This window comes from Dermacentor variabilis, chromosome 5, assembly GCF_050947875.1.
Source record: "Dermacentor variabilis isolate Ectoservices chromosome 5, ASM5094787v1, whole genome shotgun sequence".
Lineage (NCBI taxonomy): Eukaryota > Metazoa > Arthropoda > Arachnida > Ixodida > Ixodidae > Dermacentor > Dermacentor variabilis.
Window position 1 is genome coordinate 129,750,182 of NC_134572.1, and position 61,423 is coordinate 129,811,604.

Consider the following 61,423-nt stretch of genomic DNA (forward strand, 5'->3'; position numbering starts at 1 on the left):
GATCGAGATCCGGTCCTAAAAAGAGGGACGTCAAAACTACGCTGGTAACACAGAAGTCTCTCGGTATTGGCGAAAGTGACAGTCCAGGCCTGAGAGAATACGCGTTTGGAGGCCGGTAAGAATGTGCTCGGGTAGCCAAGAGCGCAAGTAGAAAATTGCATTGCGTAATTATGCTGATTGCTTCCTACCGTCCGATATGTTTTATTCAGTACGCAATGCTCGCTCGTGTCACGCGAAGCCGATCTGAAAGTAGCGTGATGAAGACGTCCACGCCAGCTGCCATATGGCGCGACCAAAGAGAGCGAGAGCGTCGGAAGCCCGAGGGTTGCCAACCTAAATGGGAGTGCACGATCACTTTGCATGCGTGAGAGAAGCGTGAAAACTGTGTCCGTGTTCATTGTTAAAGCGCTGACTAGTGCTCGCGTTTAGTGCTGCGTTTATTGCCCGTTGTTTACTGCTAGCTGGAAGCTTTGGTTACCCGGCTGCCAGACAAAGCACTGTATAACACGTGTGGGACCACATCCACGTGGACATTGTGACCATTATAAGGGTCAATAACAATTGCACGCGGAATCAGGAACGCATGCTGCGTCCTTAAATTTTTGTTCCCGCAAAGTTGAAGGCACGTGCAAACAATTACCATAAAGGATAACTTTGTTGTTCTCTATTTAAACACGACTAAAGTCCATGGAGTGCATAGGTAACCAACTCAGGCAGGTATGTCAATGCCTCTTAGTTTTACTAATTTTAATTAAACTCTCACCTACTTTTGTCCTCAGGTCCGAGTACGCACTCTAGAGGAGAATTAATGGTTGAAACTAGCGTTTTTAGCATAAATAAATTGATTCCTATTTGTAGAATATTAGCTTAATTCTTGCGAGAAAAATGACTAATGGAACTAGAGTAGAGACGACTTCGTTGGAAAGACCGTTAATTATGCAAGTACAGTGAATGAGCGACTAAGAGAAAAAGGTTTTACACGACTAGATGGAAAGCCCGTTACAGTAACTGATGGATGTGATGCGACACGCAGTGATACCTTTGTAGGAACTGATCGCGTAGTGGCGCATGAAGATGAAACTTACCGAATGTGGTTACGGCAGTCCATATGTTTGACATCTTTTGACAGGATGCAAATAATGGAAAGGCCAGTGTAGATTTCACAGCTGTTTTACTCGATCCTCTGAAATCGGTAATAAAACGAGAACTGACTTATTCTGAACGAGCTTCAGCAGAAGTATTGGTTTATCTTGGCTGGGATTCCGTACAGCTGTGCCGTACTTCAATTTCGGACCAATTTGATTTTAACGAGGAAATAAACTTAAGGAGAAAGGTGCATGGAAAAACTTGCGGTATTTTCATTTATAATATATTGACACCACCCGGAACTCCTAAAAGCATGTAGGATAACGAGATCTTTTTTTCTTTTTTCCGAGCGTGTTTTATGTGACAACAAGGGCCTCTGAAGGCACTAATAATACGAGATCTATGCTTAATCCTAACATTGTGACCTGCTTCGTATATATATATATATATATATATATATATATATATATATATATATATATATATATATATATATATATATATATATATATATATATATATATATATACTGTTCGGCAACACAGTCCTATTCCACCGGTGAACACTCAACTCAATTACCGTGCGCACATTAGCTCTGAATAATAGGGCGCTGAAGGGACACGTTCCACGACAATCAGCTGTAATGCCAAATGTGCCGGTAGGTTTGCATTTTGGCTACTGAAGGCTGTAGTAGTCGTTAATTGTAGTTTTTATTGTTCTTGTTTTTAGTTTTGCTTTGTCTGTGGCAAGCACATTTGTTATTCTCCCTTGCCTGCGAGCCGCCTAACCCATTCGACAAAGCGAAGCCCTGGTTACACCCGCGAGTCAGGACTATGAGTCACGGCAATCCAATTTCAAAACGGACACGGCGTGTCGCGAAGACATGCTCGGCTGTACCGAGTAGCTCAAGGATATCGGCTTAATTTTTATCGTAAATTTATGGGCGGCAATCGACTGACGCCGCATTTCTCAAAAGCTAGGCGGGATCTTCTTTTTCTTTTCTAAGCTTTCCTTGGCAGAGGCATCCGGCGTTTCATGACACCGGCAAAACTATTTTTCAGAGAAAGATTGCCATGGTGTGATAGAAGAGGAAAAAGAAAGGTGAAAACGCCAGGACCTTAGGAAAAAAGTCAAGCGATTTCTTCGTTAGGCGCTACGTGCGTGACTGTAGACATATCCCCATTTGAAATCAGTTCATGCACCCGGAGGCGAGTGCTTTCTGCCGGGCATTTGTTACCGTACTTTTTTTGTTGTTGCCTCTAATCGTTATTCAAGGACAGCGAATGGCGCGTTGATTATTAAGGAAATGGCAGAATCTCATTCCCAACGTGCCATACGGCTTAGGGTTCTTAGGCTGTCAGCTCTCTCCGGTCTTCGTATATACATGCTCAGCAATTGTAAAGACAAGGGCTGATCTAAACAAACCTCTTTCGCTGCAGTTTCCTGCGAGAACTTGCGCGGTTGTGCGCGCGCGTAGGCACAGCGCGCTCATTGTAATTCTGTCCGGGTTTCGTGGTAGCCGTTCATCTTTGAAAGCGTACGCTCTTTGCATTGAGGATGACGAATTGAAGGTGACGTGAAATCTCGGGCGAGGGAGAATCTAATTGCGACGTCGGGCCGCGCTTCTGATAATACGCGGACTGCCAGGATGCAGTAATCGTTTTACAGCGATGATAAGTGAGTCTGGGTGCCATACGAAACAAGCGACACAGGCGGCCTTGGGTAATACGAGGTTTGGCATCACTTTCTTATCTCTGCGCAGCAGGTGGTGCGCCACAGTGCACTGAGCCATATATCTGACAGCCATCTTTGCGTGTCTTAAGGGCGTAGGCGACTGAAAAATTTGGGCGTTATAACCGACTCGCTAAAAATACGAATAAAAAATTAAGAAAGCTAGCGAAACTGACAAAGGTGCCTCAGAGTCCATTTCTCTTTGTTATGTGAACCCGCAAATGTTCTTTTCTGTCCGTTGATTACTCAGTGGAATAGACTTAGATGTTCAAAAATGTACACATCATTTTTGATGAGAAAACACTAATATAAAGGAATAGTATAGAACATAGCTCAAGCACTGCGGCACTATGGTTACTCATTAGCGTTTCTGCTTGTGCTTGTTACTCGAGTGTACTGCTTGCGTGTGTATTGTGTCTGTACGAGTTTATGCGACACCCTTGTCGTAAGAGGGTATTCAGTAGGCGCATGTCCAGACAATCACCTCCAGCAAGCATAAAACAATGTCTCCATCTCTCTCTCGACTGTTTGGTAAAGGCAAGAGAAGTACCATATCTGCCAACTTGGAATTCTAATATCGCTCTTTTAACTTTTCAGGAAATGCTGCCATTGTTTCTCATTGCTGTCCTCGTCTCGGGTGAGTCCAATTTCGGCAATAGACGCCTTTAGACTACGTCGTTGCAAACTAGGAAAGCAAGACGAGAGTGTTAGCAAGAATAACTTCCGGTTTTGCTATACCTTACGCAAGGGCAACTTGAGACGGAACGTAGAAAGACCACTGAGATAAAGTGAAGCTTCTGGACAGATTTATTTATAATGGACAAGGTTTATTTGTATTCGAGACTGTGGTTGTTCGCTCTCAAAAATTGCGTAAGCCATCAATCATATATGACAAATATAGGACGCCTGGGAAAGTCAGGGCCCGAAATGAATTTCGTGTGACTTCAAGCATTATGTACTTGCTTGAGTGAGCCAAACGCTTTCATTGGCAAGAAGGGCTGATAGCTTTTCTGCCATGCTGAAGATAGTAGAGAACAATATAGGCCCTTTTACGCAGATGGCAATGTGCTGATACGGTGCCAACTCTCATATTTTTTTAGCGCGCTCGCTTGGACTACTGCTGCCTGTGTCGCATCGTTTTTGTTTTATATCTTTTGTGTCGTGTTGCATTTTGTGTGTTTGTGGGGTGCGGCGTAGGGGGAGGAGGAGGGAAGAAATACAGCGTAGGAACAATTTTATTGTACCTATTAGTAGCACATGAAGAAGAAATGAAACCCGCAGACCACGGAGAAGCAAGAATTCAAGTTCTCGCGAATGTGGAGCTCTAGTTATTGAGAAAATTCGTCAGTGCTATACCTAAATGATTAGTGCGAACTTAAGGGGAGCGTTCGAATATATGCGCGAATTCAATACCGTGTAAAGGTAATGTAGTGATTTCACACCTTGCGCTGCTTTTTCCAAAGCCTTCTTATAACAATATATTTTATAAAAACTGGAATAGGCACAGTGCGATACGAGCAACAGAAGTGTAATTGATCCGAAACACCTTAAGAATGGCCGCTTTGCGATGAAAATTACTCATACAGTTTCTTTAATTTGATTACGGGGATCCGAAATGGGACTGTTCTCGGAAGGACAATGCGGCCCAAATTGCCGCAGCTCTATTTAACATAAATTGCCTCTGTATAAGTGGCGGTAGAACCTTGACAGAGAGCTTCGATCTAGTGAATTACCTTTTTGGACATTATAAGCAGAATTAGTTTGTTTTCAAGAGTTCGCCAATGAGATAAATGGGGAATATTGCGATGCAGGGCAATTACCGCTACCCACATTATCGAGGCAGGATGGTGGTCTCTTCAGTTGATAATTGCAGGAAAACATTATCTGCATTCTTTAACAAGTTGCGCGCAGTGAGACAGAAAGAAAAAGTTTATGCAAATGCAGCTACACGATCTCCTATTCGCATTTGTGAATACGTATATCCTCTGTCAAATGTACACAGGCTACGCCGCACATTTGCCATATAAAGCATTTCGGCCATGCGGTGTGGTTTCCGTAGTACTCCCAACACTCCAGACCCGTGGCTAGGGAGTACAAGGCTTATTTTCATTGCCCAGGCGTAGGAAAGTACGCAATACTACAGCAACTCCCTTAAACACCCCGTAGTCAGCCCGCCGGTCGCAGTGAACATAAGCCGTATATGCATTTGACAACGAACGTGCTTTTACTTCCATATTAAACTAAAGACGAGGGCACTTTCAGGGAACTTGTACCATGCGGAAAGTTTAAAAGGACAAGAGCTAGTTTTTCACTAATTTAAATGAACCTAAGACTGACATTTTGTGTAATCGAAGTGCATACATTTTGAAGAGTGTTTTAGTCCATTGCACCTAAGTGATCGATAGCTGACCGCTCAAAATAATCGCACGCTTGCCGCATATTTTGCGAGGCCCCCTTTGTAACGTCTACTCACGCTGTTTGTGTATGGTGCACGGATAGCTATGACAGTTAGATACGCAAACAGCATTGATACCATAGAGAGCTTAAGCATATCATTGTATGCAAGAGTTGGCTGTACAGGTAATTGCGATTAATATACAATGGACCACGTGAATGTCTGTACAGGTAATTGCGATTAATATACAAGGGACCACGTGAATGTCTTTAGCCACTAGGGGAACGCTGGCGAATACTTGAACCTTAAATGAGTTTGTTTAAAATGTACTTATGGCTTGTTATATTCAATATGGCTTCAGTTTTGCTCAGTGCCTACACAAAAGCCTTGAACCATTTGAGCGCGTTGCGTCGTAACCATACAGTTTTATTTAATAAGAATATTTTGCAGCATTACCTGGACATGACTATAATTTATTTCTGCAGGTCCCTTAACCTGCAGCCGCCCACAAGCCTATCCGCTAAATCCTGATATAGCCTCACGACGAAACAATGATTAAGCAATAACACATGAATACCGTCGCACTTAAAACCATCAATGCGTCTTAGTCGGTAAGGGTGACATCTGCATCTGGGAGAAATTACATACGTCCCTCTGTTGTGCAAGATAAACATGCAGCAGCATTGTTGAGACGCAAATTAACAATCGGTTGTTCTCCGTGAAGTGATGATTTGTCGGGCCGCTTCCTAAAAGCATGTTGTGTAGTGCGAGTGATTGCATATAAAGGCATGTTATCGTCAATTATCTTTCCAGATATTATAGGTAGAATTAGTTTGTTTTCAAGAGTTCTCCAATGAGATAAATGGGGAATATTGGGATGCAGGGCAATTACCGCTACCCACATTAGCGAGGTAGGAAGGTGGCCTCACGAAATGGAGACCCCGCAATGGAAAATGACATCGCCGAGAACGTTTGAGGCCGGGACACGACTACAAAATGGAACCAAGCACACGTGGTTGTTGTTTCTTGCTTTACTCCTTGTTATGCGGAGTAGCATCTACAGCACCAATCAAATTATCTTTTTTTGCATAGTTAAAGAAACAAAAAACAAAGGAAGTCATATGAGGTCATAAACTTTTTCTCTAAGGTTTGCTTTACGCATTCGTTGAAGGTCATATGATTAAACTAAATAATATGCTACAATGTGGTGATGTGCATAAATGTTTTGCGCTGCAAAGGTTCGAAGGTACAGACCTTCAAACCGGCAGAAATAGTTTAGAAGAGGGCTTAAAGCAGTCTTTATAGATACAGAGCCTCCTTAAAGATGGAACATATCCTCTGGACCTGCGCGTTCTAGCAAAGAAAAAGAAAAGAAAGAAAATGTGACCCCACTTTCTTACATTCGACTAGCGACTGCACACCCTGCCATGATTGCATTTGCACGCAGCATCTTCGGCCACCACGGTGGACGAGGTGAACGACTACGTGGACGTGGTCCTCAGCGAACTGGGGCAACAGATCCAGACGCCGTACAGGCCCAAGGACAGCTACAACAAGACGGTGGCTGGCAGGCCCGAGATCTGGGCCTACTTCGGCGACATCTTCATCACCGGCTACAACAAGCTGGAGCGCGACGGGAACTGCGCGCACGAGGAGCACGCGCTGGCCACCGGCATCACGATCCGCTGCAACCTGACCACCAAGGAGCTGCGCGTCGACGTCGCGGGCACCCTCAAGCACTCGACGTACCCGCCCAGGAACGTGCGCGCCACCGGGGTGTTCCTCAACCCGCACCTGCTCATGAAGATCGCCGTGGAACCCTGGAAGGAGATGAACGTCACGCTACGGCTCCGGCTCACGGTGCCCCAGGTCAAGGTCGTCAACCTGGGCGAGGAGTTCAAGTTCAACAGCATACGGCTCGGGTACAGGGACGAGATCATCTCCATCATCAGGAGCACGACGCCAGATCTCGAGCAGGACATGAAGAAGGCGGCCGACAGCGAAATCATCCCGTACAAGAGGAAATGAACGCGCGCCGCAACCTCATTCTACTGTTGCCAAGAGCGCTGTGTCCATTCGCACGTGCCTTTATTTACACTGCTGTCACACAATCATCGCACGTTCTCGAGCGCCTCGAGACTCGAACCGGAGGGAGCTCGCCAAGTCGTGGCGCCTGTTGGCTGCAGCACCGAAACCCTGTGCTTTGGAGTGTGCGTGTCTTGCATTGAGAATGACTGCGGTGAGCTCGGAATGGGCACAGGCCCCTGCGAAAAACAGGCCAGGACGGTGATTGCGCAGTGGCTCACGCGTTGCTGGCTCCACCTCGAGAACTCACGAGTGTGTGCATCTCGACAAATGTTTCACGCGTGGGTGTCAGCGGCGAGTGTTGTGACAAGTACGTGCCTAATGTGCAACCAGCACAGCGTTCGCCCTCAACTGCGATCGCGAGTTTCTGTGCAGCATGATGCGCGAACTTTGTTTGCACGTCTAATAAAGAAATGCCCGTTCGCGAGTTAAGGCTTCTGCGCAGTGATATTCACTGCATGAACTGGAGTCGTCACACTATGATGTAGTAATATTGTAAGCAGTCCCATGCCTCTTAACTGGTGCTGTGAATAATCGTGAAGCCATCTTGTAAAATTCTTCTGGAAGGGACTTTTCTAAACGTTTCTTTGAATCCGCTACAAAGGATTTTCGTCTAAATGGTACCAATAAAAAATACAACAGATCAACCATTTCAAGCACGATCACACATTTTTCAGCGTAATATGCATTACTGCATGGCAGCAGACTAACTCTTTTAGTTTGTGCCATAATGAATACTGATCTGATCACATACTGACACGAGTAAATAATGTAATAAGTAATAATGAGTGAATAAATAATGTGTACTTGGCTCGCTGTATAGTTAAGATCAATTCTGGACAATTTTAGAATTTTAAGCATTGTGATGTACCTTGTGTTCGAAAAAGTTCACGGCCTATATATAAATACGCGACGCCGCTCCTATGAGGTTAGCTTTTACGCGTCTTCGCGCCTCCAATCTATTGCTGTCGAGTACAATTTCGAGGAACAAAGACTGTCCAAAAGAGGCTCCAGGCTCCGGCATCCAGCAAAAGCCAGACAGTCATGTCAGCAACTTCATTGTGAAGGTAAAAAGCGATCATGGTAGCAACTACAACACGATAAAGCGTATTTCAAAAACAATTTCAGAATCCGGTATGCAGACCTATCTATTAAAAACACACTTGAGAGGCCCGCATACCAGCGAAAAAACGACTATTGTTGGCAGTTTTGCATACGCCACGATTTTTCTTCAGGTCCTAAAAAAAAAATGTGCCAACAAAAGAATTCTTGATGGAAACATCCGCGTTGGTTGTTTCGGAACACCTCCTCCTTTTATATGTAGCTTATGCGCGATGACAAGCATTTAAGGATGTTCAGTTCATAACTAATTACCTAACTAAGCACGGCGCTAATAAATCTTATCAGCCGTTCTAGACAACTTCGACGAATATGCCGTTAATGACATCCATATACGATGTTATGTATCACACGGCGTATATATTGCACGTACGTGGTAGACTGCGAATGACGTATATCAAGCGATGCAAATAACAACAACAAGAGACCACGACAACGAAGACGACGAAAAATGCCGCAGTCAAAATGAAGTTAAACACTCAAAACAAGCCAAAATGTGGTACACTACTTATTCGGTCGCCACTGCCTTCGGCTTCAAGGATGATTGCGGGAACAAAGAGCCTACGCGCTGCATTTAACACATACCCCGAACGGCCTGAAAATCCCGTCTTAGGTCACACTGCATACCTCTCGCTGATCGTTACTGCCAAATGGCGTACAGAATTCACCCCACGGACACCTACCTCTGACCCTGAGCGAGTTTTCTCCGCAGCTGGCCTTCACAGCCTCCGCGAGCTCGTTAGACGTACGGGCGTTAGGCGGTGATCGCAAATAGGCTTTTTTAGGACCGGCCTTCGCACGCGCGCCAGCGCAAGATTCACATTGCGGAACGGGCAACAGCGTGAATGTGCTTACGAAGCCAGGAAAATGCCAGGACATCGCGGTGTTTTCTCCTTTTAACCGGCAAGAGGGGCAGGTCGGCAGGCCTATAAATATTCTAGCCAGAAGAATATTTGCACATAATCACAAACTTACGTATGAGGAGAACAAGTGACACAAGACTCGCATGAGCAAGAGAGAATGACAATCTAGCAATAAATGCCGAATTGAAGAGTCACCGGCAGATCCGGTATGTCATAGCCAATCCACGATAGGTTCGTGGCAGCCCCTCGGCGAGGAGGCAGTAATTGTGCACTGCGGGCGAAATATTAATGGCTTCGAATACTTATGGACTGTCAATATGTTTTCATCAGGCTTCATTATGCAAAATAGAAGTGAGGCGTGCAGACAGGACACAAGAGTAGAGAAGTGGACAACACGAACGCCGTGCGACTGTGCTCTGGGAGGACACAACGCTTGAAATAAGCGAAAAAGAAATAGAGCCCGTGTGGAACTAATGGAGCTTATTTGCCTTCAAGAAACGTGAAAAAATATGTGTTCATCATTAGCCGTGCCTCACTTTGCCATTCTAATCAGATAGATGACTCCAATAAAACACCGTCACGGTCACGTAAATACGCGACCTCACGTGGTGTTTCACAATACGATCTGAGAGGTAGATGAACAAGCAAACATTTTCATTTACGTAATAGCAAAGATTGCTATCAGAGATGACGGATTTAGAATGAAACGCGGAGCGCCTGAGACGGCTTTCACGCATTCTTGCCCCATTCGTAAAAACGGTTTCGCAGGTGCATTGAGCTATATGGTGACGTCATAATTGTTTAAGGCTACGCTATATAAAAATTTGTAATGCGTCATATGCGTCAAGCTCGCCTTTTGTTTGAATTAGGGGCACATTTACCCAGTAGCGGCTACACATGGTCATTTAACTTACACGCACGCACGCACGCACGCAAGCACACACACACACGAGCGCGCGCGCGCGCGCGAGAGAGAGAGAGAGAGAGAGAGAGAGAGAGAGAGGACGCACGCACGCAAGAACACCGGGACAAAACTAAGCCAAAAGGCATTGCCTACAAGGCTTTCAGAAAGGCAGCATTGCCTCTCTGCGAGCGAGAGGTGGAAGTGAAGAGGTAAATCGTGCTGCTGTGCAAACAAGAAAATGTCTAGGCATCCTCAACGGACCGCTAGGCAAACGAAAGAAAGCTAAATCAGGCGTGCCACACACAACAGCAAGGGAACGAGAAATAGCTATGCGTCCACTTGGCCGCATGTCTGCCGCTTCCAGGGACTTTTCCCAACGACGGGAGCAGTGCCGCACCGAGTCGTCGAGGAGAGAGCAACACGCGGGAGAGGAAACCGCGGCCAGCCGGGAAGGAAAGGAGGCTCCCTAATTGCTTCGACGGTTTCCATTTCCGCCTTGGTGGAGCGACCACTTCGGTTAGCCTGTCTCACGGGATTTTCCGCTTGTTTTGTCGTTGTCAAGCGAGAGACCCTTGAACCTGAGCATCCTGAAGTTTTGCCTTCGCTTGCCTGCTACGAGCCCTGGGAGAGGAGCCGAACCAGAGGGCCTCGCGGAGATTACCCAGACCCTCGGCTGTTGTTCCGAGTGACGCGAAGGGGCCCCCGAGGCTTTGAGAGAGCACTGCACAGGGAGCCACTAGGGGAGCACGGCCTGACCGCTGTAGCGGGGGAAACAAGAGCGGTCGAGATGAAAGCAAACACGACGGGGGTACACTACATACGGACGGTACCGGGAAGTGAGCTATAACCCCACTGAGTGAGCAGACGTGCTCTGCTGTCACGGGAACCTTGACGGAGATGTACATTTGCCTATTTAAGGTATCGGCTCTGATTTACCCCGAATAATGTCATCAGACGTGACGGTTTTGATGTTTTGGTTGTTTCACGTCGAATCGAAACACACGTTCGTCCTGAACTAGATTTATAGGAGTAATTTAGGGACGCAAATGAATCGATCTCCATTTAGGGACGCATGAATCCGCATGTCGCACAGCTTCATGCAGAGTCAGTCGCGATTGACTGATTATGAATGTCTGCCTCTTCCAGGGACTATTCCCAATGACGGGAGCAGTGCTGCGCCGAGTCGTCGAGGAGAGAGCAAACCGTGGGAGAGGGAAGTGCGGGCAGCCGGGAAGGAAATAAGGAAAGATTTATGGACAGTTTGCTTAGTACTTATGAGACACGTTTCTTGCTAATTCCTGCGTCTTTCCCCTGATTTCTGCTGTATACTGTGTTTTGGGCCAATCAAGTAGCCTGTAAGCACATTTCTCCATAATCCTTACATAAACGTTCTTGTATAGTTAGTTCGCGGGGAAGAAAGTGACTTCCCCTGAATTTACACTTTCAGAAATCCCCGTAGGTAAATTATCCTTGAAAATTTCGCAGCGAGAAATGTCATCGTAACACCCATTCAAATGAATGTTTATTGACACCGTACGCTAACAAAATTCCCGCAGAAGCTCTTCTGGGAGTTGTCTAAATATGCGTAAGCATTATGCACGTTGGTCATCTCCACGCAGCCCGGTCTCATTATCAATGTTATGAAACTTAATCCAACCGGCACAGCGACAGTGCTGCAGCTACACGAACTGCTTCGGACGGCGGCGCAAGGTGAATTGATGACGCAAGTAAACTACTGCAGGTGTCGTCGCCAGATGCGCTGCTGACGTTCCGATCAGCCGTTATTGCTTTTTAGCGCCTTATTCATGCACGTCGAACAATTGCCAACACGTGGTCAACCGTATTCCGGCGGCGGCTGCGTATCGCGATCTGCGATAGGGACAGAGCGCGCCGAGAGCTGATAGCTTCGTGTGCGCTGTATTCTCACCTCTTAGTTCCCGTTGAAGCGAGAGGTATCACGAAGGTCGATTCAGGCACTGCTGGGCTAATCGTTTTACCTCACGTCCCCAAACAATAGTTATCTGTCTTATTGCATTCCCTTTCTTAAAAACTCACCGCTTCTTTATTTTTCGGTCAAGAGCGCTATGGTCACGCTGATAACGAGTGCGCTCTTAGTGACCTGGAAGAGCCGGGCGTGCAACATATAGTAATGGAAAGGCACGCGAGATAGCTGACGATTATGGTTTGGAGACAAGCCCCAAAGTGTGCAAACTTTTTTTTACAATTTAAGAGTACGCAAACATGACAGCGAGGAACGAAGACAAAGCCGAATCAGGCAGGCGTATTTGTATAAGGCCACAGTTTCGAGAGAGTGATCATCGTCGTATGTCTTGGGGATATGTATCGTTGTGACGCTAGTTCTAGCAACATGTTGACATTTTAATGCGCTCTGAGCAATGTCCCCTTCAATCCGCTGTTACAGCTGTTGCATATTGCTATGGAGTTTTTCCGGCAAGTTCACTCTCAGCGCGCGAAATCCAAGAAAGCGCCATTTCATTACGCATCCGCGCACTGCAACACCAGTGGCCTCAAAGTGACTCGAAGGAACAAACTGCTTAGTTCTTAGTTTTGAAGGAACAAAGTTCTTAGAGCTTAGGCCATCTCCCACAGTGTATATGAGCTGCATGATTAAAGCGCATGGTCAGAGGAGCCTACGGCGTTCCTAGAATAAAGAGCGGATAAGAAATCGAATAATCGTAGCCGTTGTCGCGCTATCGCCGTCACACTCGTCACTCCTTTGTCGTCATGACACCGTCGTCGCGGCAGTGTCATGATTCCATTGCATTCGTGCTGCCTTGACCCCTGCTGCCATCTTCGTTACGCCGTCAGTGTATCCAGCATCGTCCCACCATCGTCCCACCATTGTCGTCGCAATGTCATGCCATCTACGGATGTAAGTTGAAGATAATTTGTGCAGCCATCATCGAACACCGTTATTAATGTCAACAGTATTATATATACTTCAGAACTATGGCTGCTGTGTCTGGTTTAACTTATGATATGTGAATAAGTTATTCGCTTTCTTTGACAATAATTTTACGTGGTTTCTGCTACAATATATTTCTGTGGTAGTAGCCATACAGATAAAATCGTGCGGGTTTGCTCAAAATTGTTTGTGTTCGTGGCGTATAGTTTTCTACGAACGTTTTACTGGAGGGAACGCTGGCACTGATGTCTACCAGAACTCTAAGTATGGCGGTTTGGCCATCATGGGAATGTTGACAAGTACTCGGATTTGCCTAAATTTAGTTCCTGTGCCTTCAAACGCCTTTGTGACTTCACAATTGAACATTTTCTACGAAATCATACGCTTAGGCGCCACAATTCGGAACGATTATACAGGTATCCAAAGACAAATTGTCTTGCTGTGTTCGGAAGACCACGAGTGCTCCGAAATTTAGAAAGCTAAAGCGCAATAAATAACATCACAAGAACCTTTGAAGCCAGAATCACGGAGAACAGACAACTCCAAGAACTAGCCATCGCTTTCATGGTATCTGAAAGATCGCAGCACGATGCCAAAGTTCCCTTAAGTAATTTCTGTACAAAATTTCGTACTTGACAGTATCGTATCACAGCGGCCTTGTGCCGTCGCGTGACAGACAGCAGCCACAAGTTCTGAGCTTCTAAAGTGTTTCATTAGAAATATATTTGGCAGTCCCCAAGCCTTGATTTGAAAATTGTAACAGCGCTAACACATGCATCCACAAGATAGGGATTGAAGACTGGGTGCCTATATTTGCATTGAGGCCTCCTGGTTAGCTCAAATGGTAAAGCGACAACCCCGGAAAGACGTTGGTCCTGGGTGTGAATCCCAGACCAGGAGGATTTTTTCCTCAGCTGTGTAGCTTTCTTTCTGAGAAACCCGCAGGGGTTTATTAGCAGCTGAGTGCTATATGCGGGTTGATGACAACTTCTCCTTTCATGAATTCGGAGACGTTAGCTCGAAAGAAATAAAGAAAGCTTAAAAATACTTTTTTATTAGACCTTTAGGTTGTGGTGGCTCACAATTCTAATAACATATGCAGGCAAAATCTGCAGGCTATATTGAGCAAACGAAGAGAATTTTCCACATAGTGTACGTTAGCAGCGATTGCACGTATTCGGCTCCATGGGCAGGGACAGGATGTAGACGTTCGTGTTTTGTTTGTTGTTCTTGAAACTTAGGATCGGCGTTTTGTTAAATGTAAGCAGTGATAAGGCGTTATTCAACGTGTTTTACATTTCATGCGACTGTGTGGTCGACATGTAATGTAAATCGAAATCAGCGTGTTGGAGCCCCGAATTTGGTTTGAAATAATAATGACAAATTATTATCAAATAAAACTAACCAGGCGCATATATCGTTAGAATTGAGGATCGCCAGTCCGCGTCTAGAGTCTGTGTAGGAGCACCTTTATCTAGGTAAATTAGACTCAGGGATCTTAACCATAAGAAGAAAATTTGCAGAATATACATGGGTTGGAGTGCATACGGCAGGCATGTAAACAAATCATGACTGGAAGCTTATCAATGTCGTTGAAATAAAAGTGTACAATCATTGCGTTCTACCAGTGCTAACATATGGGAAAGAAACCTGGAGGCTAACACAGGAAAGCTCGACGACAAGTTAAAGAGCACGCAAAGAGCCATGGAACGAAAAAATGTTGGAAGTGACGTTAAGAGACAGGAAGAGAGCTCTGAGTCAGACAGCAAACGGGGATAGCCGATATTCTAGTTGACGACTAAGAGAAAAAAATGGTGCTGGGTAGGTCATGTAATGCGTAGGTTATATAAACAGTCAACCATTAGAGTTATAGAATGGGTGCCAAGGGAAGCGCAGTCGAGGACGGCAGAAAATTATGGTTATCAGTTATTCCTCGGAATTTCGAGAATGGCAGCCTACAGACAAACTGAATGTACCCTAACACTCACTGCGCATGCCTTGTTTCTTAAATCTTCTCAGACTATGAAATATTAAAAGTGCAAAACAGTATCGGCACTCAACTGAAGCTGATGTAATTTTACTGGCGCGGATCTCTATGGGAAGCGTATGGTGCGGCCTGCGCTGTCGTTACAGGCCCTACACGGCGTGGTAAAGCTTTTAAGGATGCGAGATAATTTGGCCCACCCGCCTACATCGCGTGCACTTTAGTCGTACCCGCGTTTGGTTAGAACAACGTCAGAGAAGTTCGGGCGCAAGGCTAAACCTTATCGCAATCAGCCCTTCTCCCTTCGGGTGAAACCGCCATTTTTGTGTTTTGTTTCTCCCGTCGCCTTGCACCTGCTGCGCTTGGAGCGCAGTCTTTCTTTCAGACACGGCAGATTCCCTCTTTGAAGCAGTCATTGCTACCGCTAAACAAATCTATTTTGAGCACTTGAAATTAAGAAGTTGTGAAGAAATACTGCAAAAGTCGAAAACCATGCATAAACCACGAATGTATAAAAATGATCTGTTCAGAAGAATTCTTTTAAAAACTAGACACATTTTTGACTTAAGTACGTTTAGAGAATACCGCAGCAAGGTCAACGCCTTTATTAGGAACGAAAAAAAAAAGATACTACTCGAGCAAACGATTTCACGCAGGCTGCTGCGATGGGAGTGCGGAACCCAGGGGGAAACTTAAAGCTTTGCTTCACAGGACGCCTACTTCTCCAGGAAACTACTGAAATGAGCATAGATGGTCACATGGTTAAAAAATTCCCATCTTGCAGAAAGATTCAATTACTTCCTCGTAAATGTTGTACAACCAACCATAACTCATGCAGAGACTAAATACGCGAAGAACTTTCTTTCTTGAACCAACCAACCACCAAGAAATAGCTTTAACTTTCTCCGTGCTAAAGAACAGCAGCGCGCGGGGCATAAATGACATTCAGATTTCCCCGATAAAACATGCAATCCATATTAAAGCTCCTGTTCCCTCACATTTATAACTTCCCGTTATCGACAGGCTGTTTCCCGAAAGAAATACAAACATCCATTGTCACAGTGTTGTATAAAAGAAAGCAGACAATAATAAACTTACAAACTGTCGACCTGCTTATATATCACCGATATATTCATACAGCTTGAAGAAAATTATTTTTAAGATAATCACTAATTTTATTACTATATTTGGCATAATATCTAGATTACAATATGGTCTTATGAAGGATGGGCAGACTGAGACTGCTTTACTAGCTCAGAAAAAAATAATCCTAAAATCTATTGGAGACATGGAATTCTGCATCGATTCATAGATTTTTCCAAGGCCTTTGGTCGTCTCTGTCATTACAGTTCAATTGAAAAACAAGAAACGTATGGTACTCGTGGCATCCAACTTTCACTCTTGAAGCTGTACCTTAAGTACCACTCGCAATGGGCGAAAATGAACGATTCCTTCTGTTCTCTCCAGGCAATGACCACTGGGGTTCCGCGAGGTAGCATTTTAGGACCATTGTTTTTTACCTTACATATAAATGACATTATCCAATTACTGGTAAACCTAAATATATAATGTACGCAGACGACACTAGCATTTTCTTTAAAGGTAACGACATGGATGCCTTAACTACACTCTTAAACACTACATTGGAGAGTTTAAACGCATGGAGTGAGCGAAATTCATTAGTAAATAATGCAACAAAAACAAAAGCTGTTATTCCTCGCTCGCAGAAACATATTATAGCAATATTATTTCTCCAGAGAATAGATTACCTATAGGTTGTGGGGCAATTGAAATTGTAGGCACCATTAGAATTCAGGAGGATATTCTAATTGTGCTCTGTCATGGGAACCTCAAATTATTAATTTAGTTACTTTCAGAACGTGTCTGTATACTTGAAAGAATGCGTTCCTTTTAGCTACGAGAAACTCACATGCGTGAATTTCTCGTAGCTAAATTCCACTATATGCTTCAGTCACGTGTGTGAGAATCCAACATGCCTTCATCAGAAGCGATGTCTTCATCGACCGGCACAGTCAGAAGTAGTTCTATAACTATCTCGTCCACTCCAAGCCATTTGCGTTCCTGAGCCTTGTTCAATAAAGAAGCCGTTACCATACACTTCCTGGCCTCAAGAAATTATTTCTTGCCTCGAAATGTACTCTTTTTTGAAAGGTAACACATTTCAATGGCATATACTTGCAAACCTATTTGTGACCACTTTCTATGTTCCTATGGTACTTAGCAACCGCCGCTTCTGTGGTGACCTACTTTGATTCCAAAATCAAGACAGTGACAGTGACAAGAACTTTATTAGAGTGTCCTGAGGAACTTGATTGGGGGGAACCGAAGGCTCCCCGATCAAGTTGGTGGCTCCGCCCACGACGGGACAGGGAGATGGTGACTCTCCGCGACGTCGCGGGGCCTCTGGACGGCCTGAAGTTGGCTTGGGAAATCCGAGCTCTTCAGCAAGGCGTCCCACTTAGACTTGTTATGAAAGTCAAGAAGCCATTTTTTTTTTTGGGGGGGGGGGGTGCTCTCATATTTCGTTCTAGCGATTCCACGTTGGAAGCCAGCTAGAAGTTTGCAAGGCTGCAGAGGTGAAATCTGACAGTGTTGTCGAGCAACGAAGGCTGCGTGGGAGCGCCGAAACGTCTGTATGACGAGGGCGTCTGTGATGGATCATCACTAAGAACAGCCCGCAAACAGACTAGATAATATACTGTACACAGATGACATTTGTATTTGGGCTTCTGGCGTCTCACGCCCACAAGTGCGTGCGAGACTAGAACGTGCTGCTTTTGCTATCTCGAAATATTTAATACTCCGTTTCATACATGGTACGTAACGCTGCGTAAGCTGCGCAAGTATTTCGGACATAAAAGGCTCACTCTGCATGTCTCGCACTGTAGTTGTTCTTAATATGCAAAGTTTTTTTTACAATAAGACGACTTCATATTACAGTACTTGGGGGCAAGTTTGACCGAGTGTGACGAGCACAAGACTGTATCCGCGGAGCAGAGAGGAAAGCGCCAAGTACTCGGTTTTTTTCGTCGAGCACTTTGAGTCGGGCGATTCAAACAAGCATACATGTTCCCGACACCGCAGCAAACGAAAACGAAGTGAAAGACACATCGACAAGACCGAGCAACCAATGGACGCTACCGATGGTCACTACGCGCACTACTTGTCACAGGTGGCAAAGGCCAAGACAGTCACCAAACATGGCCCCTCAGGAACACACCACTCTCGGCAGCGACGCCGAAAAAAAAACGAGAAAGAAGCCGACGCATCTCCTGCGTCATGGTGTCGCCTGTCTCCAGTAATGAAGAGCTCGGTGACGATAAAGGGCAACGCGACAACGACCACCATCCCCTGTGCCGCCCTTAAGGTGGACCTGGCGGATGAGAATCCGTGTAAGACGGTGGAATGCGTGAAGCACGTAGTCGCCGAAGGAAAACACAGTGAACCGCAACTCCTGCCTAAACATCTACCCATGGATTCCCGGCAGGCCATCGCCGGAGATACGCCAGAAAGACGAGCTTCCGCTGCACCTACCTACGCTCATTCTCGGCCGGGACACGTGAAACTCGCTGTCAAAGGCCATGGACAACATCCTAAAAGAGAAGAACCACTGCGACGGCAATACCTTCCAGGAGAACCATGCAGGTACTGCGAATGCCGCAGGCCAAAGAGCCAAATGATCCCTTCCAGCAGCAAATGCATTTTGAGAAGCAGCTCATGATGATGACATTGGCCGAGGGAAAAGTGCATAAAGAGCACTCTATCGTTAAGATGTCTGCCAGGCGAATCATCAACCGCATTACAAGAACAAAGGCCGTATACCGTAAAAGTATTTTAATCTAATTGCATACAAATCTCCTGACGTCCAATTTATGTAACCACCGATGCAAGCAACCGGCGGTGACCCGCAGCGTTGTTTGAACAGCCTAACCAAACGAGGTCACTTTTGTTTGCTTCCAAAGCGAATAACATTGCCTACCTTGACAGGTCTTGAAAGTGAAGCTTCTCTTCGCAAAACCTGGCCGAGTTTCGTGACCGTGGAAGCTGCGTGGCTGTTCTGTCGCCGAATAGGCCAACCAATCACAGCGCGGTACGCGCGCCGCGTGTGCCGCTGGGTTCCTTGCAGCATCACCAGATGGCGCGCACCTCCTGTATGCTAAACTTGTTTTATTGGAAGCAGGAAACCACGTAAGGGTTGTAACAACGAAATAAAGAAAGCTGTAGAAGAGCGTAAGCAGGCGTCTAGGGATCATCGAGAAGCCAAAAAAGTTCGGATTACCCGAAGAAGAGGTGCTCATACAATGGAACAAATACCAAGCAAAAAAAAAATGAAAAGGGTGGCGAGTGAGCTTGTAAAAAAGAAAATTAAATGTACAAGTGAACGTGGGGTGCATAAAATCCGCAAAGCAGACAAAGGCGCGCCAAAAAAAAATCTGGAAGCTTGGAAGAGCAGACGGTGCTCCAACTCAAAATTCTCAAACTGCTGTAAGGGATGAAGACGGTAACATCTTCGAAGGACAAGATGCGCTGGGTGCATCGGAGACGTTATTAGGGATGACTTTGACGTAAAAGAACGCGTAGTTCAAACAGATACAGCAACAACAGAGAAGCCTGACAGATCAAATTTAGCTTAGAAAACTTTTACAGGAATAAAGCAGAACATGTCCCTAATAACACGGCCGCAGGACTCGATGAAATGCCAATACAGTTAATCAAAAACATTGGTCCAAAGAGCAAGTCAGTGCTCACAAATGCCATTGAGCTGGTGATTAAAACGTTGAACGTTCTGGTTGCATGACGTGAAAGCAAGATCAATCTCATCTACAAAGGAAAGGGTGATAATGACGAGCTCGCACAGGCGAGCCACTTTACGGCTTGTATTGCGATATATTGGAAATGCAAGCCATCAAATTAGAACTGTCGAAATAGGTGAGAAAACTGATCTGGGGGGAACTACAGAAGGGGTTCACAGCAGGCAGACGCTCAGAAGATATGTTTGTACTAACTCGGTGCATAATGACTTCAGATGCTCAAAATAGACTTTTATGGATAGCACTTCGACAGATTAAGGGAGCTTACGACAGCGTAGACGGGGAACCGTTATGGAATATTAATAAGCACGAAGGCACAGATGAAGATTTCGTGGAGCTGCTGAGGGAGATATGGAGAGACAAACGAGTACGAATTGTATGGGAAGGCAGAAAATGTAATGAACTTGAGGAAATTCACCAAGAACTGTAGCAAGGATGTCTTGTGTCTCCATTGTTATTCATGCTACATATTAGAGGAATAGAAAGACGACTGAAAAACTCTGAATTAGGGTTCGATTTGTCATACATGCGTAATGGACAAGTGGTGCAACAGAAAGCCCGGGACTACGGACAATGCAAGATATTTACAGACACTCGCGAATATGTGCCGCAACGCAGCGACAAATCTACGTTTTAAGTTTAGCACAGAGAAATCGGGAATTATAATATTTAATGAAGAGACGTGTAATTATGTGGTGTCAACTCAGTATCAACTCATACCCATAACCAAGCAATAGAAGTACCTCGACATATACGTAAACGAAGCAAATACTTGATGATGATGTACAGGGTATAGTGGTGCAAGGACCAATAATGGCCAAAGAGCGCCAGGAAAATAGTATGTGGTATTCAATGATGCGCTCGATGGCAAATGGCATAGATGTAATTTGGCTGTATAGTAGCCTAAAATACTGACTGCATAGAGGATGTTGTACATCTATTAAAGCTATGTCACGTGAGGGGAGCTATGAACAAAATATATATGTTGTGAATGGTTGTGAGAATTAAATGCAAGAATATCCGGATGGCACTAATGCCTCAAGCTTGGAGCATGTGCCCTTGGTGCACGTGCTCTAATTACTATAATCGCAGCAGCTGCCTCAGCTAGAAGGCTGAGCTACGGATCGCTTGTTTGTAAACATGTAATAAATAAACGTCATTAAAAAGGCTAAAATTGATTTTCTATCAAAAAGTGGCTCTTTGCCAAGAAACATTGCTGGATGAAGTGCAATTTGCTGGCGGTTAGGCAAACGAAAGCGTTTTTTTCCCCTGTAGCTTCTATTTCACGACATTCACGCAGTACGTGCAGCACAGTCAACGTCTCGCCACACTTGCCACAGATAGGTGGCTCAATGTCGGTCAACTGGTGTGAGTGTGTGTTATATGCATGCCCGATTCTTAGCCGACACATGATTACCTCGGTTCTTCGTGTTTTTTTACGGGTGGCCAGTTCCCCAACTGTGGCTTAATAACATAAATTTTGTTAGATACTTCAGTGTCACGTGGAGTGCTGCCGATAACACAGATTTTTTGGCAGGAAAGGTTTTAAATCTATGGAAGGGACAGCTACTAAGAAGTTTGTGGCGTTTGTAGCCATTTATGTAGCGGTTCCGTCTGCAGGCATGTTGCCCTCAATACATCTATGACAAGGTACCCAGCATAGTGTGATATGTTGGTTAGATATATACATGTACACAGAAAGGAGTAAAGATAATTAGGCACGGGATTTTTATGTTTTGTGAACGACATCATGGATCTTCTGACACTTGAGAAGTCAGTGAAAATAACAGTTCTTGTACCTGTTTATGTGTTTGAGAGCCGACAATACTGCATACGCTTCAGGTGTAAAGATACTCATTTCCGGATGTAAAATGTCTGATTCAGAGAAGGATGGACCAAATGCTTTTTAAGACATGCCGGCATGAGACTTAGATGTCTCAGTGTAAAATTCTTGGCGTGAAAAATTTGGCTTTAGTTCGAGAAAATGCATTCGAATATCTTTCTCTGGAGCGTGTTTTGTAACGCCTACAAATGATGTGTGACATTGTATGTCCTGCCAGTACCATGGCGGCAACGGAGAACTGGAGCAATCAAGTTATGCTGAGAGAGCTGGACCTTCATTTCTTCGCTGAGGCCCCTCGCACGCAAGGAGAAAGGCTCTCTCGCTGCAGGTCGATTATAAAAGAGTGTTGCACTGGTCACGTAGTTTGTGCTAGAGAGAGAGGGATGTTCAGATTAGCATTTACTTTCAAAAAGTGCTCAAAGCTCGAATATGACCGTTGCAGCTGGAGTGACCTCTCGTTAGCCTCGACGGGAAGGCTTGTCAGAGGACTTGACTGGAAGGCGCCTGTGGCCAGTCGGATTCCCTGATGGTGGAAGGGATGCAGTCTCTTTAGAGAGCTTGGCGTAGCAGATTGGTACACTATGGCGCCGTAATCCAATTGCGTACGTACGAGGCTTTCGTAGAGATTTATTAGGCAGATTCTATCCCTACCGTAATTAAAGTGCGACAGCATTCTAATAACTTTCATTGTTTTTAGGCGTTTGTTCTTAAGAAACTTTATATGTTGGATGAAGGTTAGCTTTGAGTCCAGTATGATGCCTAGAAATTCGTGTTCTGTGTTCACCGGCACATGCTGTCATTGTAGTTCTACACCGGGCTCTGCAAATAATCCTATCTGTCGTGTGAAGAGGACACAGGAACTCTTGGGAGGATTTAGCTTAAAGCCATTTTCTACTGCCCATTTATATACTTTATTCAAGCCAAGCTGAATGTGCCGCTCACAGATTGCGAGGTTACATGATCTGCATCCCAATTATACATGATCTACGTACATGGAATAAAACATATTCCTCGGTATACATGACCGCAAGGAGTTCATATTTACGATAAAAAGGTAGAGGTTGCCAACTCCAACTTTAGTGTACGGTATGATAAGTAACTTTCAATGATTTCCAGCATCTTGCCTCGAATACTCACTTCTGAGAGGTCTCGTAAAATCCCATATGACCAAATTGTGCCGTATGCCTTTTCCATATCTAAGAACACGGAAAGAAAGAACTGCTTATGGATAAAGGCTTCGCGAATGTTTGCCTCAATCCACACGAGATGGTCGGTAATGGACCGAACCTGAAAGCACACTGATAAGCATTTTGTTAACCTCATGAAAATTCTGAGTGCTTGTGCTTGCCCACTCTGGAGTTTGCAGATATTTTTAGTGCAAGTATTTCCTAGTATATGTAAGCTGTAGCGCAGGCAGCCCGAAAACAGTGCTTTGTATAGTTGCAACATTGATGACACTGTTGCGCCCCAGGAGTTCCCCCCGAGAAACGCAAGAAGGTCCACAATGGCGGCCAAACGCTTTGCCATATGTGAAACGTGAGGGCTCCAAGACAAGTCTCTATCAATGGTGACGCCAAGAAATCAGTGCGTTCGTCTATATCGTATAGTTTGGTCATTAATCCGCACAGCATACGGGGCCATCCCTTTGCGAGTAAAAGCAACGAGTGCTCATTTCTCAGGTCAAAGCTCCCGGCCTTGCCTTCTTAGGTATGTTGACACGGCCACTGAAGCCTTCTGAAGTACTGCGCGGACATGTACACGTGTCACTTCTGAAGCCCATACGCAAATGTCGTCTGCATATACGGAGAGCTGAACGGTTTGCGGTAACAAATCGGCGAGACAAACGAGCACCATGTTGAACAGGGTAGGGCAGAGTACTCCGCCTTGCGGTATACCCCGACTGGTACAGCTAGACGGCGCTGGTTCATCTTCAGTCAAAATAACGAAAGATCTTCCATTTAAATAGCCGCTTGTCCAGAGAAAGGCGTGTCCATCAATGCCTACAGCTTTTAAGGCGTCCAAAGTTGCATGATGATATACATTGTCGTACGCACCTTTAACATCAAGGAATAAGGCCGCAGGGATTCGTTTCAGATGTTTCTGGTGCTGTACATATCTTAGATCTGTACCGCTATCTATTGACGAGTGTCCGCGTCGAAAGCCAGCCATTACCTCTGGATCATCATCATCATCATCATCATCATCATCATCCTGGTTACGCCCACTGCAGGGCAAAGGCATTTCCCATACTTCTCCAACAACCCCGGTCATGCACTAATTGTGGCCATGTCGTCCCTGCAAACTTCTTAATCTCATCCGCCCACCTAACTTTCTGCCGCCCCCTGCTACGCTTCCCTTCCCTTGGAATCCAGTCCGTAACCCTTAATGACCATCAGTTATCTTCCCTCCTCATTACATGTCCTGCACATGCCAATTTCTTTTTTTTATTTCAACTAAGATGTCATTAACTCGCGTTTGTTCCCTCACCCAATCTGCTCTTTTCTTATCCCTTAACGTTACACCCATCATTCTTCGTTCCATAGCTCGTTGCGTCGTCCTCAATTTGAGCAGAACCCTTTTCGTAATCCTCCAGGTTTCTGCCCCTCTGGATAGACGTTGTAAAATTCCTTGCACCATTCTAACCGTGTAAGGATCATTCTCTCCATTACCTTACCGACACAGCTGACCAGTGCTGTTGGACGGTAAGATGACAATTCCAATGGAGATTTGCCAGGCTTGAGGAGTGGAACAAGGCGACTGAATTTCCACGTGGTAGGGACCAGGCCGTCATGCCATGATGCGTTGTATAGGCCAAGAAGTGCATCTCTGTTCTTTTGACCAAGGTTCGCCAGCGCAGAATATGTGATGCCATCTGGTCCAGGTGCCGAAGATCGCCTGCACCCATTTGACTATAATTTGTGCATCTATGGTCCGCCCCTTAGATGCCCTGCTTAGATTTCATCTAACATAACGAACTATGCATGTATATATAAGTTGCGAGCACCAAACGTTTTATGCCGCAGGGCAACATGACGACACTGAAATACCTATACGTCATCATGATGGAACGACTACAACGACATGATGGCGACTGCATGACGGCCACTAGATGATGACGCTGTAGTGACGACAATGTATTGATGATGACGGCGTGATGACCAAGGGACCAAGGACTGGAGTGGCGTCGATAGTACGAAGAGAATGGTGCGAGGATGACGTTGTGACGACTATGGGATAACGAGGCTGGAATTGAGACAGAGGTATGACGACGATGGTGTGGCGATGGTGATATGGTTACTATGAATAAATCTGAATTCAACCTGTGGGTGTAATTCAACACTTTATTTCCACAAAGTAAGTTTATTTTCTCTGTTACTGCCAAGGTCTATTAAAATTGTATGGTAAATATTACGCCTTCCACTTATTTCTCCACTACTGTGGAGACTACAAAACACGCGAATCCACCGCCTCACTCTTTACTCCACTGAATGCCGTGAGAACACATGTGCATTCGTATTGCGTAACTAGTCAAGCGTGGACCGAGACCTAACATTACTCAAAATATCAGGTTTGCTGTTTGCGCAAGCATATTTTTAACAAATCGCAATCAAAATGAATCTGTATGCAGATTATGCGAATGTCTATGAGTCAGCTCATCGGTGGATTGATCCGGCTCCTTGCATAGCCGCTGTAACAAAACATATTATGCCCACATGCGCTAATTGGTTCGCTGTAATCATAGGTCGGCGAACTCACTCATATGTGGACACGACCGCACTCACACCGACTGGTGAGCATGACTGAGTCCGGCTTAGCTTTTTTTTTTTTTTTTTGGGGGGTGAGAATTAGTACGAGTGAGCCTGGCTAAGTATGATTTTTGGAGTGCGTGTCCGAATTTGCTTGATGAGTCGGACTTTTGGTGAGTCTGAGTCCGAGTTCATGCGGCTGAGCCTGCTTTTGATGAGTAAGTGCGAGTTAGCGTGGCTAAGTTCGATTTTGGGCGAGTCTGAGTCCGGAATTACGGACCTGGTGAGTGCAAATTCGTGTGAGTCTGAATATGAATAAATACTGCTGAGCCTATTTCTGGCGAGCTTGAGTCTGAGTGAGCCTTGCTAAGTACGGTTTTGTTGAGTCGAACTCCAAATGAGTCTGATAAGTCGGCTTTCTGGTGAGATTGAGCCAGAGCATGACCGGCTGAATCTGTTGTCGGTGAGTGAGAGCGAGTGAGGTGCAAATTAAATACATATTTTGCGAGTGTGTCTGAGTGAGTTCTATTTATCTGGCCGACTTATGCATGCATAACTTTTCCTTTACTTCAAATGAGCAATTAATCTGTTCATGCGAGTGAAAAGAATAGGCTATCACCTGTCAGCCTATTCAACCATTTATTTACTGCCTTACGTAGCCCAGTCGCAGACACGCCAAGCGTTGTTCGTTTCTATATTTCTAGTGCGCTGTGAGTCACCACACCTCCTCTTGAAATAACACTGGTTTTCGTTGACCACGAATCCTAGCAAACCTCCTTCGACTCGAAATATAACCACATATTGTAAAAAAATCTGATGCGATTTTGCCGTCGCTGGTAGCGTTGACGGCCAGAACATTTGCGATCGTTCGGTTGGATAACATCTCCAGGTTACCTGAGGAACGTCCGTAATCCTGCGGTAGTGGGCAACCAACGAACAGTTACTCAAGAAAGACATTAAACCGTATAGTTTTGTTTAGGCCGCATTGAAGTAACCAATATATTGATATTATAAGACAAAAATATGGGTGACGCAGCCCACAGGTGGCTGAAAGTGGATCTTGAATAACTTAGGCTTAGAGCAGCACGCGTTATGGTTATCTCAATTCAAGTATTCACCTCTCTCATTGCGCGAAATGCTCATTATTAACTTGCAGGGCGTCGGGTTTAACCCCTTATACTAGCTGGACGTTACTACACAGAGATACTGCAGAAACGGGAGGACAAAACGCCTTTTCGAGAACAAAACGGCCCGGACGGATATATGTAGCCGCCGGCACTCAGGCACGCGCAAAACAAAATCTGCGAAACGTTTCGCCACCTCCTTATGATTCGCGCCTTTGGTATGAGCACGAGCGAGAAGCCATAAAGGGGCCGTTTCGTGTTGCAATGCTCTCTTCGCATTCATAGCAGTTGCTCGTGACATACTGCTGGAGCGCGCTTGAATGCAGAAAACGACGCCCTCGCGAAAAAAAGAATCCGCAAGCGCCGGCTGGAGGCGTCAGACAATGAGACGCGCAATTCGCGGGCGCTCTAGGCTGTTTTTCCCGCAGAAAAAAAATATTGCTGCGTAAATGCCTCTAGTGACGCACCGAATGAAGGGTGTTGCGGGCGCTCATAAAAAAGCTGCAACATCAAAGGCTTCTCGAAAAAAAAAATGATGATAACCCCGGTTCACAGTAAACCCGACCAGGCAGAAATGCTATGAACGCCCACATTTATTTGTCGAAACGACGCAGGGGCTTGAGACCGTGCCTCCCATAAAAGGGCGCCTTATAAAGCGTGTTATACAGCCCCCCTTTTGCCATCGTGGATTTGAAGCAGGTTACAAATAAATAGTTTGAGCGCCCTTACATTAGCCTCGCAGTGCATCTTGCAATACTGCCTCGAATGTGTTAATTCAACGTTCCTGTAACTGCGTACAAATGGCACATTGAGCTAACGAGAAGCCATTTATGAAACACTCGGTGGCCAGCGCATCGTTGTAAGTCACCGGCGGCACGCAAAGCAAGAGATTAAGGACGGAACAATCAAGATAGTTGAGTTATGCGCATTTTAACAGCGCTGCAATGCGTGTGCCTTGGTACGATCACTGGCACGCGGATACGTTCAAGCTCATTTGAACCGAACACATTTAAGTATAATAACAGCGCATTAGGTGACCTAAAGCTGCTGACTGAAGAGCTCGAAAGACGCACTGATGGACTATGCTTTCGTATGATCGTTGGAGCTGGAATATTAGAGCTGCTTGTCTGAATGGCAGCTGGGGAAGCGAAGTGAAATGTTGCCCGTTTGAGTGATGCAGGGTGAAGACGAAGAAATGAAGTGTTACGTTTTGGCACCGTTTGGTGGGACACTTTACTAACGCCAGAAGTGTTCTCAATAAACGTAACGCTCTCATCCGCGCACATACATGTTGTGCGAGAATAATCGCCTTAACTGAAAGCGTATTGCCCACGCATGCGCTTGATTTGGAGATATTTCAAGATGCACACCAGTTTTCTGTTTACCGCTGCGACCGCACCGGGCGTAGAGGAGGAAACGTACTGCTCGCGGTTTCAAATGACATGCCATTGCAGTTTATTTACCACGTGAATACACTGATGTGCATAAGCGGTGGGGATGGCAGGATAAAAGCTGCATAATGGCAGCTTGACTGCTCTCACCTCCCCGTGAACAACAGGCAGCAACATGGCAACGTATTCATTATACATACTTGCGACACGATCTAAAAAAAAAAAAAAAGATGCATACAGCAGGAGCAGAAATGTCAACATTGAAACGGTAAAGAAATACTTCTGTAGTGACGCACAAAAAGATTAACATTCACAAAATATTTCCAATAATGTGTTTTTGGATACCGGATGTGTGTTTTCATCACTTTGTTTGCATATCTGTTAAGTGTTGAGGGAAGACAGTAGGGGAGCGTTTGAAGGCCGTAATCAGTGCGGGGGCGCGGAACTGCCCAGTGTTCAGTGCATCGATTTATGCAAAAAGCTGCATCCTGTTACAAGTTTGCAATGTTCCTGATATGAGTAGTACCTTTAATACTATCACATTTAAAGGAACATTTAGGTTGATACTCATAAAAGGGGTGGGCTCGTAAAATCTTAAACTTAAGCAATATATCACGCGTGTGTGCGTTGTAAGGCACGCCCGAAATAGCACGTAAGGCATTATTCTGGACTGAGTCGCCAGAAGAATGCCTTACGAACACCATCATCACTTATCCAAGTTAGTATCACTCTAGAAATGACACGGGTTAGATTAACCTTAGAGAACTCTATACTGATCACTGGCACGTGTTACTGACTCCTTGCTTCACCATTAAATAAAAAAAATTAAATTATGGGGTTTTACGTGCCAAAACCACTTTCTGATTATGAGGCACGCCGTAGTGGGGGACTCCGGAAATTTCCACCACCTGTGGTTCTTTAACGTGCACCTAAATCTAAGTACACGGGCGTTTTCGCATTTCGCCCCCATCGAAATGCGGCCGCCGTGGCCGGGATTCGATCCCGCGACCTCGTGCTCAGCAGCCCAACACCATAGCCACTGAGCAACCTCGGCGGGTAATTGCTTCACCATGGACATTTATTAACGAACGGCATGACACTGTCAACATACTATGTTCTCCTTCTCGCCCTTTATTTTTTGCTAGGAGATATTAACCTTCCACGCACAATGTAGAACACCTCTTGATTACGCCTTTCGCCATTCTCGCAACAGGTTGACGACTTTCGTAATTAACGCTCGGTTTTTTTCTCTGACTCAATTAGTTACTGAGACCGCCAGTATTTCTAATGATGTAGCTAGCGACGTCGACTTGGTGCATACAGCAAATGCTGACCTCGCATCCCATGTCACAGACTTACCAGGAAATAGTTACCGCCTCTCACTCAATCTTATAATTAACCTTCCTTTACCCAAAAGGACCAAGCACCGAAAAACCATACGCGACTATCGGAAAGCTAACTTCGTAGCAATAAATGAATTGTCTCATTTTTATCTTGATTTTGTTAGAAATTTCGATGATCGTTCAGTCCAATCTAACCGCGATTTGTTTGCACATACGGTTCACGAGTTCACAAATTAACTGCGAAATACATCCCTCACCGCCCACTTCAAATGAACGAATGCCATGGTACTCCGGTCATCTAAAATGATTATCCAACCGGAGAAAGCGTTTCTATTACTTGGCGAAATCATCCCCTACTGACGTGCGCTGGGCAACTCATAAATACGCGTAAGATATCTATTAGAAACTACCTGAAACACTAAAAAAAACGAATCTTAAAAAACGTTCGCAAGTAATAAACCCAACCACTAACAATGCTATTTTATTAAAAGATTCTTCTGGAAATTCTGTTTTTACGGGAACACATGCGTGACCATTCTTAGTGATTCATTTACAAGTAAGTTTTCGAAAACTGGCAATATTGAACTTCCTATCGCATACCAGTACGAATAGTTCCCAATACACCCTGTGATTGTTGTGGTAGCTAGAAGTAACGAATTAACAGGCAGCTTACTGTAACATTCTTCACCTGGCTACGACTGCCTTAACAATAAACACTTTAAAAGCACTAGCTTCTTCCGTGATACAGAACGATCAACTTCCAGGAATCCCTGAACTCATTTGAGCTTCCAAGGGAATGGAAAATTTGGAAAGTGGTTTCAATCCATAAATCCGGCCCCTGAAACTCACCGTTTAGTTATCGGCCCATATACCTTACAAGTAGTTGCTGTAAACCGTTATAGCACGTAATTTTCATGATTCTGGGTAGCTTCCTATAGTATATACCTAATACTTTACTATTGCACAACACGGTTTTCGAAAATCATAATATTGCGAGACACAACTGGTGTCTTTGCTCATCAGCTGCACCGCATCCGGGATGGCTCATCACGCGCTGACTGTACTTTCTTGAATTTTAGTAAAGCATTTCATAATGTATGTCATAAACTACTACTTTTTAAACTAAACTTACTGAATATAGACCCTAACCTCCCGAAACGAATAGAGCGTTTCGTTACTAACCGCTCCCTGTTTGTTATTGCTAACAGTCGTAACTCTCTGCTCACTGAAGTTAAATCAGGCGTACCGCAAGGGTCTCTGCTGGGAGCACTACATTTTCTTATCTATATTAATGTTCTGGCTGTCCCAATGTTTTCAGACATACATCTGTTCGCCGATTTTGAGAAATTACCAACGCTGATGATACTATAACACTTTAAGCAGATCTGGGTAATATTATTGACTGGCGTGGGAAGTGGCTAATGGAATTAACTATTACCAAATATAGAATAATGGCCGTATCCATATCTAATTCTAACCCTAGCACCTACCATCTACAACGTTCCATGAGATTTCGTCATGTCATATAAATATCAGAGTGTACGCATTATAAATAACTTAAATTGAACCATTCATGCACAATACGTCATTAACAATGCTAAGCGCATGCTTGGGTACTTACGGCGCAACCTTCCCGAAGCACAATCGACTTTACAACTAGAACATTACAAGGCTAACAAACTCAACACTTGAATATGCATCTGCAATATGGGATCCCTCAGTCGCGTTACTCTTATTACTTTACTTGAACTAGTACAAGATAACTCTACTCGTGTCACTCACAGCTAACCAGCGGAAAGTCGATCGTCTTTCACTATTGCACAAAATTTTCCATCACACCACACTTCATGACGATTCACACTGCGACCTCAGTATATTTCAACCGCGTCGACCATCGAAGTAAGGTAGGGATTGATTCAAGTTACACGAAGTCTTTCAATCAGCCTTTTATCCCCCGTACATCCTAGGAATGGAACCACCTTCCCTCAAGCATCATTGCCGTCACCGATGACAAATTTTTCGCGAAACAGTAGTAATATTGTATCATCAGGAGAATCATATTACGAGAACTCACTGCACTTGTTCGTTTCCTTGCATTTACTATACTACTTTGTAACCACTCCCCTCTATAATGCCATATGGCCCTGAGGGTATTTTAAATAAATAAATAAATAAAATAAATAAATAAATAAATAAATAACGTGATAATTTGTGGAATACGCCGGTAGAACGAGTTAACACGCACGCACGCACGCACAGACAGACAGACAGCCAGGCAGACAGACAGACAGACAGACAGACAGACAGACAGACAGACAGACAGACAGACAGACAGACAGACAGACAGACAGACAGACAGACAGACAGACAGACAGACAGACAGACAGACAGACGGGCAGACAGATTTCGTTGATGAAGGCATGACGACGACCGTTTATAATGGGCTGGAAGCCGTGTTTCGAGCTCTTAGCTGCTGTCGCTGGAATTTCGTGTCCCGCAGTAAGAGGTGTTCTTGCCGGCCTTGTCTGTCATGGTCTCATCTTTGGAGTGGAATAAGTTAACACCAGGTACGCATTTCCGAGCTGAGAGACAGGACGAGAAACAGAGGGATGAAATTATATACAAAAAAAAAAACCAAAGTCACACGCTAAGTAATATACCTCGTTGTCCTTTAACGCTGTAATGTCAGAGCCTCCTATCCCCTTGAACTCTTCTTGAAGCAGTTTGTTTTCGCCATGGTTGTGGGCACACTGAAGGCCGCTAAGAGCGGTGACAGACACTCAAACTTTGCATGTCTGCAAACACCAGCAGCAAGTTCAAGTACCGTAAAACTTTTCGGATACCGAGGGAATGGCCCACAGTCGCTGGGAACCTTCATCGCAAAGTCGAACTGATGGAAGCAAAAAAAGAAAAGATTAAACGACTGACACATAAAGTCGGCCATACAAGGATGCAAGAGAGAATAGAAGAGCTCAGGCACGTCAAAGCCCATTGTTGGAAAAAGTACAGGCATCAGCACACGCAGGAGGAGCTAAGCCGATCACGAGCTGTCGTCGTTTCTCTTGATCTTTTCATTTTGCCTGTGCGCTTCTCTTCCGCGTCTGCCCAACATCTCCGCTGCAGGCGCGGCTTTGTTTTTAGTTTTTCGCGGGAGTCCGCCGGCATTTACGAAGAGGACAGCTGTAATGCGCGCACGACCAGAACACCGCGAGAGGGCGTACGAGCGCCCGGAACACCGCTAAGGCAGAACCGGGGCTTTAAGGAATTTCTTATCCCGTTTTCGCGGACCCCCTCCAACCCTACACTAAGCACGTCGCACTACGCCTGCACCCTCGCTGGTTCTTGACGTGCCTTCTTCAACTTAGTCGTAGCTGTTTTTCCCGGCCCGCTTTGCACTTTGCCTCCTTTCTCTGGCGGCAGCGAGAACACTCCCGTACGCCCTCACTACTAGCCATCGCCGGGCTCTCGAACAAACCGAAGCCCTCCTAGAAGGCCGTGACCTCATCCTCTACCCTCACACGCAACAACCTCTTCCAAACTACCCTCCCCCGCACTCAAGGCACTGCTGCGCTGGACCCGTCGTCAATAAATGGAGCCAGGGTTGTCCCCCGTCCTCTCCCAAGGCGTCCGCTCGTGTTCGACTAAAAGGATTATCACAACGAGCGCCTCAGACCGGATTGGCGTCGAGAACTCTCGCTCGCTCACTAGAAAAAACGTCGAGCGCAAAATCTCGTTTTCGATAAAACCAGTTTTACAGACAGTCGGATTAGGGCCATAAAGGAGCCTCTTTTGTTTTCATTGTCAGGCGACGCCACCGCAGCGCGGCGCGGTATACCACTCTCTCGCTCTCTTCTTTCCTCCCCGCTTTCGCTCCATTGTTCGCCTACCCAAGCTTTTATTCTCCTCGGGCCCTCCTGCCTTAGTCTCCTCCTCTCTATCCAGCCCTTCAAAAAGCCCCGCGCTTTATCCTCGCACTCTGGCGCATCCTTCGCCGCTTTCGGAGTGCCGTCATAAAAAGGCGAAACAAACGGCCTTGGGTTATATTCCTAGTGTGATCTTCGGGCTGTAAAATATCTGCCTGCCGTACTGAAGCCGCCGCGTTTCACACGTCAACTCGCGTGAGGAACAAATCGTCGCTAAAGCGCCCCCTCTCCCGTTTTACTGATAGCGCTCTCCGTCGGCGCGACGTTCGCTACCTTTTTAGTAGGCGAAGCGTTTCCTCCGCACAGCGTCCCTCGTAGTTCTCGGCGGCTGTAAACAGGGCGCAAATTTGAAGCTGGCGAGCGATGAAAGGGCGTGTATATAGCTCGCACTACGCGTGCCGTCCTTTATTTTAACGTCGGGTTGCGCCGTTATGCGGCCCGCTATTGGTCATAACATCAGTCTTACGTTTCGAGGAAAAAAAAGCGGGCAAAAAGAACGCAAAGACAGCGCATTGCAGTAACTCGCCTTCGTTTGTACCGTTTCATCGCTAAAGCGAATTGAGATATGAGACGGGAACTGTACAGAAGAAAAAAAAGTAAAACAGAAACAAGAGTCGGTGCGGCCTGCGAGGGGGGGGGGGGGAGGGAGGTTGCAAGGGGCGCTCCGGGGCCTGAGCCCTCTCCGAAGTTTTTCGGAGGGGGTTCGGAGCAGGTTCGAGGAGGAACACTTTGGAGGGAAGTAGGCTTGGGCAATGGCGGAGCCTACTTCTCTCCGACTTTTTCCCGCTCGAAACTCCTTCGAACCCCAACCGAAGTTTTACCGGACGAAGCGGGAGCCTACTCACCCCCGCTCACCCTCCCCCTGCGCCCCCCACTAAATGTCATTAGCAGACTTCTGTGACCCCCATCATTTGAGATTTCTTTTGAGTTGCCTACACTCTTTTACTTAAAACTTTCTTGATTTCAACTAAGATGTCCTTAACTCGCGTTTGTTCCCTCACCCAATCTGCTCTCTTCTTATCCTTTATCGTTACACCTATCATTCTTCTTTCCATAGCTCGTTGAGTCGTCCTCAATTTAAGTAGAACCCTTTTCGTAAGCCTCCAGGTTTCTGTCCCGTAGGTGACTACTGGTAAGACACAGTTGTTATACACTTTTCTCTTGAGGGGTAATGGCAACCTGCTGTTCATGATCTGAGAATGCCTGCCAAACGCACCCCAGCCCATTCCTTTTCTTCTGATTATTTCTGTCTCATGATCCGGTTTCGCGGCACTACCTGCTATAACTAGACGTATTCCCTTACCACTTTCAGTGCCTCGCTACCTATCGTAAACTGCTGTTCTCTTCCGAGATTGTTAGACATTATTTTAGTTTTCTGCAGATTGATTTTTAGACCCACCCTTCTGCTTTGCCTCTCCAGGTCAGTGAGCATGCATTGAAATTGGTCCCCTGAGTTGCTAAGCAAGGCAATATCATCAGCGAATCGCACGTTACTAAGGTATTATCTATTAACTCTTATCCCCAATTATTCCCACTCCAGGTCTCTGAATATCTCCTGTAAACAGGCTGTGAATAGCATTGGAGATATCGTATCTCCCTGCCTGACGCCCTTCTTTATTGGGCTGTGCAGCCACTATAGACATCTTTCAGTATTTTTACATACGGCTCGTCTACACCCTGATTCTGTAATGCTTGCATGACTGCTGAGGTTTCGACTGAATCAAACGCTTTCTCGCAATCAATGAAAGCTATATATAAGGGTTCGTTATATTCCGCACATTTATCAATCACCTGATTGATAGTGTGAATATTGATACAAGGTAGAAACATATTTAAACAACGCGCAGGTTCGTGCGCCCCCCCCCCCCCCCACCTCAAGAAGACAACGACGTATTGGTGGAAAAGACGACGAAATAATGAGACGTGTTTTTCGCCGCACGCACTCGCATCGTAGGTGGCCGTCGTCGGCGTGTACAAAAAAAGAAAAAAAGAAAAAGAAGAGATGAAGCGACGCTCGAGAGAGAAGAAGAAGGTATTCCTGGCCTCCTGTTTAGAACGCGGCGGTCCTTGTTATTTACCCCCAGGGCACAAGTTAGCCCACAATAAATAGTTGCGTCTGGACTCCCTTAACTGTTCGTTACAATTCTGGTGGAGGTGCTGGGTAATGATTTGCAGCCCAATTCGAGTTGGAGAAAGCAACCCGGAGCCACGCCAACTCAGACCCAACGAGCTCACGCCTGTCCACCAGCGCACGAGCCGTCGCCTACGTGGTGAGCCGCCTGAGCTTCCTATTTTGCCGGAGCAAACTATAATAGCCGCAGCAGACAATACTGAAATGAAATCCCAGGCAGCCTCAACCCGCATCGTTGTTGATCAGCCGCGGACGCCCGAGCCTTTTCCCGGCGACACCTTCGAAGAAGCCTGGGACTGGTTGGAAGGCTTCGAGCGCGTCGCGGACTACAATGGATGGGACGGTAACCGGAAGCTCCGCCACGTTTACTTCGCGTTGCAAGACTGTGCGCGAACGTGGTTTGAAAACCATGAAGCTGTCCTCCGGTCATGGGATGACTTCTGACTCGAGCTGGTGGCCACGCATCCGAACACAGATCACCGTGAAAGAGCTGAAGCTTCTTTGGAAGCAAGAAGCCAACGAAACAACGAAAGCGTGGCAATGTATCTCGAAGATATGCCCGCTTATTCCACCGGGCCGACCCGAGCATGAGCGAGGACAAGAAGCTTCGGTACCTGATGCGCGGTGTGAAGCAGGAGCTTTATGCCGGTGTGGTTGCAGTTGAAGTGTCCTTTGCATAGTTGTCGCCTCTCCGAGGCGACAACTATGCAAAGGACACTTCAACTTCGAGCGAGACTCTACAACCGCGATATAAACGTCGCCTCATTGGATACACTGTCGGCAATGCTCGGGAACAGCGTCGAGGTCTTACGAGAATCGTTAGATCTGTGGTTCGAGAAGAGCTCCGGAGGCAACAGCTGAACAACGGCCCCACATCGGTCTCTTCGTTAACAAAAGTGGTTGGCGAAGAAGTGGGACAAGCAGTCCACAAACAGCACCCGCAAGCACAGCCGCCAGCGTCGTCACTGGTACGGCCGACAGTACCGTACGCCGAGGTACTCAGAGGATCCCAAGGACGTACTTTCGTCGCGGCAACTACGCATGTACCCGAACCTCGGTTCTTGCCGTCTCCGACGGAGACGAGATTCGGGAAGGCTGACATATGGCGCAGTCCTGATAGAATCCGACTGTGCTGCCACTGCGGCGAAGCTGGTGATCTCTACTGGATGTGCGAATACCGCAGAGCGGGACTTTGGGAGTTTTCCGTAAACGCTCTTTGCCCAAGAAACGGTGAACGCCCTTTTAAAATCCAGGAGTATTTTTCAACGCGCCAAAGCCCGCAGACTTCACAGCAAAATCAATCTCGGTCAACAGTGCCGCTGAGGTATCGATCACCGAGCCCGCGTCCATCGTCAAGCTCCCCAAGGTGACGCCCACAAAGCCAACGTCGGGAAAGCTAATACCGGGGACCTGTGGAGGTGAGGCCGCTGTCGACGCAAAAACAGAGCTTCCAGCGCTGATTCTAAAATATAACGACGGACGCGGGAGCAGTTGCGGAAAGACTGACATTGCTTCCGATTTATGTGTGTTTATAGACGGCTGCGAAAAAACTGCTTTAGTAGACACAGGCGCAGACTATGCCGTTATGACTAAAGTGCTTGCCAGGAGACTGAAAAAAGTGCCGACTCCTTGGAGGTGACCGAAAATTCAAACCGCCGGAGGACATCTTATCAACCCGGTGGGCAGCTTCACTTCTAGAATCTGAATACGCGGCTTTACATACGTCGCCAGTTTCATTGTCCTGTCAGAATGCTCAAGGGATTTAATTATTGGAGTGGGCTTTTTGGAGGCGAATGGTGCAGTAATGAACTTGCAGGAATTCTGTGTGTTGTTCTCAACGAAGCACGCAATCGCGTCGTTCCAGTGTGAAGAACAATTTGATGCGCTTCAGATTATAGACGACGACGTCACGATATCACCAAGATCCAGCGTAGCTGTCGCCGTAAGAAGCACCGTATTCAGCTACTATGAAGGAATCGCAGACGGTGACACTGGGCTCTTACTCGAAAAAGGGATCTGCATGGCAAGGAGTCTTGTTCGGCTGCGAGACGGGTGTTCGAATGTCTTCCTGGCTAATTTTGGAAATGAAGTCCAGCATGTTGCGAAGGGAACCGTCATGCCCACCTTAACGATCATGAACAGATTACGAATTTGAGCCCTTCCGATGCTGCACTACTGGATTCTGACAACGTAGACTCCATACTCGCATCCGTCAGAATCGAAGCAGCACTATCACCGAGCCAGAAGCAGCAAATAGAGAACATTGTACGAGATTTCGCCTCGTGTTTCTCAACGACATCGAAAATCCAGAGAACATCCATCGCCCAACACCGTATCATTGTCGACGAAGCCGTGAGGCCTATCTGCCGGCATCCCAACCGAGCGTCACCGAAGGAGAGAGAGAGATCGTCAGCAAACAAGTCGAAGAAATGCTTAGAGACGACGTAATTCAACCATCGACCAGCCAGTGGGCTTCACCTGTGGTGCTGGTAAAGAAAAAGGATCAGACCTTGCGCTTCTGCGTTGATTATCGGAAGCTAAACGTAGGCACAAAGCGGGATGTCTACCCACTTCCGAGGATCGATGACACTCTCGATAGACCACGGGATGCGAAATTCTTTTCCTCTCTCGACCTCAAAAGCGGATACTGGCAAATAGAAGTGGGCGAACGAGGTCGTGAGAAGACAGCATTCATCACACCAGATGGACTATACGAATTCAAGGTACTTCCGTTCGCCCTCTGTTCCGCACCTGTCACCTTTCAGCGGATGATGGACACTGTGCTCTCCGGGTTAAAGTGGCAGACCTGTCTGGTATATCTTGATGATGTCGTGATTTTTTCTACCACCTTTGCTCAGCATGTGGAACGACTAAGGGCTGTGCTCAAAGCTATTAGTTCAGCAGGGCTGACGATAAAGCCACAAAAATGTCACCTCGGCTTCCATGAGCTTCTTTTCCTCGGCCATGTGATTAGCTCCGAAGGCATCCGTCCTGACTCTGAGAAGACCACAGCAGTAGAAAAGTTTCCTAGACCAACCGATAGAAAGGCCGTTAGGCGAATCCTAGGACTTTGTGCCTACTACAGGCGTTTCGTCAAAATTTTTTCGAAGATTGCCGAGCCGTTAATGCGATTAACGGAAGAGGATATGCCTTTCGTCTGGCAAATTAAACAAGAAGATGCATTCAATGAGCTGCGACGGCGACTTCAAGACCACTCGGTCCTTGCGCACATTGACGAGGAAGCGGAAACACATCCACATAGACGCCAGCAATTTAAGACTCGGTGCCGTCCACGTTCAATGGCAAAACGGAGAGGAAAAAGCGATTGCATACGCTAGCCGCACTCTTTCGAGGGCTGAAACCAACTATTCAGCCAGAGAAAAAGAATGCCTCGCAGTAATATAGGCCATAGGAAAATTCCTACCGTACTTATACGGTAGACCTTTCCGAGCAATCAGCAACCATCACTCATTGTACTGGCTTGCAAACCTGAAAGATCCTTGTGGACGACTTGCTAGATGGAGTCTGAGGCTGCAGGAATACGACATAACTGTCGTGTACAAAAGTCAGGTCGCAAGCATAGTGACGCTGATTGTTTATCACGTGCGCCGGTCGAATCTGCTCCTGTGAAAGATGGACACGACTTTCCATTTCTTGGAGCCACGACCACATCTGAGATGGCCAAACACCAACAGTCTGACGCCGAATTGCTCCTACTCATCAGGCACCTCGAGGGACACCCCGTCCATGTTCCGCGAGTTTTCTGCCGGAAATTTTCATCGTATGTGATGAGAAATGGCGTTCTGTACAAAATAAATTTTGAGCCCAGCACATAGAAATTTCTACTCGTCGTTCCTTCAGGTTTGCGATCTGAAATCTTGGAAGCATGTCACGATGACCCATGAGCAGGACACCTCGGAGTAAGCAGAATATTTGCCCCAATTCATGCTAAGTACTACTGGCCAAAGCTATTGAATTCATTACAGGATTATGTACGAACATGTCCGGATTGCCAAAGACGTAAAACGCCTCCATTAAAACCTACTCCTTCAACCAATAGAACCCCCAGGAGCCCCGTTCGAACAAGTAGGAATGGACTTGCCCGGTCCCTTTCCGACATCGTCATCAGGGAAACAATCGATTGTAGCAGTGACGGATTACCTAACCCGATATGCCGGGACATCCTCTCTAATCAGTGCAACGGCCGTTGAAGTCACTGAGTTCTTTGTCACCACGATATTATTACGACACAGTGCCCCTGCAGTTATTATCACGGACCGAGGAACCTCATTCATAGCCGATTTGACGCAATCCGATATGAAACTGACTCATACCAGCCGCAGGAAAACAACTGCCTATCACCCTCAAACAAATGGGCTAACCGAGTGATTGAACAGGACGTTGACCGATATGTTGTCAATTTAAGTAGACTTAGAGCACCCTACATGGGACCCGATACCACCCTATGCAACGTTCGCCTACAATACCACATTGCAAGAGACCAATCAAGCAACGCCAATCCAGCTTGTTTTTGGTCGAACAGTTACCACACACTTGGATGCAATGCTGCCTGTCAGGGACAGTACAGAACAGAACCCTGACATCGCCGACTTTACACAGAGGGCAGAAGAAGCACGTCAGCTGGCGCGACATCGCATTCAACAAAGGCAGCGCATCGACAGGGACCGATACAACTTGCGGCGAAGGGAAGTCGAGTATGCACCAGGCGAGAGAGTATAGGTGTGGACTCCCGTGCGGACGCGCGGCCTATCCGGAAAGCTTTTGCGCCGTTATTTCGGCCCTTACCGAGTATTTCGCCGCATCAGTCACCTGAACAATGAAGTTACGCCAGAAGGACAAGTGAGCTCATCACGATGCCGGCGTCGCACAGAAACTGTACATGTGGTCAGACTGAAGCCATATTATGACAGGCAGTATATATTCTTCCAACCATCTATTCTGCGCCATATACCACTTTAGTATGGACAACAGCTTGTGAACAATTTCTTCGCTTTACGCATTGGGATGATGCGTTTTGGAGGGGGGATAATGATACAAGGACGAAACATATTTAAACAAAGCGTGCAGGTTCGTGCGCCCCCCCCCCCCATAAGAGGACAACGGCGTATTGGAGGAAAAGACGACGAAATAATGACACGTGTTTTTCGCCGCACGCACTCGCATCGTAGGTGGCCGTTGTCGGCGTGAACAAAATGAAGAACAGGCGAAGCGACGCTCGAGAGAGAAGAAGAAGCCATTCCTGGTCTCCTGTTTAGAACGCGGCAGACCTTTTTATTTACTCCCACGGCACAAGTTAGCCCACAATAGATGGTTGTGTCTGGACTTCCTTAACTGTTCGTTACAATATGGTCTATTGTTGAGTAGCCTTTACAAAATCCTGCCTGCTCGTTTGGTTGGCAAAGTCTAAGGTGTTCCTGATTCTATTTGCGATTACCTTAGTAAATACTTTGTAGGCAACGGACAGTAAGCTGATCGGTCTATAATTTTTCAAGTCTTTGTCGTCGCCTTTCTTATGGATCAAGATTATGTTGGCGTTCTTCCAAGATTCCGGCACGCTCGAGGTATACAGGGTGGCCAGTTTTACTAGAACAATCTGCTCATCGTCCTTCAACAAAGCTGTATGTTCACATCACTTGAAATTGCTTTGCGTGCTTTGTGACCCTGAAAAAAAAAAAGGAAAGCTGCACATTTGAGTGACCCCATCTGCTGGCTCTTCTATGAGCAACGTCTGAAATTCACGTGAATTATCTGTCTGAGTATTGCTTCTCTTAAAACTAAGCAATGCTAACGACTCATGAAATAAAAAATATAAGAATTTACAATATTTATTAGGGACAGAAACATCGTCGCTTGAATGCAGAGGTCATAAATATTTATAATTCACTCAGTACCCGAAATGAGGCCACGCCGTATTCAATCGAAATCAGAATCAATAACAGTTATACGCAGCAGCGCTTATACTCGGACACACAGGAAAAAAAAAGAAAAAGAAAAAAAAAGAAAAAAGGATAGATTACAGTTTTGCCGACAAGGCGAAGAGTATTAGTTATAACGAAGCATAAGACACGGAGGCAGATTACACCACCGAGAGACTCCAGATACTTGGTGGTGCGAGAGGACTCGGGCTGGGAATTTCTTGTAGTGGGAAATCTCCCACTACAAGGTCTTGTAAATACTTATATAAGGCCGTCACTTGAGCGAACAATTCTTCGAGGTCACACGATGTTTCCTCAAGTGCAGCTGTTATTAAAGCTAAATGTTGTCATTAAAGTATGTTTTCCATCCACTAGCATTTCCAATAATTTATCACTTCTTTAATTCTATTAATAAGTACAAGTAATTTCCCCTATGCTGTCGTTGGTGCCTTTGTTGACTTCTTATGATATGATTAATAAAAAGCATGTCCTCGATTTCCTTCCTTCTCGTTCGTTACATAAATCAAGGGTTTCAAATCCGGCAGCATTGATGCCTTCAGCTAGCATGTGCGAGTTTATTAACATCCACCCAAAAAAGATCACGTACTCGTGACGCCTGTGGCAGAAAGGATGCTCCTCATCCGCCGCCAATGATTGTGAGTGGTGGGGCTGGCTAACACTTCCAGGGCTAGTTTTAGTAGATAAACATAAATACCTGACAAAGTGGATGGGAAAACCGGGCGCCTCGGTAGATCGATTGGTAAGAGCACCGCACGCGTAATGCGAAGACATGGGTTCGCATCCCACCTGCGGCCAGTGTTCTTCATCCACTTTCATTTCCCCTACGCTGTTGGCGTTTTTGTTTGTTGACCCGACCAGCTTTCCGAACCCTATATATATATATATATATATATATATATATATATATATATATATATATATATATATATATATATATATATATATGTATATATATATAGGGTTCGGAAAGCTGGTCGGGTCCTAGCAGGCCCCCGGAAAAATGAAAACTTTCCGCCATTGGAACAAGAATAACAAACACAAGAGTAGCGCGATTTTTTACTCTCCCTCTCTTATGTGCTCTTTCTTCCCTTGCTGTCTTGCTTTACATTTTTTTTTGGTTCATATTGACGTTTGAAGCAATGGAAGTATGCTGCGATTTTTTTTCTTGTTTAGATATGATTCAGTCACATTAAAGTTGTAGCAGCTTAACATAAGTTAGGAAGGCAGTTTACGAATGACTTGGTCTCCGCGATTTTTCTGCCAGCCTTGCAAATCGCTAATGCACCCGTATGACTCAGCACACGTAGGAGCCCGGTAAAGCTAAAGTGGTGAAAGCTTTCACCTTTGTTGCTTCTAACCTACTTTCTTTTTTTTCAGGAATGCTACCGAGTCGTTTGGGGTGTCGTAAATTGGACTGATGGTTGCATTTTCAAGTATACTCGTAATTCATGGTATACCTATGTTTGCGTTATTGTTCTTAGTTACAGCTGAAGATAGTCAATCGTATCTTGAAAACTAAAGACTGCTTTCTGCTTTTAGTATGGCATGGGGCATCGCTACGATAAGTCTACGTGAAACATAATACGTCGTTGCATCTTATATACTGAAAATTATGCTGATCATTTGAGCTGTGACATTATAACGATCAACGAATACCGCTGAAATGGCCCCGCTTCGCAAGGTTGAATATTTGTTTGTAAATTACGACCGTAGAACAAGAGTATCTTAAGTCACTAAACTGAATATTGACACGAGCTTTACATTACTAAACCTAATCTTTGTTCGTATACGCTTCCTTCAGCTCTAGTGGAAGCACTCTTGCCCATAAATTTACACAGACACATCCAAGTCCCGTTACGGCGTTTCATATGTAGCTGCTGGTTTATCATTCTCATAATCTGACTTCCTGCACCTGGAAACCAGCATCTTCATTGTACAAGCCTGTGCAGGGACGGTGGCTGTGAAATATATCAGCAAAATAAAGCTACCAAAAGCAATTATATTCCATGACTCTTTAGATGCAGTGAAAGTTTTAAACTCGCAACACAAGCATAAAAATCGCATTACGATCATTGAAGAAGAGTATTTCAAGTCACTAAACTGGCTATTGACGCGAGCTTTACATTACTAAACTAATCTTTGTTATCCGCGTTCTCGAGACAAAACCGAAGCGAACTTTAAACAATATTTCAACACTGAACAGAACATTTATTATTATTTTATTTTACAGCATTATGAACCTTGCAGGGAGCATTTTCCAAAGCCCCTGTACTTATAGGCTTCATACCATCCAGTGGAAAGTTCTGCTACGCGGCCACAAAGAAGCGGCCACACTGGGTGTGCGCTACGGTGGCACTCCGCAAACTCGCCTCTAGCGACCAAGGCTGCTGGCTAAACATGACGCAAGAATGCCACTGCGGTAGCGTCAACGCTTGACCCGCTGCACCCCGTTACAAACGTGCAATGGACACGGCTCTACGTGCAGCATAGACCTCAACGGCTGCATGGACAACTGCGCACACCGCAACATGCCGCCACGCTTGCAGAGGAAGGGGTCTCGGCCGCCCGAGATCCCGGCCCTGCAACGTGCATTGTCCCACGTGGACGGACTGCGCGGAGTTCCGCAGATGCAGCAGCACTCATTTCCCAACGCTTTAGGCAACACCGCTGTTCGGGAATGGACGGTACGCGCCCCGTCTCTGCGAAGAACTGTGCAAGGACGCGACCCCCACACGGTGCTCGTGAGTCCTGCCCCGGTCCGCAGCGAGTCGAACTGCTCGCGGATACCGCCGGCATCGGCGAGAGAAGAAAGCTACCGTGCGCGTTGGGAGCAGCTAGCACGCGCCGTCGCGTGCGAAGAACTCCGCGACCATCTGCAAGTGTGCACCGACAGCTCCGGCTTTCAAGATGGCCGCACACTTCGTGGCCGTCATTCCATGCGCTCCGGTGCCACGAATATCAAGCAGCGAAGCTCCGGGCGTCATCGACGATAGCCGAGCCTGGGAACCTGAGCGTGGGACTCCGCTTTCTCCTGGACGTGACGGGCACTGACACCATCGCCGCCGGGAAGCGCAGTCACGTGCGACTCACGTGCTTAGCCGTTTCCGGCTGGACGGCGCGGCTACCCTATAGTGCACAACAGCAGCAGTAATCTCGCCACACTAGCCCGCAAAAGGGGCCCGTTGATCCGACTGTATGGATTCCAAGCCACTGCGGCGTTCCCGGTAATCAGCTCGCCGACGACCTTGCGGCAAGCATCCATCAGGTACCGCCCGCCGCCGTCCTCCTGAATGTAGGCACTTGGGCTACCGTCCAACCAACACCATCGCGCGTGAGGAGAAGCGGCCCACGATCGCTGTACGGAATATTTAGCGCAGTAATAACGGCCGAGGCTTTTCCCCTTGGACCCGCGTGGACGCAAGCGTGCAGGCAGGCACGTACCTAGGATATCTTTTTCGGGGGGAAAGGGGGCAACCCAGGGCATCTTTTCTATGCAAACGAGGGGGGGGGGTACCTTTACTAGTACAAATGTGAATAACACCCGCCATTCGCCATAGAGACGCGTATACTGGCAAAAGAGAAATGAAATAAGGTGTATCTCACAGGCAGTACGCATGTGAGATACACCTCTTCTTTACTTGGCAATGTTAGAATTGGGGCTCAATCCCATCGCACGTAACCCGTTGTCAAGATTGGAGTCCGGCCCATGCCGTCGTCCAAATTATCCACGCTGAGGACGTTGACGAAGGGAAGGACTGCGTCTCATCGAGAACGAGGAATATGGTTCTATTTACAGTATTTACATGCAGTTCATCCGTCTAGCATGACTGCGAGAGAAAGTACGTCAGTCTAACACGTCTGCTTGAGAGAGTGTGTCGAGCATCCGCACAACAGCAGTTTATAAACACTTGGCCCCCCCTTGATTCCAAGGGGACGGAAACGTTCGTCCAGTCATTGTAAACACGCCGCCTTTCCCCGGGACGGCTGAAACACACACACACACACACACACACACACACACACACACACACACACACACACACACACACACACACACACACACACACACACACACACACACACACACACACACACACACACACACACACACACACACACACACACACACACACACACACACACACACACACGCGCGCGCGCGCGCGCGCGCGCACAGGTTTACGGTCCGGAATCGACGTCACACGGACTTCGTAGAACTCGGGGCTGACCCCCGCAGCGCGGCCGGGTGCCCCTTTGTCTTGCGTCTCGGACGGCGCGTGGGAAGGAGCCGCAGTCGACGTTCCCGCGGCAGCTCCCCCGCTCGCGGCCGATCCGGTTGGCGGTGTGGTGTTGCGGCACAAAGCCTGCTTCGTCGAACTCATTCAGTCACAACGGCGGCGTGGCTAGAGCGTAACGCCAAGGAAAGTTGCCGCCCCTGTCGCAAGTGGCTAGCGAAACTTGCACTTCAGCTGGCCGTTCTTAACAGCATACAAGGAACCACATCAAATGGACTTGCGCAGGAGGAACACTGCCAAGAACAAGTAAACATACGAAAGTGCAAAATAAAGATTTATATCATTATCATCAGCCTATTTTAAGTCCACTGCAGGACGAAGGCCTCTCCCTATATAGTAGTTTTCTATAGTAGCATACAACTTAAAGAAAAACAGCAGTTGGCAACCAAGGCACACGGACCGCGCGGGGCTGTGTTACTCCGCCAGCCAATCACAGAAGCAAACAAAATCGTCGTCATGCGGCCTTTTCAAAATGGCGTCGTACTTGATATCTCCGGAGCGTCTGCTGTTCTTGAAAAGTGTTTTCATCGACGGAAGCAATGAGGTGTACAACAGACATGGACAAAGCTTATGGATTCTGAGCATTTCACTCTTGAAAAGTCTGCCCTACGTGGTTGCTTAGTGGCTATGGTGTTGGGCTACTAAACACGAGGTCGCGGGATCGAATCTCGGCCACGGCGGCCGCAGTTCGATGGGTACGAAATGCGAAAACACCAGTCTACTTCGATTTAGGTGCACGTTAAAGAACCCCAGGTGGCCTGGAATCCCCCACTATGGCGTGCCTCATTATGAGATCGTGGTTATGGCACATAAAACTCCATAATTAATTAAATATTCGAAAGTCTGCGGTACAGTTCGCTTCACTGCTGAGCCCGTTTTAGTCGTGAAATTTCACTGCCAACTGAAGTGAAACTTGACAATAAATATTTGCAGCGAAGCAAAGCATTTTATTTCACTTCAATAAAGAATTACGAAAACGTATAAAATTAAGTGCTAATAATTTTATTTTTGTGGTTGCCGCCTTATTTGGGTAACAGGAAAAGTTTGAAGTACGAATTATTTGCAGCCTCACGGAGGAACAGTGGCTGGCAGTTATGAGGGCGTGCGCAGGGCTTCACTCCGTGCGGCCCGTGAGACTGTTAGGAATGACCTGCCAGGGTGGCAAAGTGCAAGTCACTTCAGCCCGCTGCACCTGTTTCGGTCCAAACTGGGTGGTGGCGCACTTCAGAGAACTGCGGATAACCGGCAACCACGCGGCGAGGGGTCAGCTCAGGGGAGTTCTCGAGGGGAGGTAATTGGCGGAACCTCCCCATGCTCGTTTCGAGACACCAGACAATGTGCAGCGGCGGAGGCCGCTGTGCGAGGTCCGCTCTGGAATTTAGAGACGCCGACTGGGGTCGGGAGTGACCACCTGCCTACGGGGACGCGGGACAATGGATACCACGACGACCGCGCTCCAAAGGTCCTCTGCCCTCGGAGAGAGCACTGAAACCTGTGCGGCGTGTGTGTGTAAAACCCCTACCCCCTTCTGAGAAAGGCGACCACGGGGACTTTCTACGATGACGTCGAACGATGACGTCGAACGGAGTGGTTATAAGCGGCTGTTGTCGGCTGCTAGAGTGTGCTCGTCGCCATGCTCTGTGCTCGTCAATGTACTCGTGAGCTGTGTGCTCGTTTGCTGTATGTTCGTCTTGCGGGCTCCATTTGGGAGCCGCGCTAGACTGTCGATGTATGTCTTGTTTAAACTGTAAATAATGTAAATAAATCCTGCTCGCCTAGCTCCTGACGATGACATCAAGGTCCTCCCTACTACTACGACCGCCAAATCCAATAAGGCCGAGCGCGCCCGGCCTGGCCACTGTATTTGGAAATTCATCTGCGACAAGTACAGAGTCCGCGCTGGGCTGTGTTTTCGCCTTTTAGTTTGCGTTGATGCGAGCTGCAACACGAAGGTCAATTGGCTCACTGCTGCTGCCGCGTTTCTTCGCTACAGCGTTTTGACAGCGTGTTTCCATGGTAATCAAGTGATATGTATACGTGTTTGCTCGCGCGCGTGACACCAGATCTGTTAACTTCGTTAGTATGCTTTTGTTTACATGTTTATACGGCCGATCAAACTGCTATCCTTACTTGGTATAGCTGTTCACTAATTTGTCATCGCAATCAATGACTCGCCTATCAGGCTAAACTGCGACGTTAGTTTTATTATTGTGTGGTTGTATTGTGTTCCCCGAGAAGTATTTTAAATCTATATCGATTGAATAAATATTATTTCTCCATTCGCTTGAATGATACGTTTCTCTACAGCATGAATGCGAATGAAGGAACAGCAAATACCCGGGTGACACTCAATGGTGCTTAAAGAATTAGTGTCCCTTGGCGTTAGACGTCCGAAGAAAAAAAGATTAAGAAAGAAACAAATAGTAGAGCAAGCAGTAACGTATTTAAGTGCGAAAAAGAAAAAGAAACACGTTCAGACGTTCCCACAGTGTCAGTACTTAAAGGCTAGGTCGCACGCGAAAAAACAAAAAAACGAATTCCGCATTGCATATGATACCTTTAGTTGCAGTATCTAGAGAAGGTAACGGTCCGAGAATAGTCCCTAAGGATGTTGCATGATTACCGACTGCTTGAAACTTCCCCTGAACTTCATAACTAAAGCTGCGTACTAAACTCTGTCATACTAAATATCATCAAAATATTAGGGACGCTTTTACGTTCTGTGACAGGTCTTAGTTCTTGCTAGTTGTTCGTTGTTCCGTTGTTATTTTTTTTTTCTTTTTGACATACCTTTGTCTTTGATCATACTAAATAATCCTTTTAGTTCGCTTATTTTTCACCATTGTGATCTTTTACGCATAATCCTATTTTCCCCATGAATGAGGTATGATGTAGCTGAAAGTATGTTGCCCCAACTTTGCCAGTTGCTCGCGCAGTTAGCCTAACTTATACATAGTTGCATTAGGTGCTTCTGCCAGCCTCTATCAGCTGTCGTCGTACGCGACGGCTTTTTACAAAATGTTCTTCGAGATTTTTACTCTTTTGCCTCCCTTGCCACAGTGCAGGGTAGCAGACTGTATGTTTGTCTCCCGGTTGTCTCTCCGATTTCAGTATTTCCTTTTTCTATCTTCATTTTACTCCAAAGTAATGATTTGAAGAAGAATGCTGTCTTTTTGCTTTTTTTTTTGTGGCCTGCACAAAGCGAACTTGAGACTAAGTTATCGTCCGCTTGTTTAACGAGAATCAAAACTGCACGCACGCCACGTTGTCGACGATGTCCCGTTGTAGCAGACAAATCGTTATTTGTTCTGCACATTACATAGCCCGCCCAAGTACACGTTTACAGCGTAATCTGCATTAGAATATCATCTATACGCACCTTTGCACTAGTCTAAAAAACAACGTTGCCTTCCTTCTATCTGTAAGCGCCCCATCGTCTTCCTTAATAAAACCACTATAATATGCCGCAGGGCGTCGCGGCACTGTCATGCGCATGTTCACGTGTCTGCACGAACGGATGCTTACAGCCCGCTGGAAGACCAGCCAGTGTTGGTGTAGTGGCCATGGCGTTGCGCTGCTAACTAAGCCTAAGGGCGCGGGATCGAATCCCCGCTGCCGCGGCGACCGCATTCGGATGGGATTGCCTACACCTTGCGCTCGGCGCACCTTAAAGCACCCCACGTGGTCCAAATCAATACGGAGGCACCGCTACGGCGCGACTCATAATCATGTCGTGGTATTGCCACGCCAAACAGTAGAATTTAATTTCAATTAAGAGCCCGCAGGAAGCTCGCCGGCCACACGCGGCAGACACACGCACGCGCATGCACATTCAACCCTGCACAAATAAACACAAACCTTCGCGCACACACACACATTCGCACATGCGCGCCCGCGCACATGTAAGCTCCAGCCCATGCACAAAGACAAGAGCATTGATAAGCGGGCGTAAGCACGCGCTCAGAGGAGAGCGAAGACACGTAAACGTGCACGTACGACGAAAAAGACACAAGCACAGACCAAGGCGTTCGCAGACACAGCAACAGACCCCTTCTCGCTCTATCTGGATGACTCAAAAGCACAAAACAGATTTGTGGCATACGGATATACAGTGCCCTACGGGCATATTGCCACGTTTTTTTTAACAGGTTTTGCTTATGGAAGAAAGCGGAATTTCATAGGTTACCACAGTATACAGCCTATAGTACGTTATGGAAGAATGAACAGTAAAAGCATGCCAACTGTTGGCTCGCGTACAATCCTGGCTCATTAGTACGAATGTGGGGTCATTGCCCAATACCTAGAGGGCAAAAATATGTGTTACTAGTCTCTGCGCAGTTCATTAATAGCCGCGAAATCACGCGGGTGACATCTCTTTAGGGCCGCTTCCGTCGAGAACTCCACACCGACAAATGCCGTGCCTTCATCACGTGGCCAAAAATTTTAAATGTCAAAACGACCTTTTAAGGCCTCTTCGAACTGTAGAAACCGAAAAAGAAGAACAAGACCCAAACAGCGACCAAGTTTGGTTCACAGTCTCTTTTCAGAGACCGGTGACATGGCTTCAGGCAAAATCAATCAGGCAGACCTGAAAGTTTCTTTCGCAGCCGACGGGACACTGATTGGATTCCACACAGAGGTGTCGTGTCGGTGACAATCTGTGTGATTGCGAAATAATGACCCGTCACCACAAATTCTGCAGAGTTGCTGAAAGGTGCAAAAAGAAAAGAAAGGTAGATAGGAGCCTTGAGGCTAAAAAGGGGGCCACAAACAAATGAAAGGAAACGTTATTCTCAAGCCATATACTTTGGATAATCAATGCCACATTTTAATAGAACAATTTTAAAGAGTTTCCTATAACAACGAGAAAAACTTCGACAATAATGAAAATAAAAATCTCATCATTGAAATAATGAAACAGAGCACGCTATTCCCCAAGCAAGGGCATTGTCCCCTTTCGTACTCGCTAAAATAAAGACTAAAAGAAACATAAATGCGAGAAGTTTCGAGAGAAGCAAACTTAAACCAGGTAAGTCGAACAAGCAAGTCGTAATCGAAAATGACAGAACCTGATTCCCTTCTCGTTGTTTTCGCCCGCCCATTCTCTCCAATATTAGTTAACCAAGGAGCATCGCATTTCAGTTCCTCTATATAACACGATTCGACAGCTTGTGCAAAAACGCAGAAACTTAACCTGCTCACGCGTCGAGCCAATACGACCAGGTGCGGGAATAAAATACAAAACTCAGCACAGCAAGGACCACGTGTTTAGCCCCGAGATATTTTCGCTGCGTTTACAGCGATAATTGCCCCGGGGCGCCATTTTGGCTGTCTTGAAAGCCGGGAAAGACGTTTACACGTCAGCGAGGACGAGGCGGAACTAGACGGGACGGGAAAGCCGGTGATTCTTCTTTAAAATACGGCGTCAGCACCTCGCCTTACGGTCATACTTTCTGGCGGTTTCAGGGCTCCATCCGTATTTCTTTTATTTATTTATTTTTTTTTGTTCGCTAGTCACTTATAGCAGACTCGAAACTGACGAGCAGCATTTTCTTTTATTTGAAGAGCAGCAGGGAGCGAAGATGACGTTTTGAACCCTCCCTGCGTATCACCCGACTTCGCTCACTCAATCTCTTCATTGTCAACAAACAATTTGTCAAGCCGTAGCGAAAGAAGTCGCCATATGGCAGCGTCGACGAAACGCGTCTTGAATGACGCAACTTCTCAAAAAGCACTCACAAAAAGCAAGGGAAGAAAGAAACAAAGAAATAAAAAAATAGAACAGCAAGTAAATGAACGCGATCCTTCTCGTTCGTCGCAAAGAGATGCGAAGAGAACGGGGAAGACAAAAAAAAAAAAAAAAAACGAATCACCTACAGGACGCAAGCATCCCGGGTCGACGGTGTGGAACAAGGGCCCACGACCCGTAGCGAAAGGCGCAACGACACCACAGGCGTCGCTTCTAAAGTTAAGCACTCGGCGTACGACAGCTTGTAGCACGACGGGCCCGCAGCCGTCTCTGACGCCCTGGAAGGACTTCCACCGCCACCACTGCCGAAGCCCCCCCACGCTCGGTATACCTTCCAGCCGTGCAGCGTTCGCTGAGGAATGCTGCCGAAGGCGGATACTATTTTCTGCATTGTCACGCGCAGGGGACGCGCGCGCGCCTGCTGCGAACAAGGAGAGAAACAAGGCTTCCTTTCGTCATTTTTTTTCTCCCTTTCTTTATTTTACGCCACGCGAGCGCTCCCGACGGAAAGAGAAAGCGAAACAGGCCCGACGCGCGCCTGCCAGCGAGATGAGAGACGTAGAGGCGTCAATAGCCGCCTCTTCGGAAATAGAAACTTGGCGCCTACTTCGCTGCCGAGTAACGCACGCTTGCCTAAGCGTCAGACAAGCGTTCTGACGAGCTGTCAGAGTGACCCTACACGTGATCAAAGGCGCCGCTATGCTAATGCTAAAGCAGCGCGGGAACGGGACGAAAATGGGAGGTGACACCACGAGGTTATATACATACATGTTCGAGGGAGCACCCCAAGTCTCAGTTCGCACTAGAAAAAAAAAAAAAAAAAGGAAGAAGCGGGGAGGGGGGGGGGGCACATTCGCGATGGGCTGAAGTGCTGCGGATTTTGCTACGTGGAATGATGTTAGCATTGTCGTTTCCGTGCATTTTGCGGAGCATGAGCTAACTAATCACTCGCCGCTCTGGTGCATTGGCTGTGACGTTCATATGTTGAGTAGGAGGTCGCAGATTTGATTTCTACCGTCGGCGAAGGAACTTTCGCGGAGATAAAATTGAAGAACGACGTAGATGCACGTTAAAGAACCCCAAGCGTGCAAAAGTAATCCGAATCCCTGCACTATGGCGTCTTTTACAGTCACAGTGTTACTGTGGGTCGTGAAACTTCCCTAATTAATCAAATATGACACTTCGATTGTTTGTTTGTTCGTTCATTTGACCGTTTGTTTCTTTATTTGTTTGTTGTGTGCGTTTAAGGTAGATTTAGGCGAAATATTGAACCCTTTGTAAAACGCGTGATAGCAAAATAATAAAGAGGGATATGGGAAATACACCACGTTTGCTAAACTCGACAGCCGTGCTACATCAGTTCTCTTTCATTAGGTTAGGCTACGAATTTTTTTTTTAGTCTGTTTAGCAGAATTTGCAAGGTGCTCGAGGCATGATAAGTTGAGCTGGAATTGTAGATAGTACCCTTTGAGAGCTCTTTCATTGATTTCTGATGAGAAGAAATCCCTAATTTGTGAAGGTAAATTCAATGAAAAAAAAGAAAGAAAGAAACTGGTCGAATTGCACGTCGAGACCACGACATTAACGACGACACTGTATGGAATCGCCGATTTGACATGACGTCACAAGATCAGCGTGCACCTTTCTAAGTCTACAAATTACGTTACGCAAGCTACGTCTTGTTGTTAACCTCCGCAATCTTTTGTTTCGAGTGAGGAAGAATATTCGTCCCAATTCAGCCTTATTTAGGGACACTAGCGCCTTGCCACCCCACCCTCGTTTGCCCCTTGGATCCGCGCGCCTAGTGTATGTATCGGGCGTCCGCAATAACGGACGGCAGATCTTGTACGCGAATAAAACCAACCTCCGCTCTCCCAGTGGGCTGCACTGGAATTTCTGCGCCACCGTCTTTACTGAAATCCCTTACCGTTCTGCCCCCACAACGGGTCACTTGGTAGTCCATGGTCTAAGGGGTATACATCATTAGGCTGCTGTGCTTAGGGAACCGGGTTTGCACTGCTGTACATATTTATTTACTTGCTATTTTGCAAGCCGTTGATACTTTGCAGTGCGTTTAAAAATTTCGCTGTACATAGTTTTGATGCACTAATACCGTACCGCGTCCGCGAGGCGGCGCACTTGCACGCCTGCGTTTGTTGAGAGTGACGTGAAGCGTCCTCCCCCTCGTTTTCTTTCGTTCAGCGAAGGGGATGCGCCTAGTTCGGCGCCGCACGCGCACATGTGGTATGTGCACTTTCACGCTGCGCTGAAGTGTCGTGCACTGTACTCGAGAGGGCGCTACGAGCTTTGCTAAACATGAATTTGTGGGAGGTTCATGTCACAGTCCCGTTGTGTGTTACTGGGTGCTCAGAAGCTGCACGTCGGTCGCTCTGGTGGCGCCCTCGCGGACTGTAAGAGAGGAAGTCAAGACACAAACCGAAACGTTAATATAATTCATCCCATCCATTTGTGTCCGTGTGCGCACGCGCTGCAATCTGAACATATTGATGCACCCCTCCGGTTACTATACCTATAGGTAATAACCACGCCATACAATTTGAAAAGTGATGATTACAACATTAATGAGCTATTACTTCGCCGCTGTGAACGGCATAATGTTTACGAATGTAATGTATACCGCGCTACGTTGTTCAAAGAACGAGAACGCCGGCTTTTGTTTCAGTCTCGCCTGCTCAATAACTACGGAGCTTCAGGAGATGAATTTTTAATCACGCTGCTTTCGACGGATCACTTCACGTCGGCACAGACAAGCACTTTGATATAGTTTAGTATTTAGTCACTGAACCGGTGAATGCGGAGGAGTAATTTGAAGTGTTGTCGATATAGTGTTTCCTCGGCAAAACACAAGTATTGCGAGCACTCTCTTACACGGTCTGCGCATCATATGTTTCCGAAACTCCGAGTTGCAAACTTATGCATACACAACATTTTCGTGGGCACTCAGTTTTCACATAGTCGTCGCGTGCAGCCTTCCTACTCGTAACAATCAATCTTCCTTACTGTGTAAATCAAATTAAGCAACTTGCTTTCTCCCCTGCTCATTAACAATTTTCGCCGACTGTGTTTACCATTCGGTATTGCTCAAATGCGGGTTACAACTGATGTACACTGAAACGAGGCGCACTTACGGCTTAAGTGTGCAGAGGGATTGAGTGAATGAAACGCCGCGAATTCCTCAGCGCTATGGATGACGATCTGTGTGCAGAAAAAAAAAAAAAACGCTTCAGTGGAGCTCGTCGAATTAGGTCCGGTGTGCATTCAGAAGGTATACCAAGACAGGGGTTTGTCTAGAGCAGTGATGTTGAAAAATCCCAGAGTGTTTGATGAAATATTATCAGATAAGCACAACTTGATAGTATTCGTATTATCTTAATTTGCATTCTTTGGTCAGAGCATGCACATGGGTTGGATGCGCAGCAGATAGGCTGGAATAATGGAGGCAATGCAAGAACCCTCTTGTTCTCGGTTTCCCGGACAATTGCTTCCAGCCCCTACGCACTGTTCCTGGTAGCAATGGTCTGGACTTCGCCCTCTTACAGCGACCTTATCAGAATGCGCTATTCTTCGAGGACTTGGATAGCATACATCTCACTTGATTACGAGGGGGCCGATCAGATATAATTGACTGAAGTGGCAACTCCCGCGGCAGTTCTTACAGTGACGAGACGAATACTGCCCAGGTAAGGAACGCCGTTTTTCTGTTCCAACTTCATCGCTGCTTTTGTTACTGTTGCTTCCCTGTGAGCGCACACAATCTTGCGGACTCTACTACACAGCGAAAGAGTGTCCCACCGCTGGTGTCCCAGACGGATGTACGCCCGAAAGACGCAGGCGAATCACTTTAGGCTAACCAATTGAACGTGGTCTTACGCGTAACCGAGGAACTCGAATATCCCCCCCCCCCCCCCCCGTCCGCACACATGCACCGTGTAGTGAGAAGCCCTCGGGGAGTGTAGATCTCGCGTCTGCTGCTGGGGTTTACGATACAGTGAGCACAACAGTGGGAAGAGGGAGGGGGGTGCGGCGGGTTTCTTGAAACATTGCAGGATGTATATATATGCTCAGGAACTGTTTTATGCAGGTAAGCTGGGTGAAAAAGCCGGTGTCGTCCGTAACAGACACAGAAGGGAAGCCAAACGAAAGAAGTAGCCGTTAAACTCGAGACACAGTTTGTCGTATGAGCGATCGGCCGACCCTATGATACGATCACACAGCAAAACATTACCCGCGTTCTCGGAAGAGTAATTAAGCGCGGAATTCCAGAACAGTAGAGACGCAACTTTGCGTTCACCTTTCTTCGTCAGATACTATTGTTGAACAAATTGCAGTGTTTAACGTCCGCATACTGCACGGTGGGTACCCCGAATTACGTTTTGACTAGTTGGGGTTCATTGAAAGTGGGCCAAAAGCACAGGCGCCCTTGCATTCCAAACCCCCCCCCCATCGGAGTGCGGCCGCCACGGCTGGACTCAACCCCACGACCATGCTTGATCGGCAGCGTAACGCCATAACCATTGAGCCAGTGCGGCGGCTAGGCGCAATTATATTTCGGCTATCGGTGTTTAAAGGTCCCACGAGTGGAGTCCACAGACAAGCAAAAAACTCAGTCCCCTTCCACTCTGTGAAAAAGGATGATCAGCGAAGCTGTGTATGTGGGCCCCTCAATGGCGAACTGCACCTCCGCCGCTGGTCGGCCCGGCATTGCGTTATCTTCGGGATCGGCCCACGTATGGGGAGTGCTTAAGGCCTGCTTCACCTCCGCCGCGGTTCGGGCCGGTATTTCACTATCTTTGCGATCGGCCCAAGTATGGGGTGTGCTTAACGCCTGTTTCACCTCCGCCACGGATCGGGCCGGTATGGCACTATTTTCGGGATCGACCCACGTATATGGGGAATACTTAATGCCTGTTTCACATCCGGCGCGGGTCGGACAGGTACGGCACTATCTCCGGGATCGGCCCGCGTATGGGGAGTTTTTTGCTTACCTCGTGAACGACACGAAAATTTCCGTGGACGGTAGAGGTATACAGCTTCGCTGTAAAACTGTTGCCCCGAATTGATTTCATATTCTACTTAAATGACGAGGACGTGTTGATATAATGACGCAAGCAAGTTTAATTTTATTTATTGAAGAAGATACCAAAAGAAAGTCCGGGGTACATAGCTCGTCACGCATACGTACCGTCGACCAAAAAATGTTTGTAAACTATGGGATTTCGGAAAGCGTTGAATTTCTCAGTAGCTCGTATCAGTAGTTAGTAAAAGATGTTTATCGGAATGTTCTTCGCTTATACTATAGTAGAGGCTGGAAATACGATACCAGGCCGAGTTTTGAAGCTGCAAATATATTCGGACTCTTTCTCCGATCACACGGTCAAACCAAACTTATTTGGTCGACAGTACGTGTTCACTATTCAATTTGCTGTCCCACAGATGTCCCAGACTGTCCAATTGGTGAACATATACAGCTATATAGCAGTACGGATGGCCGGACGGTATCTGATAGTCTTTTGATATACCGTTGCTGTATTAATATATCCTGTGTGGGCGCTCATGCGCTGCGTTTCCGTTAACAGTTAGTCTCTACGTGCTTGAGTGATTTATTATGCGTGCGACAGTTAGGCCTTTTGCCGCTTATCGCGACAACTTGCAGCCATCAGTTTGCTCTGATATTGTACAAGGTCTATCCAAATAGGTCGCGAGGCTTCGGGCGAAAAGCGGTTAAGAACTAATCGTCGCCGTCATCAGTGCTTGAAGCGCGACTATTTTTGGAGGGAACAAACATTGCGAAAGAAAAAAAACCATTTTTTTAAAATTAAAGCGAGACACTGTTAGATTCATTAAACAAACAATAAAATTCCTAACCAATTTTGTATATTCGTGACGACTAATAAAAAGACAAATCCATCATATTTTCTTATTATCGATAAATACCTTCTTTCAGCGCCCATCGTAGGAGTTGACGGCGCTATGCCGCTATCACTTGCAATGCAATGCAGGTCTTGAAGTGTGCAGAAAGGCGCGCTCGTAGAGTTCACCTGTAGCAGTACGCCCCCCTGGCACCTCATGCTACTTTGGTTGTCGACGTTTGTCTGAATTTGGTGACGTGGGTAGCTTCATCGTTTCGTAACCTGTTCTGCCAAAAGTAGTGACTTACGACCGCCGGATAATTGTTTCCTTTAGTTGTTTTCGTGCAACTGCGCTGGCCGACGGGCTTGGCGTCCGACGATAGGACCAGCACTCTACGCCTAAAGTTTTCATCGGCCTTCAAAGAAAGTATGTTCTGTGCAGGGGTGCGATTTCGACACGGCTGACCTTTTCTTGCAACGCTTTCCACGCTGAAGGCTCGACACGCCCGTCAATTAGAATGGCGGGGCACTTGAATGGCAGGCCACCGAAACAAATTTCGCGCCCTCGAGAACAAGATGACGTCACTTATGTTTTTAACGGATATGGCGTCACAAATTTCTGCTTCCGCCGGAAGTGTTCCTTCGTCACACACATGACGCTAAGCACCACGAATCGCTGATGATCTGCTACGTTTTGAACTGATGGGCTTCTTTGGAAGCTTCGCTACCAGGTATATTTACCTTGTATTGTGTCTGTGGGAGACGATCTTGTTTAAGTCGTAAGGGGGGCAATCTTCCCAAAACTACAGGTTAGCTGTGTGCGAAGTCACAGACAGCACATTCATGCATGATCCTTTAGTTTACTTGTGTTGTTCCAGGAACATGCTGGCGGCTATCTTCGTCGTGGCCCTTATTGGGGGTAAGTGTCGCACTGATGCAGCCGTAGTATAAACCTATAAAAATTTGCTATATGTAAACAAAACTAACACTTAAGACGCTATATTCTGACCTAATGAGCTAGGCTGGGGATTTTATTTCCTCAAGGAACAGAAAATTGTAACGCAGACAAAACTGAGTAATTGCTTCGGAACATAAAAAAATGTATCAAATAATTGAATCTTGATATGTTAGCAAAAAACCAGCAAGCAATTTAACCACATTACCGAAGACACTAAGGACAGCGCAAAGAGGAATTGAGGGAAAATGATGTGCGTAGCGTTTAAAGGCAGAAATGTGGCGGTACGGACTAGATAGCCAGCAGTTGTAGGTAATATTCTAGTAGCAATTAAAAGTAAAGAGTAGAGTTGCGCAGTGCATGAACTATGCAGAGCAAATAACTGGTGTAAATTACAACAAAAGAACGGGGTGATAAGGGGAGGGAAGCGTACTCTAGGACGGCAGGTGATAAGGTGATCGTTAGAAAATCTGGACACACAAGGTGGAGTTGGATGGCGTAAGATAGAAGTTATTGGAGATCACCGGGAGAAACTTTTGTCCTGCAGTTGCTGGTCATGACAATTAACATTCAGGACTAAGAACTTCTCGCAATCCGTATCCACAGCAGACGAACGCTACCAGAAATATTGCGTAATGGGCCTATATTTACTAGATGCTTCACTCATGCTGTAGCCATTAGGTGAATATAGGCCGATCGGCTAAGTTTCGAACCAGAAGCATTCGCCGAACATCAATGTAATTCACAAGTTTGCGGACTCGAGCAGTAACTGCGGCAGACAAAAACAAAACTAAATCAACCAATCAAACAATTACAATCGATGATTTTAACAATGCTGCTCCCGCCGTAGAAAATGTTCACAAGACAGTAAATTATATCTGTCGGAACGCTCTAAACCTAAGAGTATTGCGTCACGCACAGTTTACTTCTACGACACGTGTGAGTAACTTTCTTGTTACCTTCCACCGCCATTAGCGATCGAATGCTACAAATCATTAATTACATTCACGCGTGCTCTTTACTTCACCTTACAAATATTTCAGCAGGTGCGCTTCGCGCAACACAAATAGCCTTTGCTCTCTTGCCAACACGCAGGCTCGCGCGGTTTTGAGAACAATGCGGACGTCGAAGATGCCAACGCCTACGTCGACTCGGTCCTCGAGTTTGAGCTGCCGGCACGCATGGCGACGCTGGACCCGGTCCAGGCGCGCGACTTCCAGCCGATGAACGGAAAGCACCTGCACGGCCCGTGGGTGCGGTTCGTGTTCTTCAGTGTCACAGGCCTGCGAGACATTCGGCGCCGCGGTGACTGCCAGCTGACTCGCGCCGACGAGGAACGCCCGACGACCCTGGAATGCACGCTCTCGACCGAGCTTCGCTACGACGTCGTAGTGAACATGACCTACGAGAACACGACGAGGCACCACGTGCCAATCAACGGAACGTTCCACGGCGTCAGCGGCCCGCTTACTGTCGCGTTCAAGAGGTCGCTTCCCGCGAAAGTCGAGTTCTCGCCTCGCTACGAGTTCATGCTAGACAGCGTCGGGACGGGACCGGCCCGCCCCCATTGGTACGACAGAGTGGAGCGCGAGTTTCACGTGGCAATGAGTCACGTGTTCTACTTCGCCACGAGAAAAGCCTTCGCCAAGGAAATGTTCAACGCGGCTAAGGACGTCCCGTTTCCCGAGTGAGTCGGCACGCGAGACCATACAGCTCGATACACGCACGAGCTCTCTGGTCTCGTGAATGCAAAGCCGAAGACGTCAGTTAATGAAGCCGTTATTTTCAACTGAACATTTCCGTTGTTCACACACACAAAAAAAGCGCTGTGCTTCGGGGAAAGAAGGGCAACGTTCATTGCAAAAATAAAGCTTGGCCTGTGGCTTAAAGTACGGCCGACGTACCCCTTAGACCTTTACCACAAGTAAGTTTCACGGATCTGTCAGTATTTAACGCGAAAGCATTATATGTTATCTCGATCGAAAATCGGTCGTAGTCGGCGTGACCAAACTATGGTACCAAAAGCAGCGGACGGCGCAAATCGTAAGAATACCTAAAGACATGCTCGAATTGACGTCAAATTTATCAGGGAGGTTCCTGTGAACAGAGTGAAATAATGGTTTTGAAAAGAAAATTTTGCCAATTTCGTTGTGGGTGGGCTCTACAATGTGCGCGTCGAGCATGCTTCCCCAACGCTACGGCGGCCCCACGGTTCTCGCTGGTTAAAGATGTTCCTAGGGCGTGGGTCATTTCTTACGTCACGTCGCAGCCATCTGGCTGACTGAAGGCGTGGCCTACTGTATGCGTCATTGGGCACGTGACGACGCAGCCAATGGGAAGGAGGTGGTGCCACGTCATGAGCACGTTCATGGCGTTCCTATAGGTCTACAAACGGTATAATCATTTCGCATTTCTACACGCAAGCAGTCTTAAGTGTCTCTCTCGAATTTTTTTAAAGGAAGTACGTCCGACGTAGTTCGTTCGTTTTTGGCATGTTTAAGGTTGAGATACGCCTGCAGCATAAGCCAGATGACCAGCTAAATACACGTTTCCCGCACATCAACGCTCCTTCTGTGTGAATTATGGTGCAGCGAGCCTGATTGAGCGCAGCCTACGCAGACCGGCGTGCTCAACACTGCTGTAACATGTGCCGCATCTGTTTCCACAGCATTGATGCGCGTTTTCAGAGAGAGAGAGAGAGAGAGAGAGAGAGAGAGAGAGAGAGAGAAATACCGCATTCCATTTGGTGCCTCTTGACGCAATCTTATGGCAACGTGATGACCAATGATGCAATTCGTTTAAGTGATTCGCTTAAATTGTTAACTTGAGATATTAATTTACATGATTGCTGGAAATGCGCCCGTCTTGCAGGGTTCTGCAATTACGAAGATGGCATCTGCGATCCTCAAGTAAGCATAAACGTTCATTAATCGAAGCGTAGAAGCGCTGCTCTAGGAAAAGATACCTCCTCTGACCGCTCTTCCAGTCGTCGTCAGAATTCGTCCGCGAGCAGGCGTGAGTGACCGACATCGTACTGTTTGCTTTACCGCTTTACAAGCAACTGCTTGTTGGAGCTTATTCGAGAGAATACTTAAATCCTGCCGCTATGTAGACCACTAATAAAACACGGGAAAGTGGTAGCATGAATAATTCCGACGTCGTGTGAGGCGT

At 46.6% G+C, this 61,423-nt stretch overlaps 2 protein-coding genes across 2 annotated transcripts in view; both read left to right on the forward strand.

The window, feature by feature from the left end:
• The window catches only part of LOC142583157 (uncharacterized), an 8,621-nt gene extending 674 nt beyond the window's left edge, over positions 1-7,947 (forward strand). Inside the window, exons 2-3 of the mRNA XM_075693505.1 lie at positions 3,415-3,454; positions 6,660-7,947. Of these exons, the coding sequence (XP_075549620.1) occupies positions 3,418-3,454; positions 6,660-7,240 (618 nt within the window). The 5' untranslated portion in view covers positions 3,415-3,417 and the 3' untranslated portion in view covers positions 7,241-7,947. The remainder of the gene's footprint in view (positions 1-3,414; positions 3,455-6,659) is intronic.
• A 47,116-nt stretch (positions 7,948-55,063) lies between these two features.
• On the forward strand, positions 55,064-60,144 carry LOC142583158 (uncharacterized). The gene is made up of 3 exons (XM_075693506.1): positions 55,064-55,128; positions 58,176-58,216; positions 59,348-60,144. The coding sequence occupies exons 2-3, from the start codon at positions 58,180-58,182 to the stop codon at positions 59,941-59,943; spliced, it is 633 nt and encodes a 210-aa protein (XP_075549621.1). The 5' UTR covers positions 55,064-55,128; positions 58,176-58,179; the 3' UTR covers positions 59,944-60,144.
• The last annotated feature ends 1,279 nt before the right edge of the window (positions 60,145-61,423 follow it).

Coding starts and splice junctions, on each gene's coding strand:
- LOC142583158 (XM_075693506.1), top strand. CDS start 58,180: ATGCTGGCGGCTATCTTCGTCGTGGCCCTTATTGGGG. Junction 58,217..59,347: donor CGTCGTGGCCCTTATTGGGG/GTAAGTGTCGCA, acceptor GCCAACACGCAG/GCTCGCGCGGTTTTGAGAAC.